Here is a 72,089-nt window from a genome sequence, read left to right as displayed (position 1 = left end):
GTTAATCATCTTTCATGATCGAAATTTTTACATGCCAAATATGTCGTACTATGCATGCTACAATGCTCCATATTTGCTACAGATGGCCAAAGAAGTGTCCATAAGAGTGTGCTAGTCTAAGTGCCACTGCTGTGTTCCAATTTTGATAAGCAATCCATTTTTCGGTTTAAGGCAGTTTTTCAGTTGGAGGTACTTAGGCTGGAATTCACTAACCTCTCCCTTCTTCTCATCACCCCAAAGTCACTTACTAACATCCCCCAAGAGGTCAAGATCTGCTTGAGCCTCTCAGTTTCATCATTTCCATGACATGTGCCTTCGTGAACATCTGCTTCACTCAAGGATTGCTCACTCAGTGTTTGTGAGTCTTCTTCTCCCCAAAATGGCCTAAGGTCTCATACCTTAGTGCCCTCTTCTCATCTCCATATTAACTATTAACTTTATTATATAACTCCCTAACAATTTTCCCCCTTCCCCTATTTTAAATCATGTATATAAAACTCTCCTATGTAAATACCCCTCCCGGGCAATATAGCCATATTATTCACTAAGTCAGGGAAATCACAGTCCATCTGGGACTGTTTTTAGCCCATCCGTGTCCAGGGATTACTCTGACATCTGGTCAGAATAATAACCTCTTCCCTAAACCAAAACCCCTAAAAAAACTTCAAAAAACCCATTTTTGCACCTTTTTCCCTCGTTCTGTGCATAATATATTAACCCCGCATGTCAAAAACCCATATTTCACTCATATCCCTAAGTCCGACTGTAAATACATTAATGCGCCCTTTATTAAAACCCATAACCCACTAAACCTAAGTCTAAAACCCATCCGCCGCAATATATCAAACTTGGAATATTCCTGCGAATATTCCCACCCGCTAACCCGTCGTTACCTCGCGATCGCCGCCAACCGCTGGATCACCCGCCCCACAGATCAACGGCTGGCGGGCATCCCCATCCCCGACATGCCCGGGCTTTAGCATCCGAGAGTTCGGCGGTTTTGCCACCGTACTCCCGCCACGCGTCAAGCTCTGGGGTGTGGCGGAGCCCCCTCCCCCGAAACCACCTTTTCCCATAAGCAGTGCGCCAAAAACCGCTTACCACCTTGTGACGTCATACCCCACGTCACCCCTTGTCCAGTCACCCGATGAGTCACCTGCCTGCGTGGCCTCCTGCCACGTCACTGCCACATGTCCCCGCCACTGTACCTGCCACATCATTGTCTGTACGTGATGACGTCATGCTAACATCATCCCACCACGTCGCCCTGCTGATGTCATGCTGACGTCACCTGCCATACAATGCTGACGTCATTCTGATGTCATCAGCACTTTTTTGGGCGCAGAGGCGCAAAAGTCGCACTTCGGAGCCCCGGAATCCAATTCTGAGGCAGTTTTTGATGCGCAAATCGCTCATCGCAGGATTTTTTAGGCCGAAATGGAGAATCTTCAGGGAATCTTTAAGGAATCTTCTCACCATGCGGCCCCAGGAAGCCCGAAAAGGCGCAAAAATGATCTGTTTTCTTCACAGAGCATACCAAAAGGAGCAGAAGATAATTCCAGATGATACAGAGGCCGAACAGCGACCATTTACTGGTGATTAGACCCACAGCACATCAGATCAGCAGTCCATATTTTTTTAGAGAGTATCAGTGGAAGTAAAGACGCCAGAGAGTATCAGTCAAGATTTTTTAGGGGCTCGAGGCACCTGAACATTGATGTAGCCCCCAGAAAGTCAAATCAATAAGCATCAGCCCATCCTTGCCTAAAAATCACCATCAAGGCATTCAAAGCACCAGGACAGCAAGAAAGCAGAAACCCATACTCATTTATTGCAGAAAACACTGCAGCAAGCCACAAAGGACAGCATCATTTATTCAGTTTTGATACATCGGCCCTGAGCACGGCCCGAGATATTTTTTGCATTTATTTCCGGATAGGATTAGGTTAAGTAGTCATTTTTTAAGACCTAATTAGGTCAAGATGTAATAAAAGCAATAGATAGAAAGTTTTTCCCTATATATACCACCCTCTGTATAGTTTTAAGGGTTGGTTAATTGAGAATTTTCACTAGAGACTCGCTGTGTATACCTGAATTTTTCTGTAATCAAAGATTGCTTAAAGCTTGGAGAGCGAACTGTCTGTTGTTTATGAATGTTTTGAAGAGTTGAAGATGGAATTCCTGTGCTGCGGCCTGAAGCAATAAGTGCCTCTTATCTTTGTTTATGTGTTTGCCATTATCTAAATAGCAGAAAAAAGGAATAGCCTAGAATTAGTTTAAATACTCTCTATGCTCAATCTCTGTTGTTTTTTGATGTTTTCCTCTAAAAGAATTGGTTATGAACATTGAATTCCTCCTGGCTCATGTTTACCCCAATTCACCTGTGTTGGCCAATTATCTAGGGATTCTTAACTGCCCCTAGGTAGCGCCCTGTTACCTTCTTTGCTAATCTGTTGGAGAGATTCTTAATTGCCTCTCTTTCTTTAGCATTCATTCCATCCTTTGAACCTGAAAATTGCTTCAAGCTCAGTTATCTTGCTCCATTTTCCCTCACTGTTATTAAGGAAACACACCAGCAGTTCCCCTCCTCGACTCCACGCCCAATGGTTTGAAACATTCAGACTATGTTCTGCCTCTCTACCTAAAAAAAGTCAATTTTCCCACCGAAAATCAAAACAAAAACCCTCTGGACCCAAGACCTAGCCTAAAATCCTTTCAAAGAAAGCTAAATCTAAAAGAGAGAGCCCTCTCTGATTGCAGGTTGGCTAGAACCTACAGTCCAAAGTTGGTTTGTGGTTACCTCGGTCATATCCCTTTCTTAACCTTCAGGGACAACCTGAGTGATAACAAAAACCATCTTTTCTTCTAACATTTGCACACTTTTCACCAAATCACCTCCTCCCACCATAGAGTAGCTTTTCCGTACAACTGGTAAATGGCCAGGCATGCCTTTAACTTACTCTCGTACTCAGATACATAGAAATACTTAATCATGTTCAACAACCATGCTTCCACGTCATCCTCTATTTCCCCATCAAAAGTAGGGGGTTTGATCTTCCTAATATCCCCTTGTAACTCCATTTCATTCTTTCCCTTATGTGCTTTTGGGGAGCTATAATCCAAATCCTCTCCACTTTTAGATTTTTTAGATTCTGTCCCATTCATTTTCCTCTTTATCCCCTCTGTCTCTACACTTTTGTTCCTAGGTTTCTCGGTCCAGTCTCTAATCATATTTTCTTGCTCCTCACTTTCTTTCAGAAGCTTCCCATTTCTATTTCAAAGATTCACTATTTCCTATTGTATATTCCTTACCATATCCACAATCTACGAAGGTAATGTAGTGCTACCTTCCCTCAGCTCCACATAAAAGTCTTCCTCGCCAGTAATAGTCGGAGGATATTTTTCCATTATTGCACACTACTCTACTTCATCTCAGCTTACCAACTAATATCATAAATTTTCATTTACTACTAGTCCTACACATGCAGTTACTAGTGGTGGTGCCTTTTCTCAAGCCCAGTGCAGTAACCTGGGCTTTGATACCATTTGTCAAATACCAACCTACAATAACTTTTCACCCATGCTAATATAAAAATAATATTATTATCCATAGATTATAATGTTGAAATGCATTGCCTATTTAATCCCATGGGTATCTTCATACTACTTGGTTTACCTAGCTACCATCCTAATCATATGTAATTATCTCTCACCTTTATTTACCTCTCACTTTTATGAAATCCTTGGTATGTTTGGGCCTAGAGTTCAATCTTAATATGGGTATTTTATGGGTCATGGTCCCCTCTTGTTTGGATATGATTATTAATGATGGGGATATGAAATCTATCAATTATAAATGGTGCATTATAATTTTTGATGTGGGTGAATTTATACCCCACCGCCTACGCACCCAATTTCTTTATAATATACACTATGTTCTCCCCACTAGATTTGGTTGTACCCATAGTTATAATTATTATGCTATATATGTTAATGCCATATTTTTTAGTGGTTTACACGACTATGAATTGGAGGTAACGCCTAACAACTACGCTTAATTGGAGGCATGGTTATAGTTGTTCACTTGCATACCCCACCTCCTATCCACCTACACCACGTGTCCTGGACCATGTGAACACATACATCACACATCCTGTACCGCATGAAATACTACCACGGACCTATGTCTTTCCTCTTTCTAAAATGATGAGACATCCATGGTCCATATCTCTTGCGTTGCATCGACGGTGTACATTTGTTTGGCTAACCCTAACCTTTCATGTTGGTTTCCATTCACTAATTTGGTTTACTATTGTTCTATTCAGGGGGGAGGGTTTTGCATCCTTTCCCTGCGCCAACATTCTCTGTTGTGTATCCACTGCAATTATTTACATGGTCACGGAGTTGTAACCCTTGAGAAGTTCCATGACTCCCCTTGCCTATTATTTAAATTGCTTCCTTCAAAACCATAACGGTGCCCACATTTGGAGCAAAGAGATTGTATTTGTCGCTCTCCCTCAACTAGGTAATACACATTACAAATTTTGGGTTTGTTGTTTTTATTCCATCCTAAATTTTATTCTAACTTGTTTTTTATCCTATTATTATTTGTGGATAGGACTGGACCTCAAATTGCCCCAAGGTTGGCATGGATCTTAGAAGATCCACCATGAAAGAACCCTCAGTACTTCATGTTCACGGTAAGTACTTTTCCCTTACATATCAGTGCTTTAACTATGTTTTCATTCAAGAAAGCCTCCTCCTCTTGTTAATTCATTTCGAGGTTGCTCCTGTTTTATTTTTCCATTTCACAAACTCAACTTCCACAGACTCTCTGTTCGACACCCATTGCACAGGTATTGATAACCCTTCTCACCTTTTCTTCTCAATTATGTTATCTACAGTTAAACTATTTTTTTCACTAATGCCACCATCCTTTTGGTGGGTTTGGAATAGGTACTCCATTGTCCCTCTTTTTCGGATCTAGTGTATCGCTTCCTTTGTATTGCCAAACCCTAACATGGCACTCATCTCATTCTAGGTTGCTTACTCAGCATTCGCCTTCCTTTGCGGTCGCCTTACCACCAAATGGAAAGGGATTTTAAAAATGTTAAAGTTGAAATTGGGGTTACTTACAGTTCTTAAGTGAGGAAGCTAGGCGCGCTCCTGTTTTGTTTGTTATTCTTTTACATATACTGGATTCCTCTCTAGAATACACCCTGTGCCCTTACATAGGGGTTTTAGTCTCCTATTGTTTTTAGATAGTGTAAAAGGTTTAAAAATGCCTCTTATTGTAAGACTATAATTTAATTTACCTATTAAGTGAAATGTCTCTTGTGGATACTTCTATAAAATCTCATTTACAAAGTTCACGCATGGTTGTTTTTCTACGTGTTTTTCACCAAAGCGCCTCTGGTCAATGCCTGTGTTGTTTTTATCAGGAATTTCTTCTTTTTAAATTAATAGGTTAAGTAAGGAGTATTATCTACTATTTTCTCGCTTTACTTCTTTCCATACATTGTTTCCTTCAACCGTTATGTAATGTCGATTGGAATCCTATCATGTATACACCTATGAGATGGTTGTAATGTAATTGTGCTAGTAATTTGTTTGATGGATAGTTTATAATTTTCTTGATGGATAGTTTATGATAAATTTCTTGTTGTACAAGAATTTGTATGAGTAATTGCTTGATGGATAGTTTAAAATAAATGTCTTGATGTATAGGAATTTGTATGAGTAATTGCTCGATGGATAGTTTATGACAAATTTCTTGATGTACATGAATTTGTATGAGTAATTTGCTTGATGGATAGTTTATAACAAATGTATTGTTGTACAGGAATTTGTATGCATAATTTGCTTGATGGATAGCTTATAGTTTTCTATGAAGAAATTGTGTGATTAACTACCCAGTGAATAATTCGATTTGTGAACAATAATCAATCCATAAGTATAAAGAATTGTCATATTTTTGTCTCAAATGTTTCAATCATATACTCTTACTATTCTAAGTAATGTTAGTAACACTGCTCAATCTCTCTCACTTGAACATTTCACTATTTCAAAGCATTCTTAGCAAATTTTGTTAGGAAAGGTTGCGATGATCAACTTAAAACTCTAGTAGTTTTGATTAGACTTGCCTCTACCTCTACTTAACTAGTGTGGAATTCCCCTCTTCCTTTGGGATGAACTGGAATTTAATATTCTCCCAATTTGACTCCCTGACTGGGTTAAGGTTGTGATCCTAGCTTAGAAATGAGTTAAGTCCATTTTTCGCAGAGACTCTATGCCTACAGCTTCTTGTTGCATGACATAGCATCTGGTTCTTAACCCATTATTCCTCCACCACTGTCTTGTAAAACTATTTCTCCAAAACCATCTACCTCTTGCCACAGTTCCACAATAATTTTATGTTCATTAATTTTTCCTATTTCTATTTCTTAATAGTAACTTTCTGTGTCTAGATTTTACATCATCTCAAATATCTTTTCTTTAGTAGCCTAGAATTAATTTTAAGTTAATATCCATTTTAAATTCCAAGCTAGCCTACCATTGTGGTTGAGATTATCACCTGAGCAAAGTGTTGCACAAGGATAAATCAATGATATCTAGCTGGGTGAGTTGGAATTCTCAACCATATAATTCCACTGCCTACTCATATCGATAAATCTACTATTCAACACCTTAGTAGTACATGATATTTTCTTTACTCCTCTATTCCAATCACCCTGACTTTCTTAATGCTCTTATGCATCCATACTCCTCTCCTATCATTCTCGAATTTGTTCGTAATATGATCATGCATCAAGCAAGCTCTACAAATTTTTTGAACTTAGCAATAAATACAATACCAAAAACAAATTATACCCAAGTTTGCAAGGTAAAACCTTTGTAGCATACCAGTAAAAGTCTAAAATAGTTTTACATAAATCATCATCAAAATTTCATAATATCCTTTGCACGTAGTCATTTCTAGGTCGAATTTTTAGAAACGATGTTTGAGTTTTGGAGATCTCATGTATTCTAGCCTCTTCACCAAATTTTGTGTCTAGAACACATATGGTGCTATAGAAACTAACACTTCCTCTCAGAAAGGACTGTGTTCTCTCTAGTGTTGCACATCTTGCACAACACCTTTTATCTGTATCAACCCTTATCACGTTGTTGATGTCTGGTTGTTGTTGCCCACCAACCAATGTGAAAATCTGATGTTGCATCTACGTTGTTTTTGACCCTGTTATATTACTGCCAACACTACATCTGCACTGCAATTCCCTCTCATATGTTGCTTCTGCAACTACAACATCTGCAACTGAGAATGATCCTAAATATTGAACCATCTGTGATCAATATAATGTACTTGTCACTCTAGTATCTGACTGCTACTAACTACTGCATTATCACTGAGTAATTTGCATTGTTGCAAACTCTGCATTGAGCCACTTTCTTTGTTTTCAACACTGCACTGTGCTCCTCAGCATCTGACTAGTACTAGTCTACAACTGTCACTTAGTCTCTGACTGTATCAATGTCATTCTTCCACCCTGCTACTAAATATTGTGGGCCTAGATAGCTAGGTAATGATCCTTAAGGAGGGCACCTCAAATATACTACCCATCTCTATAATTATCTTGGTCTAGAACTCTAAGTCACCCCACCTCACTCTTAGAGGCATGGTTTCCATCTTTGCGAATTATTCCTCCAACCTAGAGAAAACTTGTTAATCTCGCCTAATGCTGCCTGTTGGTTCTACTTCTCTGACTTGTCCTTCTTCCTAAGAGGACACTGCATGTTGCAGTGATCGAGCTCACCACACCTGAAGAAATTAACCTTTGACAAGTCCTTCTTCTGCTCCCTCTGCCCCTGACTGGGACCCTTTGATTCGAGAGCCACATTTTCCTCCTCCTTCACCCCCTTCGATCCGTTGCTACTACTTCTATTGACAGATCTCTTTAATAGAGCCCATCTCAACTCCTCATATTGCAATTCATCCCACATTTTGTCCCATCATGATAAGGTGTCTCTGCCCAATATACTTTGGACGAATACTTACCAATCCTTTGAGACACTATTTACTTCCAACCAATGTAATAGCTCTAATGGTTTAGATGTTGCTCCAACAACTGCAAGTTGGTCTCAGAATTCCTGAATCCTGGTCAAGAAAGGATCTATACCTTCCCCCTTCTGCATCCTGATGTATCTCAGCTTTTCCTCCAGGAATATCTTTTGTTGCTTAGAAGTGTTTGAAAATTAAAGTAGTTATATTAGGGTTTGATTCTACTTTCTTGATAATTAATTGTGAGTGTTTTGGCTTCTTTTACTTCCTTATTATCCTATCTTTCATCAAGTAATTACCATATTATGTGTGTATGAAGATCACAAAAGAAGAGACACAAGATGTAGGCATTATTCCAGGGAAAAACCGCCCTCAAGGGGAAAACCTAGTCAAGAAATTCTTCCTTTCAATAGTATTCTTTGAGACTTCTCACCCTAGACAAAGACCAGACCTTCCCTCCACACCAAGTCAGCTTCCTAGATATTCGACCCTTTCTAGAAACTTTGACTAGGAAGTAGTTTTCGATAGTAGGTAGCTTCCAACAACAGTGAAATTTGGAAGACTTCGATCTCCCAATATAGAGCACGAAATATAGAGACAGAGGCATGAAGAGTTCGATTTACTTCTTCTCCTTAGACTTCCCCAAAGTTGCACTTCCTTTGGCTTTCCGGCAACAGACTTTGCACTTCCCCAACAACTCTGAGATATTGAATTAGCTTGATATGTGATGATCCAAATGGCTTTGACTAGCTTGTATAGAATTCTTGTGGGTCGAATAAGTGTCCTTAGGCTGACTTGATCTCTTCTAGGCCGACTTGGTGTGGAGGATACCTAAATCATATTTAACTTAATACTAAACCTTTTTACACGATTCAAAAGACCAAGAAGGGTCTCATTGAATTTACAATGACTCTATAAACTCAATATTAATCCTAGGAGTCCACAATGGGGACTTTGACTAATATAATGATGACCCAAGCATGAAACCCATGCTTGAATAAGTCATTGTTACAATAATAAAAATTATTTTCTTTATTCTTTTGACAAGTACATTTTTATGATGACTCAAGTACATTAATAAAGACCGAACATAGTTACATTTTCCAACACTCCCTCTTGTTAAACTAGGGAGGTATTCATAATGTACAAATACAATGGAAGATCTCAAGTTATATGAACCATGAAGAAATTTAGGCACCACAATGACATGGACTAGATTCCTAACCAAGGTAATCTATCCATTGGTCTCTCAACAATTTAGGCACTATAATGCCATGGACTAAATTCCTAACTAGGGAAATCTATGCAAGTGGGAATAAGGTAGAATCAAGATTTCATCCCCTCTAGGTACCATAAGGCTTACTTGTTAACCACAAACCAAATATCCAAGTGTGTATCCAAAAAAATAGATCCCAATAACCAACACCATTTTTCCAACTTCGGGACCTAAACTTCAACACCAAGTTCCGGCCAGATGTCTTCCCAGGCAATGCTTTACTCGCAAAGCCTCAACAAATTTCTTCTACACTCTTATCATCAATGCAATCTACAATATCTACCAAACCAAGCAGGTTCCTTAGATATTAAAACTTTTTGTTAGGAAGAGCCTTTTTTGTATGTTTGCTACCTGTTCATCTGTCGAGACATACTCCAACTTCATGATCCCATCCTGCACCAAGTTCTAAATGAAGTGGAAATTATTGTTAATATGTTTCGTCCTAGCATGAAACACGGGATATCCAGACATTTTAATACAACTTTGATTGTCACAATTAATCACAGTAGAAACTAGATACTTCTAGAACAAATCTATCAAAAGCTTCCTTAACCAAATAGCCTGCTTTCCTATTTCACATGCAACCATATATTTTTCCTCAGCACTACTTAAAGCAATAGTATCTTGCTTCCTACTCATCCATGAGATAATAGCAGCTACAATACTAAAACATCCTCTGGTAGTGATCCTTCCATCATTCTCACTGCCACCCCAATTAGAGTTTGTGAGGCTAAATAGTTTGACTTCCTTACTATCATACTTTAGGTAGTGATGTATAGTGCCATGAAGATACCTCAATATATGTTTTGTAATTATCCACTGATCATGATGAGGCTCCAACTGAAACTAACTAAGAATGTTCATTGCAAAACATATATCTAGCCTAGTATTTACCAGATACATTAGGGAACCCACCAATTGTCAATATGAGGTAGGATCCACGATACTAGAGTCAGAGCCCCTCAACTTCTTGAGGTTGGTGATCATAGGAGTAGTCATCGACTTGGAATCCACCATCCCAAATTTATGCAACAACTTGATGATGTACTTTCCTTGCCCAAAATATATATCCCTATGTCTCTGCCATACTTCTAGACCTAGGTAATAGTGCATCAGTCCTAGATCCTTCATTTCAAATTCTGTTGCCGACATCTCCTTTCATTCTTTAATTCTTTGCTCTACACCTGTAACATCCCTAGTTAAAAATCCATGTAAAATATATAAGGTCACATTCATGGGACACGTATTCCAAGTTGAATGGTGGGAAAAAAATCCTAGTGGTTGTTCATTTATGTTATTATGGCTAAGGAAATTGGCAAAGGCAATGGAAAAGGCTTTGGAAAGGAAAAATGGAATTTTTGCACATTTATTTATGAAAATAAAGGAAATTAGGAGAAAAGGAAGGTGAAAGGTCACAGGTTGCATGTGAGGAGGAAATTAAAGGAAAATAATGGAAAATGAAGAAAATAGAGGCCTCATTAATAAAAAGGTTTCTGAGGATCAGTGGCTAAGCTTGGTCAGTTCAGTTTTGGTGAAGCTCTCTTTTATTCTCTCTCTCTCATACTCTTGGATACTTAGAGTTTTCTTGGAGCACTCTTGGAAGGTGTGGCATATTTGGAGTTTTGGAGCAAGAAGGCAAAGGAAGAGTAGGAAAGTGCAAGAGGACATTGGGATCAGCAGCTACAATAGGTTTTTCTTGAAGGTATTGATTTGCATGTATGTTTTCCTCACTATTTTTGGCATACATTGCATATGCATGTGGTTTATTTGTCATGATCTATCACTAGCATGGAGGATGCCTGGATTGATAATGGATTTTCCTATCCTTGACATTTTATGGATAGTCATGGTGTTGTGGGTTTATTTCTTTATTTTTCTGGTTGGTTCTCATGTTTCCTTAGCTTGGGTTGAGTTACTAGTTCTTGAAGCCTTGGTTGGAAAAATGATCTGGAGCCCTGTAAAAACTTGGGTTGAGTTACTAGTCCTCAAGCCTTGGCTGGGAAAACACTCTAGATCCCAGTATAAGCTATGGCTTGAGTTACTATTCCTAGAGCCTTGGTTCGAACAAACGCTCTGCGGCCCTGGAAGGCTTGGACAGAGACCAACGTGATGATGGTTTTGTGATTTCTGGCCATGAGGTGGAATCATTGTTTGATGAGTTGAGGTGGTTGGCCTCTGGAAGCCCTGGATGATTTTGGATTGATTTGTTTTATGAGATCCCACATTCATGCTTGGAATATGGCACAAGAGTGAATGGTTGAAGAGAGATTTGGCTCAACCATTCTATGGTTAGGTGGAGCATGGTAGTCCCATCCCGAGTTTGGATTTTGCATCATCAATATAAGGTTATTTCTCCTTGTATTTCTATGAGTATTATATTGGATTATATGTGGATAATATGGCAGTTATTTCCTTGGTATTTATGTTGCTAATATTTTGGAGATATATATATATATATGTTTTATGGAAGTATTTATGTATGGTTCTCATCATGTTTTTACTTGTAAATGAATGAACAATGTATATATGACCTAAAGGATGAAATGGCAGCTAAGGTGTTGAGGCATAAATGTTTCTTAGAGATTCTCAGATGAGTATGAGACCCCTATGCTTAGATATATTATTTACACATGTAGATTTCATATTTGTGATATGTTTGAAGAAATGTATTTCATGGCTAGAAGGGGTCAATTAAAGGGCTTGTTCAAGTATTTGCATTTACGTCATTGTTTCAGTATTATCTTTTTGTTCTCAAGGTGTCATTCAATTATGGGTAGTGACCTGGGCTCTGGGACTGAAAAAGTGGCTCAAATCTCAGGGACGTTGTCATAGCACTAAGAAAAATAGTCCCTGGGCGTTGGCATGCCCTTCCATGAGAGCATCCAGAGCCTCTTGGACATTGTCAGGCCCATAGCATGGGAGCATCCAGAGGTCAAGAGGCCTAAAACCTCAATGGGACCCAGGGGTTGGTTACCAGAAGTGTTGGGATGGTTCTTAGGGGTCCTGTAGCTGATGTGGAAGGTTTGTATGATGTGTTTCCGTCGATTCCATTTCCTTAAGGTCACCTAGGAGGTTGAATCCAATCATAGTAGCCTCTCGTCACATGTTTACCCCAGTTGGTCGATTACTTGGGTAGATGTGGGAGGAGGGTGTTATAGAGTGGTATCAGAGCATGATTCACTCCTTAGACTAGATGGGTTGTGTGTTGATCATGCCTTCATGTCGGTTGCATATGTGTACTTGTGTTGTAAGACCATGTGCTTGTTGCATTTGCATGGTGTCGATCATGGTTGTAGTGATGTCGCCATGTGAAGCTTGATGGTGTTGTTGTGGAATGTGTCATCATGATTATATGGGTGTATATGCATTGTTATGCATGTCAATGTCTATATGCATGCATTGTCATGGTTACGGTTTTGCATGTATGGTAGGTCAGACATGCATTGTGAGGTCATTGTATGAAATTAGGTCATCATGATGCTATTGGTGTGTTATGATGCTAATGAGTTGCCTAAGATAGAGCAAGAGATGCAAACCATTAAAGTGAAGTTGTAGCATTGGACCTTGAGGCAAGAGCATGTCTTCGTACAGGTTTATATGTTGGGTATGTAAGTATGTAGGTTAAGGTTTGTTATATGCATTATGGTATGTGTATGCCTTTCATTCTAATAATGTTATGGTTACATACATGATAGAGGCTAGTTGATCAGTGTAGTCATGTGCACATGTGTCGAATAGTCATGAATGATAGTAACATGTGGTTGTATGCATTACTATTGTTGTTTTATGTTAGATAACTTGATGATTAGGCTATATGTTGCTAATGAGAATGATATAAAACTTCTTGTTGTTATATGCTAGTAACTTGATGATTAGGGTTATTACATTAGGATCTTGATGTTATATGTATCATACTAATTTGGATTGGTCTATGCAAAGAGTTAGGGTTATGATGTTCATGTATGAGTTAATATGTTGTGATATTATGTCATATTAATCTAGTCTGACGATGCATATGTGATTATTATGTATGAATGATAATTGTTTATGAGTTTATGATGTGAACATGTTAGTTAGTGATTGTTATGGATATCATGATCTTATTTGTGTTTGAACTGATGTGTTGTAAAGTTATATCATGCTAACTAGATTGATTGTGTAGATAGGACAGCCTCCCTTAAGATACATTAAGGTATGATTTTTCTTATTTCATATATTTGGTGCTTGATTGTTTGATTATGTCATCTAGTTGATTAATTTAACATGGTATGTTTGCAAGTTGGTGGGATTTTTGATGAATTGCATAATATGAGTATGTGTTCAAACGATCTTGTTTTAAGGTGATTGTACTAACACATATGTGTTGAGACAGTTGATGTGTACTTGAGTGTAGTAGGTGATAGTTGTAGCATTATGTCTAATGACTATGAGTTGGCTATGGATTATGTAATGATTGTTAGTCTTGGTAAAGGTTGATTTCAAATTGATATATATGATTGTCTTTATCTTTGGAACGTGAGACTGACATGTGTGAGAAGTTGTAGGGAAACATGCTTAGTATTAGCTTGATAAGGTGATAGTTTATGTGTTTATATAAATAATGGTTGGGTGATGTGACAGTGCATAGTAAGATTCAATTGCGGCGAGGAAAAGGTAAAAGAAAGGAATTGGGTGAAAAATCCTTTACTATGTTTGGAAACCGCAATTCCAAATGAATGAGTGCTTTGCATACAGGAACTCTTCTTAACCTTGAATTTGTCTGACATTATGAGGATATGTGTTATATTTATAAATATGTATTTAACAGGCATAACAATTGGTGTCTAGTTATAGCTAGATCTGTCAAAGGATTTGGAGTCCCCTGAGAGATGGTGTGGATGTGTTCAGTTGTAAGACAACATGCTTGGAACAACAAGTTAAGGTAACCAATGTATTTTTATGTTTATTTATGCACTGACAGTTATGTGTTGATGGAAGTATCATGTCAGGGATTGCATGGAAAGTAGGCTGCCATGAAATATCAAAGAAGGCTTAGGTTGAGATTTCCTTTGGAAGCACTGAGAACCATGGGGATTGAGTCATGGCATGTGTTGTCAGTCTTGTGATTTTGTTCTTTTGGAGATTTTTTGTGCTTGATTGCAGTTTTTTTTGCATCTTTTGCACGCCCATGCCACTTTGTTCGTGGTGTCATATTGTTGTTGGTTTTCCATGGTTTTCTTCTTGTTTGATTTTCATTCTTGCCATTATTGTTTTGAGAGTCTTGGGAATTGGTTGAGGAAGGAGGAAGTTAATGGAGCTCTGGGAGAGCTGTGTGGAACCCAACAGGCAATGTAAGACTCAGATGAAGTTAGTGCATGTATAAGGGCAGTTGAAGGCAAGAGTATGACAACTAGTTGGATTGGTTGGGCCCATTGGTGTAAATGGACAATGGTAGGACAGTCATGGGAAAGGTAATCAAGAAAGTTAAGGTGAATGGATTTGAGGCGTCATATGCCTTAGTTATGTTGGGAATTGTTGTTCTCGATGTTGCGTGTGTGTTGCATGCATAAAGGGAGTTCTCTTAACCTTGACCTTATGATATCTAGTAATTATGTTGTGATCATGATTATGCTGATGTCTATATATGTATACATGTATGTATGTATGTATGTCATGTCTGACAAGGTCATCATGGATCATGATTGTTTTTATCCTAATGTTTATATGTATATATATGTATTTATGTATGTCGTTGTCTGACAGGATCGTGATTGTTTAATTCTAATATTTATATGTATATATATGTATGTATATATGTTGTTACCTGGCAAGGTAGTTAGGAATCACTATTATGAAGGAATGATTTCATATGCAGGTGAATGGCATGAAGGGGTTCCTGGTCTTACGAGGAATCAATTGGGAAGAGTAGCCTTGATAAATCTATGAGGTCAATATCATGTGGATATGAATTGATATTATGTTATTATAGTATGTTTATGTTATGGATAGGCTATACCAAGGGATACATTAGAAAAATGAAAGCAATGTGGTATGTGGCATGTTGGGACAAGCATGGATAAGACACCAAAAGCAAGGTTCCTTTGTAGAGATAGTGTGGTTTTGGATGTGTGGTACTACTGTTGTGCATATGTTGTATATGTTGTACATGTTGCATCTGTGATGTTGTGTGCATGCGTTTTTGTGTATATATAGTGTGTGTACATGTTGTTTATGCAATGTTATGTACAGGTTGGTACAAATAGTGTTGTGTGAATATTTCATATGCAGTCCTAGGTATAGATGGTGCTATGTACATGTTGGATATGTGGTGTTGTGTACATATTGTACTATGTGCATGATGGATATGCGGTGTTGTTTGCATATGGTGTAGTGTGCATGTTGGATATGCATTGTTGAGTACATAGGGTGTTATGTACATGTTATATATGCAGTGTTATGTACATATGGTGTTGTGTGTATGTTGTACATGTGGTGCTCTGTATATATGGTGTTGTGTGCATGATTATACAAGCGGTGATATGAGCATGTGGTGCTATGTACATATGGTGTTGTGTGCTTGATTATACAAGTGGTGATATGAGCATGTGGTGTTGTGTGCATGTTTTACATATGGTCTTGTGTGTAGGTGGTGTTGTTTACATGTCATGCATATGGTGTTGTGTACATGTGGTGTCGTGTACATGTCATGCATTTAGTGTTGTGCCCATCTGGCATTGTGCACACGTTGTACAAGTGGTACAATGTATATGTGGAATTGTGTACACATTATGCAGGTGGTGTCATGTACATGTGATGATGTGTACACATTGTGCAGGTGGTGCAGGTGGTGTTGTGTATAGATGGTACCGTGTACATGTCGTACATGTGGTATTAGGTGCATGTCATACATGTTGTGTTTTGTACATGCGGTAATATGTATGTGCATTGTGTAGTCATGGCATCGTGACATGTGTATTCATTGTGTTGTACAATGTGTACGTATATGTATTGTATTGTACATCAGGTGTAAGTGAATGTATTGTGTGGTTGTTTACAACAAATGTAGGAGTATATATTGTGTTGTGTTCTACACTGGTTGTAGGTGTATGTGTGGCATGTCAGGTGTAGGTGCATGTATTGCATGGGTTTGTATGTTGTGTGTGGTTGTATGTGTGTGATGCACACTATGTGTATGTGTACATGGTTGAGGAGAAGGCGTTGGTTGTTTGTCAAGTGTAGAAACCGATCTAGAGTGTGTACGGAATAAAGACAAAGGTAGAAGCTAAGGATTGATTAAAGGATAAGTATCAACATTTTATTTCAGTTTTATTATGCATGTGATCCATGATTCTGGTTTATGATAATTACATGTGATTTATGAATTTGATCTATGAAGGTTATGTTTTGAGCTAACCTAATGTGATATGTTTATACATGATGATTTGGTCAAAGATACTAGTTTGACTTGTGGTGACAAGAAGTAAACAGGATTGTAAGTGTACCTTGTTTACAGGCCACTAATGAGGTATGATTTGAAGTTATTTCAATTTATTTTGAATCTAATGGAAGTTATGTTCTTGGTACAGGAAGCACAAAAGTGCTTGATTGGGTGGTTGAAAATGGCTACAAGAATTAGCAACAACAAAAGGAATTAGGACATGAAGTAGTATGTTGGTAAAGTACTTCAGGAGCAGGGCCATTGTGGGACACTAGTACCCAATAGTTTCCATTGATTCCCATGAGCATGCTATGACCAGTATGATGTTTTTAAGGTAGAGATATGCCTTGTTTTTTGTATCTTCCAATGTGAGGAAGCCTTCCCAAGGGATGGACTGCATAGGATGGGGGTGCCAGTGGAACTTGAAAGGTGTGTGACTGCATGGAAGGAGGTAGCCGGATTTCCCAAGGGACTGTGTAGCAGAGAAGGGAAGGTCAGGCATGGATTTTTTTTGTCATTAGCATTTCCGGATGGAATCAAATGCACATTGGGAGTGTGCCCTGGAAAAATGAGTCGGTAAATGTTCACTAAGAGGAAAAGTGGCACAAGATTATAGCGTTGGACATTGGATGCAAATTTTACCTTGCAATGGATTCTAGACTTCCTGGGAAGGAGGTGAATCCTGGTATTACTTTGAGGGTAGAGTTGTGAGCCTCCAGATTCCCTTGTTGTAGATGCAGGCATTGTATCCTTTTATTTGTTGGTTGACCAAATGTGCATATGTGTATGTGTATATTAATGTAAATAATATATCGAGTTAGTTTATAAAACTCCAATGATAGTATGGTTATTTTGTGGTTGAAGCAAATTTGTATGTGTGTACATGTGGTTATTACTGTAAATATTATAATGAGCTATATTATAAAGCTCTAATAAATGGTATGTTTGTCATGTTTCAGTAGTGGTCATTGTAAACACTGCAACAATTTGTGTTATAAAGCTCCATGGGCCGTATGTTTTGTTTTTAGCAGTCTTGTTGGTTATAGGTGTCATGAATGCCAAGGACAGTGTTCCCCCAATGGGGAGGGTTCTATAACAGGCCTAGTTAAAAATCTATGTAAAATATATAAGGCCACGTTCATGGGAGATGTATTCTAAGTTGAATGGTGGGAAAAGCATCCTAGTGGGTGTTCATTTCAGTTATTATGATTAAGGAAATTGCCAAAGGCAATGGGAAAGGCTTTGGAAATGAAAAATGGCATTTTGGCACATTTATTTATGAAACTAAAGGAAATTAGGAGAAAAGGAAGGTGAAAGGTCACAGGTTGCATGTGAGGAGGAAATTGAAGGAAAATAATGGAAAATGAAGAAAATAGAGGCCTCATTAATAAAAATTCTTATGAGGATCAATGGGTAATCTTTGTTAGTTCAGTTTTGGTGGAGCTCTCTTCTATTCTCTCTCTCCCATATTCTTGGATACTTGAGGTTTCTTGGAGCACTCTCGGGGGGTGTGGCATACTTGTATTTTTTGAGAAAGAAGGCAGAGGAAGAATAGGAAAGCACAAGAGGACATCGGTATCAACATCTACAATGGGTTTTTCTTGCAGGTGCCAAGTTTCATGTATGTTTTCCTCACTAGTTTTGGCATGCATGGCATATGCATGTGGTTTATTAGTCATGAGTTGTCACTAGCATGGAGGATTGCCTAAATTGACAGTGGATTTTCCTAGCCTTTCCATTTCCTAGATAGCCATGGTGTTGTGGGTTAATTTATTTATTTTTCTGGTTGGTTCTCATGTTTCCTTAGCTTGGGTTGAGTTACTAGTTCCTAGGGCCTTGGTTGGAAAAATTCTCTAGAGCCCTGTAAAAACTTGGGTTGAGTTACTAGTCCTGGAGCCTTGGTTGGAAAAAAGCTCTAGAGCCCTAGGTGGGTTGAGTTACTAGTCTTGGAGCCTTGGTTGGACAAACATTCTAGATCCTAGGTGGGTTGAGTTACTAGTCCTGGAGCCTTGGTTGGACAAATGCTCTGGATCCCGGTATAAGCTGTGGGTTGAGTTACTAGTCTTGGAGCCTTAGTTGGAACAAATTCTCTAGAGCCCTAGAAGGCTTGGATAGAGACCAATGTGATGATGGTTTTGTGATGTCCAACTGTGAGGTGGAATCACTATTTGATGGGTTTTGGTGGTTGGCCTCTGGAAGCCCTGGATTATTTTGGATTGGTGTGTTTTATGACGTCCCACAGTCATGCTTGGAATATGGCATGAGGGTGAATGGCTGAAGAGAGATTTGGTTCATCCATTCTACAGTCAGGTGGAACGTGGTAGTCCCATTCCAAGTTTGGATTTTTCATCATCAATGTGAGGTTATTTCTCCTTGTATTTATATAAGTATTATACTGAATTATATGTGAATTATATGACTATGATTTCCTTGTTATTTATATTGCTAATATGTTGGCTATATATATGTTTTATGGAAGTATTTATGTATGGATCTCATCATGTTTTTACTTTTAAAGGAATGGGCAATGTATCTATGACCTAATGGTTGAAATGGAATCTAAGGTGTTGAGGCATCAATGCTTCTTAGTGCTTCTCAGGTGAGTATGAGACCCCTATGCTTAGATATATTATTTACACCTGTAGATTACATATTTGTGATATGTTTGAAGAAATGCTTGTCATGGCTAGTAGGGGTCCAGTAAAGGGCTTGTTCAAGCATTTTCATTTACATCATTTTTTCATTGTTATCTTTCATTCAATTCTGGGTAGTGACCTGAGCTATGGGCCTGAAAAAGTGGCTCAAATCCCAGGGACGCTAGCACAACACTGAGAACAATAGTCCCTAGACATTGGCATGCCTTGTTATGTGAGCATCCAAAGCCTCCTGGATTTTTTCAGACGAATAACATGGTAGCGTCTAGAGGTCAAGAGGCCTCAAAACTCAGTGGGACGTAGGGGTTGGTTACCATAAGTGTTGGGATGGTTCTTAGGGGTCTTGTAGTTGATGTGGAAGGTCTATATGATGTGTTTATGTTCATTCCATTTCCTTAAGGTCATCTAGGAGGTTGAATCCAATTATAGTAGCCTCATGTCACATGTTTACCCTGGTTGGTTGGTTACTTGAGTAGATGTGGGAGGAGGGTGTTACAACACATGTGATGAATAAATCATCCACATATAATAGAATAATGATGGGCTAATTATACACGACTTTTATGTAGATATTTGGGTCATCATAACTCTTCACGAACCCAATTCTAAGTAGATATGCATTCATCCTTGCATACCATGCCCTAGGTGATTGCTTCAAACCATATAGGGCCTTCTTAAGTCTGCAAACACGAGAGTCCCTGCTATTAACTTCAAATCCCTTGGGTTGTTCGATGTACACTTCCTCGCCAATGATCCAATTTAGAAATGTGGTCTTAACATCCATTTGATGGATATTCCACCCCATTGTAGCAACAAATGAAACCAACGATCAAATGGTAGTGTACCCTGTTGTGGGTGCATAGGTTTCTTCATAATCAATGCCTTCCTTTTGAGAGAAACCTCTTGCAACGAATATTTCTTTGTACTTGTCTATGCTTCCATCAACAGCATGTTTGATCTTATAGTTCCATTTAGATGTGACAACAGATTTGTCACTAGGTCTAGGGACGATCTCCTAAACCCCATTATTTATGATGGATTGATATTCTTCCTGCATTGCTTTCTTATAAAGCTCTTGATGTGTAAATTCCTTGAATGTAGATGGTTCAGATTCATTTAACTTTGTCATATATGTATCATAGACAGAATATCCCTTTGGTCTCTTACTTTCCCTAAAGGAACCTTTCATAGCTTCATGTCCTTCAGTATCTTTGAATGTAGCTTTCAACCAATTTGGCCTCTTCCTTGTGGTTGGGATGACCACTGATTGAATAGGATCACATGCTCCTTCTTCTTCAATATTTGTAGTAGAGTTATCATTATAAACTTCTTCTTCTTCAAATATGGGAACTTCTTCCTCATCAGAATCAATAGGAATATCCTTTGATTTCTTGTATGCTTGATTCCCATCAAATATGACATACTATCTTACTTCAATGTATCTTCCTTCCTTGATGTAGATTCTATATGCTTTTGAAGAGAGACTATATCTAATTAATATTCCCTTGATACTTATAGAGTCAAACTTCTTTTGCTTGTCTTTCAGAACATGGATGTATGTTGGAATTCCAAAGATTCAGAGGTGATACCCACTCGGCTTATTTCCTGTCAATACTTCTTTGGGTGCTCTATTATCAATACTCTTATGAGTACTTCTATTTTGAATGTATACGGTTGTCATCGTTGCTTCTCCCCGTAAGAACTTTGGTAGATCTTGATCAAGGATAATAGTTTGAATGCCTTCTTCAATTGACCTATTCTTCCTTTCAGCCAATCCATTTTGTTCGAGATAATAGGGAACAATGAGATCCCTCTTAATACCGGCTTCCTTACAATATGCAATCAATTCCTTAGAAGTGTATTCCCCACCATTGTTAGACCTCATATTTTTTATCTTTCTTTCGGTTAAGGTTTCCACTTCAGCCCTAAACTCCTTTAACTTATCAAATACTTCATATTTTGTTTTGAGAAGGTAGAGCCATGTATTTCTAGAATGGTCATCAATAAATATCACATATTAGAGATGACCTCCAAGTGATTTTTCAGACATAGGCCCACACACATCGAAATGGATGAGGTCTAATATCTCTTTAGACCCAGTTTCACTATTATGAAATGGCTTTCTTGTATGTTTTCCAAAAGAGCATCCCTTACGCACACCTTCATGATCCAACTTCATATTAGGAAGTAGGGATGACTTTATAATGTAGATGACCATACCTCCTATGCCATAGCTCAATTGGACTTATTTCCATATGAACCTTGAGGAGGTGGTGTAATGACTCTATAAAGACTTCCTTCACGAACTCCAGTAATCCTATATTTATCAATGCTAGAGTATTTTCCCCAAACCAATAATTTTCCATCAACAAAAAGAATTATTTTCCCTTTATCTTCTAAACAAAAAAAAAAAACAAATTCTTTTTCAAACCTGGAACATATAGAATTTTGTTGAGATGCAGCTTCGATCCATTATCCAACTTCAATGATGTTGATCCCAGCCCTCTAACAACATAGCCTTTTTTGTCACCCAATTCCAATGCATGAGAAGATGGTTCCTTTGATAGTGTGTGAAGTTGTTTACTTTCTCCTATCATGTGTCTCGATGCTCCAATATCAACAATTCATGCATTGTCATCATTAAGAGAACATGTAAGAGCATCCAAGAACCCTTGACTCTTGACCTTGTTGAATAAGTAGTAGATGACCTTATTGATCCATTTTCCAGCATTATTGATACCCATTCTTATATAGTTCATCAAAGAGGGGGAATTCATGCCAACAAAGTGATCTTCAACTCTTCCTGACCTTAGTTCTGATACCATGTTGGAAAACCAAATTTATATTAGGGTTTGATTCTCCTTTCTTGATAATTACTTGTGATTGTGTTGACTTCTTTTAATTCATTATTATCTTATCTTTCATCAAGCAATTAGCATATTATGTGTGTATGAAGATCACAAAACAAGAGACACAACATGTAGGCACTATGCTAGGAAAAACCCCCCTCGAGGGGAAAACCCAATCAAGACATTCTTCCTTTCAATAGTATTTTTTGAGACTCTTCACCCTAGACAAAGACCATACCTTCCCTTCGCACCAAGTCAGCCTCCTAGATTTTTGACCCCTTTCCAGGAACTTCGACTAGGCAGCTTTCGACAATAGTGAAATTTGGAAGACTTCGAGCTCCCAATTTAGGGCATGAAACAAAGAGACAGAGGCACCAAAAGTTCAATTTTCATCTTCACCTTAGACTTCCCCAAACTCACACTTCCTTTGGCTTCCAGGTAATAAGCTTCACACTTCCCCAGCTACTCTTAAGATATTGAACTAGCTTGAGATGTGATGATCCAAATGACTTCGACTAGCTTGTATTTATAGGCTTCTTATGGGTCGAATAAGTGTCCTTCAGCCGACTTGATCTCTTCTAGGCTGGCTTGGTGTGGAGGATACAAAAATCCTATATGACTCAATACTAAACCTTTTTACATGATTCAAAAGCCCAATAAGGGTCTCTTTGAATGTATAATAACTCTATAAACTCAATATTAATCCTAGGAGTCCACAATGGTGAATTTGACTAATATAATGATGACCCAAGCATGAAACCCATGCTTTAATAAGTCATTGTTACAATAATAAAAATTATTTTCTTTATTATTTTGATAAGTACATTTCATGATGACTCAGTTACATTAATGAAGACCGAATATAGTTACATTTTCCAACAGGAAGTACCCTGATATAGCATGGAGAGAGAATCCATTATCTATTTGGCTATATCTTTACCATCTATTTGTGAGACTATATGATCTTGGACTCCATCCAAGATCAATCGTTTTTCCCTTTCCATATCCTTCATGTATTCCTTGAGTTGATCCGCATCTTGGGGAACTACCACCACATTATCTATGTAGGCTTTCAAGCCATATTCATCTAGAATGAAGAATATCCTAGCCTTCCAGATGACATAGTTGGAGGCTCCATCCAATATATCCCTGTCTCTGAGCCCTGTTGCGACCATATTTGAATGTGTCAAAAACTCCCTCTTTCTCTCTGCTTGGTTGTTGCTCTACTACTCACACTCCCTCATATAATGTGTAGATCTACTAGTTGTTATTGCCAATTTTCCTAGAAAAATTGAGCTTTTGAGACTCAAAGTTCCCTGAGAGAAATTTCCCTTTTTTTGTGTGTGCTTTTCCCTTCCACCCGACATTGGTTCTACTACTGTAAAACCATTTGTGTCCAACCAAGAATATTCTTAGTGAAAATCCAAGATGCTTTAGCTCCCTCTAGCTATTGGAATCACTAACCCAAGAAGCTCGACTTTTTTGCAACCCGCAACTAAAAATTGGATTCATGCCCCAACAATTTGGCTTGTCTATCTAAGCATTGCACTTCCTCTAAGAATTTCGGCCTGCTGCTCCCTCTGAGTAGTGAAATTATTTCCTCTGCTCCTAAGCTTCTCATCTGATCACTCACACTCTAATAACATGTGAGAATTTCACTACTGAAATCCTATTGTAGCAACTAGAAATTATTCTTCTAATTGTTAACTAATTTAACAATTTATTTGCTATGGAAAATACTAAATAAATCACACTGCAAGCTTCACAAATAAAACTGCAGAAATAAAAATAGTGCTGGAAAATGAGAAAATACTAGCTCAAACATACACATAAAAATTACACCAATATTCTTGAACAGTTGTCCTTGGAAAAATTCAACTTGGGAAAAGTGGTGCAATAGCTGAGGGCTTTTATTATTAAGCAACAGTGAAATATGAGCAAAATCTACTGATGCCCAACTGGAAATCCAAATAGCAAGAAAATATGGCCAAAATTATTTAAGGGAATTACCATTATTCCACAAGAAACCCTGACACGACTTTCCTCTAGAAACTCGTCCTCCTGGAACCCTCACACTAGCCTCTACATAGTTCTTGTGCTGACCCTATGACATTTAGCCTGGAACTATCTCTGATGAAGTCATTCTACCTGTCTCTGTTGAGAAAATCGCTTCTCCAACACTCTGGACCCTCTACCTAGCCTATGGAACTGAAAATCAATCTTCCTCCAACTAAATCGAGTTTCTCTTCTGTTGCGCAGTCCTTTGTGTTGTGTCACTAGAAATAACTCAACCCCTTGTTGTTGCCTCTCTAAATTTGGAAAACTTCTTTTGTATCACTATCTCTGCCCCTCACTGACTCTGCATCAATATTTGGCTCTCCAGCAACTACTGCTGCTCTCTGCAAATCGGTATTCCAAGGAAATCAAACTGCTGGTGTGTATTCTCCAAGTGCCCATTGACTTATTCTTATAATCCTCAGTTGGGGCTCCAACAACAAATATTAGATCTTAGTCAAGGTCTAGGATCATCTTGAAGTGGATTCGTGTGAATTTCTAGACTATTCTCACATTGAATTAATTCATTCTGAATAATTAACTAATTTTCCTAAGTTTAGACTTAGGAAACATTAAAAAATAGGTTAATAAACTAATTAATTCATTTCTAGGTAGAATTTCTATAAATGATTTTTTGTCATTCTGATTAATTAACCAATTTTCCTAAGTTTAGACTTCGGAAACATTTAAAAATAGGCTAATAATCTAATTAAGTCATTTCTACGTGGAATTTCTAGAAACAATTTTTGGGTTTTATATATCTCATGTATTCTAGCCTCTCCACTAAATTTCATGGCTAGAACAAATCTGATGTTGGAAATAATACTGAGAGGGGGGGTGAATCAGTATTATCAAGTTCTTTTAATAAATCTTCCTTATTTATACTTTGAATTATTTTTGTATGTCAGTACCATAAAATAATGAGCATGAACAAGAAAAACAGATTGTCACACCAAAGAACACCAGATATAAGGTGGAAACCCAATGTGGGTGAAAACCACCTGCTGCAATATGTCTCTATCTTCTTTCAAATTAGAAACTCCTTTTACAATGATTTTGTACTGGTGCAGTCCTTTACCAGTACGCAGGCTGCAACCTGCAGAGAGCTACAACTCTATCTCATTTTCCAGTCTCTCCTGGAAGGGAGCTACAACCCCCTACTTCTTTTCTTTCAAGGATCACTTTTCATAAATTTTCAAACTGGATCCATAAACATCAAGTGATCATCATGTACAAGTAAATCACCCAGTCAACTGCAGTAACAAGATCAGTAAACAAAATCCAGAACACCTTATCAACAGAGAAAGGTCAGTCAAATAAATGCCTTAATACAGATCCGCTGTTTTTCTTTATATGGCATGCGTTGCTACGCACTTCACCTCATGCACCTCTGCGTATCCCCGCATAGAGCCTTGAACAGCACTGCGTATCCATGCACTGTGCCTTTAAATGCGCCGCGTACCTATACTCTGACCCCGCACCCACTGCTTCTATCGCGCCACGTACTTTCACTGTGCCTCCACAGTCACTGCTTTTATCGCGCTACGTACTTTCACTGTGCCACCACAGTTACTTCTTCTATCGCGCCACGTACTTTCACTGTGTCCCCGCACCTGCGACTTCTGTCGCACAGCGTACCTCCACGCTTCTGCTTTCTCTTCACTGCGAACCACCGCACCTGGACTTCTGTCGCGCTGCGTACCCACGCACTGCGCCTTCTTCTACTCTGCGTACCCACGCACTGCGCCTTCTTCTACTCTGCGTACCCCCGCACTTGCACCGTTAATCACCTACGAACCTCTGATTTGGGCCAAATTGGCAGTCCACCAGTGTGCCACAAATAGTCAGATGCCCAGATCTGATCATGCGCCCGAGAGATCACACTTCATATATTCACTTTCAACTTCACTTTTATATAGATCAAGCTTTTAAACTGATAACCCAATATTTCAGATCTTAAGATATTCAATTTGCAAAAGATACTTTGGCCAAGTGATCTCCTTCCCTATTTATAGTCAAGCCCTCATTCACACCATGGGACAAAACCATCAAATAACCAAAACAAGGGATCCAAACCGGGGCTAAATTAGATCCTATACCACGGGCCAAAACCATAGGATCATGAACGACGGGCTAAATACCACGGGCCATACATAAGAAACCCCATATGAGCACGCTTCTCTACCTTGAAGTGAGTGAACTGGGGGACCGCACCTTCTGAACGGGTAACCTATGGGTATGACCGCATTTCCTGCACGGCGTACCTGCGGGTACGCACGCTTTTCACTGAGCACATGCGGACCTCTTAATTTTTATCATTTTGAGAGCCTGATCAGAGTTTTGCCACCTGTATGAGTTGCCATCAAGTACAACACATGAACCATAGAGCCAAACCAGAAATCATAATGCCAACAATCTCCCCCTTTGGACTTGATGGCAACCTCAAGATTCTCCATGTCATTCTCCCCCTTTGACATCAAGGGCAAAGGGTTATACTCCCCCTGAGAACATGCTCCCCCCGATTATAGACCAGATCTGCAAAAGAATGATCACCAAACACCATAAATGAACATGAAAGAGATAGAGACATATTGCAGCGATATTTGGATCAGCATCCATGATCTCCTTTTGTACTTCTACCATAATGCCAACAATGCATTATATGCTCCCCCTGAACCTGTGCCATCAAATGTATACCCCATATGATCCTCACATACAACAACGGATGAGATTTAACAACAAGATGATGCATCAACAACCCCCACCTTTTGCCTGAGGTATTCAAAGGCCTCCCTGGGCAATGGTTTGGTGAGTATATCAGCAACCTGTTCCTTAGAAGGAACATACTCCAACTTGACCTTTTGTTCAAGCACTTGTTCCCGAAGAAAGTGATACTTGATTGGTATGTGCTTGGTCTTTGAATGCATGACTGGGTTCTTTGAAATGTTGATTGCACTTGTATTATCACATAAGATGGAGATAGGTGGTGTACAAGTGATTTGAAAATCCTGCAAGGTCTGCATCATCCAAAGGAGTTGAGTGCAGCAAGATGCAGCAGCAACATATTCCGCTTCAGCTGTAGACAAGGCAATCGAACTTTGTTTCTTGCTGAACCAAGATACTAATCTGGAACCCATAAAGAATGCACCACCACTTGTGCTCTTCCTGTCATCCACGCTTCCGGCCCAATCTGCATCTGTATAAGCATGAAGTGTGAGATCTGTATCTCTAGGATACCATAAGCCATAGTTTTGAGTTCCTTGAAGATATTTGAAGATTCTCTTTACTGCTTGAAGATGAGTTTCCTTTGGATTTGCCTGAAATCTTCCAACTATTCCCACTACATGCATGATGTCTAGTCGGGTACCTGTCAAATAAAGTAGACTTCCAATCATAGATTTGTAGGTTGGTTGATGCACTGCTGCTGATTCATCATTTGCACTGAGGCTACATCCTGTGACCATGGGTGTACATACTGGTTTTGCATCTTCCATGCCATATTTCTTCAAAATCTGCTTGAGATACTTGGTTTGAGACAAAAAGATCCCTCCTTCTTTTTGTTGGATTTGCAAACCAAGAAAATATGTCAGTTCTCCCAGCAAGGACATTTCGAATTCTTTCTGCATTACCAAGGCAAAGCTTTGACTCATAGCTTCTTCATTGCTGCCAAAGATAATGACATCTACATACACAACAAGTATTAGCAATTTGTCATTTTCAACTTTTATATAAAGATTGTTATCTGCTGATCCTTTTGAAAAGCCTTGTTGATGAAGATATTTGTCCAAACGATAGTACCAAGCCCTTGGAGCTTGTTTGAGACCATAGAGAGCCTTTTTCAATCTGCATACAAGATTTGGATCATTTCCAAGAATGAAACCATATGGCTGCTCAATGTATACTTCTTCTTCCAAGTCTCCATTCAGAAAGGCTGATTTCACATCCATTTGAAATACTTTGAAGTTTTGAAAGCTTGAGAGAGCAAGGAACATTTGGATGGCCTCAAGTCTTGCAACAGGAGCAAAAGTTTCTTCAAAACCTATTCCTTCTTGCTACGCATACCCTTTACAAACAAGTCTGGCCTTGTTTCTAATTACTTCTCCATTTTCATTCAATTTATTTTTGAAGACCCATTTTGTCCCTATAACATTCTTATCCTTTGGTCTAGGAACCAACTCCCAAGTGTTGTTCTTTTCGATCTGCTCAAGTTCTTCATCCATTGCTTTGACCCAACATTCATCTTTGCATGCCTCTTTTACATTTTGTGGTTCAGTGGAAGAGAGTAATGCCAAATAGCTTGAAGCTTCTACAATTGTTCTTCTTGTTTGTACACCTGCTTCTTTCTGCCCCAAAATCTGAGATTCTGGATGATTCTTCTGAACATACCTGGATGGAGTCTTCTCTTCTATCCTTATCTGCTCCTCTGGTTCTTCTTGAGGTTCTTCTTCTTCATCATTCTGTCTTTGAGGGTAGTCTTCATCTTCTTCGATATTTTCATGATTTACTTGCCTAGGAATGTATCCCTTCTCATCAACCACTACATCAATGCTGTCAACAATTCTTCCAAGTCTTTTATTGTAGCACTTATATGCTTTGCTGTGTGGAGAATAACCAAGAAGAATGCCTTCATCTGCTCTAGGTTCAAGTTTGCCAAGTTGCTCATCAGTATTCTTAATATAGCATTTGCTCCCAAAGATTTTGAAGTGCTTTACCGAAGGAGTCTCACCATACCTGAGCTCATGAGGGGTTTGAGTGCTGTTCACCCGGACATTTGTTTTGTTGAGAATAACAACCGCAGCATATGCAGCTTCACCCTAGAAAGTTGTGGGAGTTCCAGACTCATCAAGCATAACACGAGCCATTTGTTGGACTGTTCTGTTCATTCTTTCCACCACTCCATTTTGCTGAGGAGTTCTAGCTGTAGAGAATTCTCTTCTTATCCCATGTTCTTCACAGAAATCGAAAAATTCATTTGAGGTAAGCTCCCCACCTCTGTCGGACCTGAGGCACTTAATTTTGTATCCTGATTCATTTTCAACCAAGGCTTTAAAGGATTTGAATTTTTCGAATGCCTCATCTTTGTGCTTCATAAGTCCTAACCAGACAAACCTGGAGAAACCGTCAATGAATAATATCAAGTATTCTTCTCCTTGAGGTGTCCTTTTCCTGAATGGACCACATACATCTGTATGTACTAGCTCAAGAGGCATGCTAGTTGATCCTTCCTTCTCCGGAAAGTTAGTTCTGGTTTGCTTTCCAAACTGACATGATTTGCATATGGTGTTGTCTGGAATTTTGATATCTGGAAGACCACGAACTGCCTGATATTTGCATGCTTTCCTTATTTGTGAAAAGCTTAGATGCCCCAACCTCCAGTGCCATAACCAGTGTTCATCATCCTTGCTCAAATAGCATTGTTGTTGTCCTTCTTCAAATATGTATATATTATTTGGAGTTCTTTTACCTTTGATCATTGTTTCACCTGTATCAAGATCACGAACAAGACATCCATTTGATCTAAATATCACCTCGGTTCCTTGATCACACATCTGGCTGACACTCAGAAGATTATGCTTCAATCCATCAACATACAAAACATTTCCAGCTTTGACCTTTTCTTTTAACTGAGCAGTGCCTTTTCCTTTTATAGCTGCAGGAGTATCATTTCCAAAAGAAACTTTCTTTCCCTTTTCTAAAGCATAATATGATTCAAGTTTTTCATTATCACCTGTCATATGCTTCGAACATCCACTGCCAATGTACCATAGATTTTCCTGTCCCTCTGCATAAAATGCTATCCCACATCTTTCTGTTTGTGGTTCCTTTATTCTCCATGTTTTGGTGCTTGAGGCTTGTTCCTTTGTCTGCTGAAACCTGCTCCTGCATTCAGAATCTTCATGACCAAAGTTATTGCAAATAGAACATTCAACTTCATTTTCAAGAGCCGAAAAGTTGTTATAGGTCCTTTTTGTAATCCCGGTCATACTTCTTTGTTTTTGAGCTTCTCTATTAATGATTGTTTTATATGCAACACATTGAGCTACTTTGTGATCAAAGTTATGGCAAGAGAAGCATTGTCCATTGAAGAAACTTCTGCGGTTATCAAATCTTCCGGCCAAATGATTGTAATTTCTATTTTCATCCATTCTTGAAGCAAATTGAGAGGATTTTACCTGTCACTGGTTGTAGCTTTTGTTCATCCTTAAGACGGATTGCCCCTGGTTTACCTGATAGTCTTTGTTTGTTCTTGATGTAATTTGTCCCTGTTTTACCTGGTGATCTCCATTGTGCTTTTGCTCATTCCTTCTTGCTGCATCAAGATAACTCTTTGAGGTGGATGGTTGAGAAGTTTCTCCATTATACCCCAGACCTGTCTTGTTTAGAGGAGAACGTTGTACATTGATGATCTCATCCAGAGTTTCAGATCCTTTGACAAACTTAAGATTAATAGCCTTTGTTTTCTCAATCTCTTTTCTAAGACCAACAATTTCACCTTCTAACTTTTCAAGATATTTTTCTTTTTCATCAATTTGAAATTGTAGAGTATCAATGATCATATTCTTTTCTTCTATACATGTCTTGAGTCTAGAAATTTTTTCATAAAAGCTAGCCACATCTATAGCATCCTTGTAATCATCATCTTCAAATGCCATCAAAAGTTTATAGTCATTACCTCATTCATCTTCATCACTATTTGATAGACCATCACTATCTTCATGAGTGTAGTAGCTTTTCTTATTTGCATTCTGTTTCTTGTTCCATCTAGCAGGTTCCTTTCCTTTGTCAATCTTATCCTTATGAGGACATTTCGCAACATAATGACCTACTCTTCCACAAGTAAAATATTTAAAAGGTAACTTACCTCTGAACCTTCCAGTACCCCGTTGAAGATTTCTGACAAAATTTGATTCTTCTTCTTCTTCTGGCACATGACTTGCTTCATAGTAGTCTCCTTTCCCTGAAGCCTTGAAAGCAACTTCTTTCCTGTCTGATGGACCTCCCTTTCTCATTTCATAAGCAGTTAGAATTCCGTGTAGCTGAGACATAGTAAGAGTTCGTAGATTTTCCTTTTCTTCTATTGCAGACACTTTAGATTCAAACTTGGGGGACAATGATCTTAGAACTTTTTCAACCACAATAACCTCTTTTATTTCTTCACCCAAGTTTTTCATGCAATTAACAATCTCGTCTACCCGAAGGAAATAGTTAGCCACACTTTCATCATTATACATTCTGAGATTCTCATACTGAATTGTGAGGGTTTGAAGTTTAGCACGCTTTACCTGTTCATCTCCTTCGTAGCTCAAGACAATCTTGTCCCATATTTCTTTTGTGGATTTATATTGCATAACCTTCACGAATTCTGTTTGAGATAAGCATCCCAGCAGAGTATTGACTGCTTTAGCATTTGTTTCATATTTCTTCTTTTCGGCCGGATCTGTAGGAGTAGCTGAAGGAAAAGTGTAACCTGTATCTATGATATCCCAAACTTCTGTACCAAGAGATTGAAGATAGGCAGTAACTCTTACCTTCCAATAATTGAAGTTTGTCCCATCAAAAATTGGTGGCCTGATTGATGCTTCCCTCTCGTAGTTGCTAATGATGAGTGATCTTCCTTCAAGCGATCAAGCTTCTCTGAAGGACCTGCTCTGATACCAATTGTTGGAAATAATACTGAGAGGGGGGTGAATCAGTATTATCAAGTTCTTTTAATAAATCTTCCTTATTTATACTTTGAATTATTTTTGTATGTCAGTACCATAAAATAATGAGCATGAACAAGAAAAACAGATAGTCACACCAAAGAACACCAGATATAAGGTGGAAACCCAATGTGAGTGAAAACCACCTGCTGCAATATGTCTCTATCTTCTTTCAAATTAGAAACTCCTTTTACAATGATTTTGTACTGGTGCAGTCCTTTTCCAGTACGTAGGCTGCAACCTGCAGAGAGCTACAACTCTCTCTCGTTTTCCAGTCTCTCCTGGAAGGGAGCTACAACCCCCTACTTCTTTTCTTTCAAGGATCACTTTTCATAAATTTTCAAACTGGATCCATAAACATCAAGTGATCATCATGTACAAGTAAATCACCCAGTCAACTGCAGTAACAAGATCAGTAAACAAAAACTAGAACACCTTATCAACAGAGAAAGGTCAGTCAAATAAATGCCTTAATACAGATCCGCAGTTTTTCTTTATCTGGCATGCGTTGCTACGCACTTCACCTCATGCACCTCTGCGTATCCCCGCATAGAGCCTTGAACAGCACTGCGTATCCACGCACTGTGCCTTTAAATGCGTCGCGTACCTATACTGTGCCCCCGCACCCACTGCTTCTATCGCGCCGCGTACTTTCACTGTGCCTCCGCAGTCACTGCTTCTATCGTGCCGCGTACTTTCACTGTGCCTCCGCAGTTACTTCTTCTATCGCGCCGCGTACTTTCACTGTGTCCCCGCACCTGCGGCTTCTGTCGCACAGCGTACCTCCGCGCTTCTGCTTTCTCTTCACTGCGAACCACCGCACCTGGACTTCTGTCGCGCTGCGTACCCACGCACTGCGCCTTCTTCTGCTCTGCGTACCCCCGCACTTGCACCGTTAATCACCTGCGAACCTCTGATTAGGGCCAAATTGGCAGTCCACCAGTGTGCCACAGATAGTCAGATGCCCAAATCTGATCATGCGCCCGAGAGATCACACTTCATAGATTCACTTTCAACTTCACTTTTATATAGATCAAGCTTTTAAACCGATAACCCAATATTTCAGATCTTAAGATATTCAATTTGCAAAAGATACCTTGGCCAAGTGATCTCCTTCCCTATTTATAGTCAAGCCCTCATTCACACCATGGGACAAAACCATCAAATAACCAAAACAAGGGATCCAAACCGGGGCTAAATTAGATCCTATACCACGGGCCAAAACCATAGGATCATGAACGACGGGCTAAATACCACGGGCCATACATAAGAAACCCCATATGAGCGCGCTTCTCTGCCTTGAAGTGAGTGAACTGGGGGACCGCACCTTCTGAACGGGTAACCTGCGGGTATGACCGCATTTCCTGCACGGCGTACCTGCGGGTACGCACGCTTTTCACTGAGCACATGCAGACCTCTTAATTTTTATCATTTTGAGAGCCTGATCAGAGTTTTGCCACCTGTATGAGTTGCCATCAAGTACAACACATGAACCATAGAGCCAAACCAGAAATCATAATGCCAACATCTGATGATATAGAAACTAACACAGAAATATATTATGATTAGTTCACCAGCGACGGTTCTAGAAGATGCTCATGTGGTTCCTAGAGACAGCCTCCAGGTTGAGGAGAAGGGTTAGTGCCTAGGAAATCTTAATGTGTCTTAAGGATTTATTTTTTCTACTCAAGAATTAGAAAAAAACTTATGAAATTTGGTCCAATCACCCTACTCAGAGATAGATTCAATATAAATTTACACAATACGTCAATCCCAAGACTTAATGTTCAGTTGTGGTGGCTAACACACAAAGTGTAGTTTCATTGGTCATTATAGTATAGGTGAAAGAGCAAACATGAGGAGAGAAACCCAGTGTAGAGGGTTGGATAGACATAGAATCCTATGCACCAAATTCCAATAGAATCATGAACAAGATAAAGGAAATGAGGGTAAAAACCCATGGAGCATGTTTTAAGGCCTTCAATCCTGCACATTACAGGTACCATTTGTTAGGATATTCCGACACATAGGAAATAGTTAAGTTCAACTTGGTCTAGTATAGAGTTAGGTATAGAGTTAGGTAAAGTGTGTTTCTTTACCGTTGTACATTTTGTAACTTACAATCCGATAGTCACGATATGTAGTGATCCGACGGTTCACTCTCTCCTCGGTATTACCGACACTTGATCCGTGGCTTGACACCCGATTGGTCCATGAGTTCTATTTAAAGCGCATGGAGGGTCATTGTTCGGGTAATCCGTGCATGATAGAATCTTATGTAAATTTTCATTCTTTGATTAATAAATTACCTGTAGTAGCCACGTTGGCGCAGGCCGTGGACTGTTTCCCTCTTTGAGGGTTTTAACCACGTCAAAAATACTGGTGTATTGATCTGTGATCTGGTTGTGAGCGGTGTCCTTTTGGTGTTCTTTCTGAGGAACTTACCCTGTAAATTCCTACATGGTATCAGAGCTATTTGAGGGCCGCGTCCGTTGGTGATCCAAATCTGAAGCCGGTAGAACTGCATCCGACTGTCGTTTCCTAGATCTGTTGTTTCTGACTGATTTCGGGCCAAGAGGACTGCTCTGTTGTGTTCGGAGCATCTGTTCCAGTGAGGAACCCCTTTCGTTTCACGCGAAAAGGTTTCCGGTAGCCCTAGCTGCGTCATTTTTAAGATCTGGAGGTATACAGTCTTTATTTCCAGTTTACTGTTATTTTCTCTCTGCTTATTTCGGTTTCGGTTTAATTAGCTTTTTTTTAACCGGATCTATACCTTTCATTTCTGCGTATGCTCTTTGCCCTACAACTCTATGCGATCTGGGCAAATCAGAAACAGAAAGGAAGGATTTTTCTCATGTGTATGCTCTTTTCCCTGCACCTTAGTGTGATCTCGGAAAATCAGAAACATTGAGAAAAATATTTAGTTTTTCGGCTAAAGCTAACTTGGAGCCATAAGGTTCGTTTTCTTTGCATGTCCGTGTTGGGTTTTGTGTTTTGTGTTTTGTAGGGAAAAAGAGCTTTCTCAAGGCAAGCACGCAAACCAAGGCCCCCCCCCCCCTCTCTCTCTCTCTCTCTCTCTCTCTCAAATTTTTTGTATAGATCAATTGGTTCAAAGCTATTTTAAGAGAGTAGAGGTCTTGGGTTCAAGTCTCCATTTTGTGGGGGCGGATTTTTTCATTTCCGCACATTCGCGCACTTTGCCGGCAACTTCAACATTTTTTTTTCAAAAAGCCATAACTTCTTCATCCGGAACCCTTTTTCAGAACCGTTTTTTTTTAAATAGCCTAATTTTTCAAGATCTATCCATTGGAACACTTACTTTCAACATCTTCAGCTTCATTTTAAAAAAAAAAATGGAAAGTCCATGCCAAGTCATTCTTGACAGCACTAACTACTTCCAATGGATAACCTACATTGAAGATTTACTTAGAAGTAAAGGTCTCTACAGAATAGCCACAGGCCAAGAGAAGAAACCAAAAGATGAAGACAAGGCTGCAAAATGAGAAAATAGACAAGATCAAGCACGTGGTTTGATAGGGATGTCTATTTCTCCTGATCTTAGATTCCATATTGCTGAACTTGAGACCCCTCATGAAGCATTGGAACAAATCACTAAAGTTTTTGGGATTAAAAATGAAATTAGAGCCCATCAACTTGAAAATGAGTTGCTTACATTGGATCCTAATAATTTTTCTTGCATTGAAGATTTCTTGTCCAAATTCAAGACCCTTAGATATCTCTTGGAAGGTGTTAAGGTTAAGAAAGAAGATAGTAACCTTATTTATTCCATCCTTACTAAGTTGGGACCAGCCTACTCTGTATTTGTTTCCACCTTCCATTCTACAAGGGAAGCTTTCATTTGTCAAGGAAAAGACTACAAGGCCCCTTCCTTTGACTCTTTTTGTGATTCTTTAATAAGAGAACAAGAAAAACTCTTACACCTTGGTCTTCTTAATCTTGGAAACTCTTCCAAGAAAGCGTTAGCCGCCCAGCAGCAACCAAATTCAAAGAATCCTAAGAAGTCATGTCCTAAAAAGAATGGTCCTAAACCAAACAAGGGTCCTAAGCAAACTCAGCCTCAAAATGAAAGATCATTTCAGCAAAATGATAAGACCAATAAAAACAAATGGAAGAAGACTGATAGACATTGTAACTTTTGTAATCGAGATGGCCACTTAGAATCTAAATGCTTTAAGAAGATGGAAGCCTTGGAAGCCGCAATGAAGAAACATAACATCCATGTGGAGCATTCTTCAACTTCATCTTCAGGAATGGCACTTTCTGCATGTCACTGTCAATCATCTCAGTCTGGTTATGCATTAAATGTATCTTCTTCTTCTCATTCTCATGAGTGGCTCATTGATTCTGGAGCCTCTTATCACATGGCCAAAAACCAAGCCATGTTTTCTTCTTTAAATGATTGTAACACCAAAAATATATATGTTGGTGATGATAGATCTCTTAATGTTGTAGGGACTGGAACTGTTCATCTAGACAATGGTCAGTTTAATGATGTATTATGTGTTCCAACCTTATCCTACAACCTTCTATCTGTATATCAGATAACTCATTCAGGTGAAGGTAAAATTGTTGAATTTTCACCTCATGATGTTGTAATCAAGGATCTAAGAGATCCTAAACAGATTCTAGCTACTGGTATTGCTGATGATTCCACAAGGTTGTATAAGTTTCACAACTTTGGGTCATCAAATCTTCCCTCAGTATTTGTTGCTCATAATGATGAAGTGAGCAAACTTTGGCATGAGCAATTTGGTCACTTAAACTATTGCTCCCTTCAGCATCTATGTAAAGAAAATATGGTGACAGGTCTTCCTATGGTATCTTGCAGAGATGGTGTTTGTTCCGGATGTGTACTCGAAAAACATCATCGGGACAGTTTTGAAAAACGTGCCTCTTGGCATGCCTCAGCCCCTTTACAGCTTGTGCACAGTGATTTATGTGGTCCACTTCCTGTTGCTTCATTCTCTGGCTGCAAGTATTTCTTAACTTTCATTGATGATTTCTCCAGACGCACTTGGGTATACTTTTTAAAACTCAAGAGCGAAGTATTTAACACTTTTTTGGCCTTCAAAGCCTTTGTTGAAAAACAATCTGGACATCAAATTCTTAAGCTAAGAACTGATAATTGTGGAGAATATGTTAAAAACACATTCATCAACTTTTGCCCCGAAAATGGAATTCAAATGCAACATACTGTTCCATACACTCCACAACAAAATGGTGTAGCTGAAAGGAAAAATCGCACCTTAAAGGAAATGGCTAATTGTATGCTGCAATCTAAAGGACTCAGTCTTAGTTTTTGGGCCGAAGCAATTAATTGTGCAAATTATATAATCAATCGCACTCCTACTAAGGTTCTAAAGAATATCACTCCAGAAGAAGCTTGGAGTTCCATTAAACCAAATGTAAGTCACTTTCGTGTTTTTGGAAGTGAAGCATGGGCCCATATTCCAGATGAAAAGCATAAAGCTTTAGAACCTAAGAGTGAGAAATGTACTTTTGTTGGATATTCTGAAGATGTAAAAGGTTATAGACTTATTCCATTTAAGTCCAAAAATGTTATCATTAGAAGAGATGTAAAATTTGATGAAAATAAATCGGCCTGCGAGCCTAGTCCGGCGGATGTGCCACCTCTTCCTATCTCTTCTACTTTTGAAAACATTTCTTCTTCAGATGATGAAAGTGAGGATGACAATCCTCCCCCACCTTCTCAGGATCCTCAACTTCCACGATGGGTCCGTGCTACTCGGGATGCAGCAGGTGATCTTGCCGGTGATCCTACAGATCAGCGACGTACACGTTCTCAGTTTGAAAGAGCCTCTTCTTTACTGGCTCAAGCTCCAGTAAATCATGATCCTGACACTTTTGCAGAAGCTTCAGGCCATCCACATTGGGAAGCAGCTATGAATGAAGAATATCATTCATTGTTGGCGAATGATACATGGGATCTTGTTCCTCTACCAAAGGGACGCAAACTTGTTAGATGTAAATGGGTTTACAGAACCAAGTATGGACCAGATGGGAAAGTTGATAAATATAAAGCTCGTCTTGTTGCTAAGGGCTTTTCACAGGTTGAAGGCATTGACTACACTGAAACCTTCTCCCCTGTTGCCAAAATGAACTCTATCCACCTTTTTCTTTCCCTTGCTGCCTCTTTAAAATGGGAAGTCCATCAGATGGATGTTAAATCTGCCTTCTTGCATGGGGACTTGCATGAAGAAATCTATATGGAACAACCCATTGGCTTCATCCAAACAGACTCCAGCCTTGTATGTCGACTTAAGAAATCTCTTTATGGTCTCAAGCAAGCTCCTCGGGCTTGGTATGCCAAAATGGATAGCTTTCTTTTAGAATCTGGCTTTTCTAGGTGTTATTCTGACAATACTGTCTACACCAAGAAAGTGGGCAACTCTCTTATCATCCTTGTTCTTTATGTTGATGATCTTATTCTTACTGGTAGTGATCCCAACCTTATAAACCATGTGAAGTCCAGCCTTAAAAAGAAATTTGAAATGACAGACTTAGGACACTTACACTATTTTCTTGGTCTTCAAGTCTTGCAATCCAAGGAAGGTATTTCCCTTTCCCAGTCCAAGTATGCTTGTGATATTCTTCGTCATTTTCACATGGAAGACTGTAAGCCAGCCCCTTCTCCCTTTCAGTCTGGAGTCAAACTTTCAGTCTCTTGTACTTCTCCTGAAGTTGATGCTACCTTATACCGTCAACTTTTAGGAAAACTCTTGTATTTAACCCATACTCGTCCTGACCTTTCCTTTGTTGTTGGCCTTGTTGCTCGTTTTATGCAAAACCCCCGTGAAAGTCATTGGAAAGCAGCTAAAACAATACTTCGTTATGTTCGAGGTACAGTACAATTTGGGATTCATTACAGTGCCAAAGCAGCTCCTCTATTAGTCGGTTTCACTGATTCTGATTGGGCTGGTGACCCTGATGATCGGAAGTCTACTGTCGGTTATGTCTTCACTCTTGGTTCAGGACCTATTACATGGGCTTGTAAGAAACAGGATGCCATTTCTCTTTCTTCAGCAGAAGAAGAGTATCGTGGTGCCGTGGAAGCTAGTAAGGAAACCTTGTGGCTTCGTCAGATCCTATCCGAGTTTGGCTTTGAGCAGCAGCATCCAACCACACTTTGGTGTGATAATCAAAGTGCCATTCAGCCATGCAAAGATCCAGTCCAGCATCAGCGCAGCAAACACATTGAACTACACATGCACTTCATCAGAAAGCTCATTGATGACCATGTTCTTGAAGTGCAATATTGTTCAACAGATGATCAGGTTGCAGACATCTTCACAAAGGCTCTCACAGAAGCGAAGTTCACTAAACTTCGATATATGCTTGGAGTTCAGGAAGTTGTCACTAAGGGGGGATAGGCTCTAGTGCCTCCTTCCTTCTCCTATTGTGTCATATTTGTAAATCCTTCAATCTTATCCCAAGTTGTTCTTAAGGGGGGATGTTAGGATATTCCGACACATAGGAAATAGTTAAGTTCAACTTGGTCTAGTATAGAGTTAGGTAAAGTGTGTTTCTTTACCGTTGTACATTTTGTAACTTACAATCCGACGGTCACGATATGTAGTGATCCGACGGTTCACTCTCTCCTCGGTATTACCGACACTTGATCCGTGGCTTGACACCCGATTCGTCCATGAGGTCTATTTAAAGCGCATGGAGGGTCATTGTTCGGGTAATCCGTGCATGAGAGAAGCTTATGTAAATTTTCATTCTTTGATTAATAAATTGCCTGTAGTAGCCACGTTGGCGCAGGCCGTGGACTGTTTCGCTCTTTGAGGGTTTTAACCACGTCAAAAATATTGGTGTATTGATCTGTGATCTGGTTGTGAGCAGTGTCCTTTTGGTGTTCTTTCTTAGGAACTTACCCTGTAAATTCCTACACCATTCTCCATAACATAACATAGGTAAATTTATTATTTAATATTGAATACAACATCTACAATTACATAATTTCTTAGAGGAAATAAACACACATGAAATAATAAATAGAGAAGGAATTATATACTACACATCTCAGTGCTTGGAATCACTAAAAACTTCTTCATTAATCTTCAAGAACAGCATACATCTTATAAGCCCCAGAACTTGAAAAACTTGCAAAAAAAATATAGCCTTTGGGATAGAAAATTGTACCCCTACTAATGAGTTTTCATCCCTTTTATAGGGAGAACCAAGAAAAGAACATTTAAAAAAAATATCTAGAATGTTATAGTTATGTGAACTACACAGTTGTCTAGGCATGTGACTAGCCTCACTATCATAATTATTACATAACAGACTTGATTCTTTTCTTGAAAATGAAATATTAACAAAACTGTAGAAATGGCACGAATGTGTCATGATTTCCCAAACAAAATATCTTCATCTCTGACTTCCTTGATCTCCTGAAGTGGACCCAGGCTCCACTGTTCAAATTCGCTATGGGTTGGTGAATTGTTCACACTCCTGCCATTATATCCCTTCCATGGTTACCTATCATTTTACCTACCATTTTCTCCTCTAACTTCTCAAATCGGACCTTTTTTGAGTTGGATCTTCTTGTGGGCGCTTCCTTTCACCCATCGGGATCAAAATACCCCTAAAAATCACAGCAGATATGCCTTAAAACAGTGTAGTAATTACATAGGAAACAGTCGTAAAATAGTCTGTCATTCAATAGATCCTAGGAACGAAAATTTTCTTCTAATGTTATCTCTTGATGCTCCCTGGTCCTCTGGTCGTTTTGAAATGCAATTAGAAATGGCTACATTCTGATTTTTTTTCTATTTCTGACCTTCAAGGTCAAATATTTGTCATGGGATTTTGTTAACAACTAGACCTGGGAAATGGAAAAAACCTTTTTTACTGACAGATCCCTAGTGCCCGACTCCTTTTTAAAATAACTCACAGGATCCATCCTTCTGGGTTTTCAGTCTAGATTTCTATTACGAGGTTTCGTCAATAGATGACCCTTGGTCTAATAATTGACAGATCCCTAGTCCCCTCTTCCCCGAAGCTTTTTAAAATTGATTTCTAATGAGTTATGATATTCCAAGGTTCCAGGATTTCTATTATGAGGTTTCACCAATAAACTTCCCTTGATCTGATAATTTACGAATCCCTGATGCCTGGCACTTTTGGGAATTTTCATTTTATAAATGTTACAAGGTTCTGAAGTTTCATTTTAGTACTATAAATTTCATCTCTTGACTCTGTCTAGTGCTAGTTCTATTTCCTTAGGTCATTTATTGACAGACTTGTTCAAAAATAAATAAGAAAATAAGTGTTAGGCTTTATTGGTTCAGTGCCAACTTCTGTACTTCAACTCTTTTTGGCTCTCTTCTCTCTTCATATCTCTCTTCCAAGGTTTAAAACATGAATTATTTGTCAATTCTACTCTTCTGCAAGCACATTTCCATTGTGACTTGATCTCATCTGCACTCGACTTTGTTCCAACTTCTGGATCTTCCTATAATGCTTTTGCAATCTCCCTTTCTCTTCATCCCTTTTGTGACCATTGCATATATATATGGAGTCTCCTCTTGTGGCCCTTCTCTTGTTAATGGATCATTGATCCTTCTTGATCAATGATCAATGTTTATCTTCTTTGAACTCTAGAATCTACCATTGTTCAGATTCAGGTCTCTCATGGAGCTAAAGGTGTAGATCCCTCCTGAGCTTGGTTTCTCCCACTCACTGAAGCTAAATGGACATTGTGGATGTGAATAGGTCTCCACACACATTGATAAGTGATGTGGATGATACATGTGGCAAATTCAGCTTGGGTGGAAAGAAAAGGAGGAGGGTGATGCATCAAATGGCTTCACGTTCACCCAGTAGTGGTCCCAACTATAGACATAGTCACCATGTTGTCTAGATAATCGGTGGGCCTGTCTATCTACCTCTAATGGGGAATTTGGGTGGGCTTAGAGACAAGGCTCAACCCCCCAGAGTCCATCATAGTCTTTAATCTATTAAATTTTCCCTTTTGACCTTAGATTTTCAGGGGCAAGTGTTGGATTTAAATGCTACGCATGTTACCCTATTGGGGCTCCTCTAGGATGAAGTTGATCCCAGATGGATGGGGACCGACCCAGTAAGTAATCATTGTTTAACCATTTGAAATTAAAAGCAGGGAAAAGCCCACATTCCATCACCTCTTGTGCTTTACCTTCTTTTTCTTTCTCTTCCATTTTTATCTAGATATAGAGTCCCAAATACTCTTTGAGCTCATGAACCAAAAACCTCTCTATTACAACAATTTTAGGAAACACAAAGGGATTAAAATAGGGGGTCAGGGAGACTAGAAAGGTAAGTAAGGTCAAGGGATGGGGAGGTGAAGGGATGGAGGTAATGGGAGGGAAGGATGGATGGGGAAGGCAGGAAGGGAGGCTAGTGAGGAGGGAGAGAGGTAGAAGGGGAGGAGAAAGGAAGGTATACCAGTAAGGAAGGATTGGGGGGGAAGAGGGATGAGGTATGAGGGAGGAATGGGGAAGGGAGGGAGAGAGATGGAAGGGAGGAAAATTGGAGGGAAGGGAAGGGAGGAATGAGGGAGGGGCGTAGAGAGTAAGGGACGGAGTTATGGAGTGATAGAGGATGAGAGGAATTGGAGGGATGGGGAGTGGAAGGGATGAGGGGTGATAGAAGATGGGGGAGTGGGGAAGAAAATATTTTAAGGGTGAGGTGCATGGAATGGAGGAAAGTGGAGGAAAAGAAGTGGATGGTAAGAAATGGGGAGGGGATGGGGTCCACAAAGTAATGAGGAGGAGGGAGGTAGTGAGGTGAGCTGGGGTGGGAGGGACGAGGGAGGTAGCGAGGTGAGATCGGGTGGGAGGGAGAAGGAAGGTAGTGAGGTGATTTGGGGTGGGAGAGAGGAGGGATTAAGGGGAGGGGGAGAGACGTAAGGAAGGATTTTGGGGGAGATGGGGGGAGGGAGATAGGGGTAGAGGTGGAAAGAGATGGTAGTAAAAAGGGAGTGGAGAGGCAAGAAGGGGAAAGGGTTAAGGGAGAAATAGGGAGAGAAGGAGGGAGTGATAGTGGTGGAAATGGGTAGGATGGTGAGGGATGGAGAAGGAAGGGGAGAGGTAAGGAAGGTAGAGTGAAGGGGAAGGGAGGGAGGAAAAGTTTTGGGGGTGAGGGGAGGGAATGGAGGGAGAGGGATGGAAGGAGGGATGTGGAGGGGAGGGTGGGAGACCATTGGGGAGGGGGAAGAGAGGAATAATAGTGACTAAGAAAGAGGGAGGGTTAGGGGAGGTTAGATGGAAGGATGAGGGAGGGTGGGGAGAAGGGAGGGGTGGTGGAGGGATAGGGAGGGGGAGGGAGAGAGGTAAGCATGGAGGGAGGGATAGGGAGGGGGACAGGTAATAATGGAGGGAGGGAGAGGGATATGGATGTTATGGATAGAGAGAGGGGGGGTGTAGGGATTAGGGGAGGCTCGTATGGAGGGATGGAGGGATGGAACAATGTGAGGGTATGGTAAGTGTAGGAATGAGAATTGAAATTGGGGGGTGGTATGAGGGATGTGGACGGTATGGGGAGTGGAGGGTATGGAGGAATGGGTTAGGAAAGTGGGCAAGGGAAATAAATGGTAATGGGATGAGGGATGGTGAGGGAAAATTGAGGATGTGGAGGGATGGGACGGCAAAGGTGTTGGCTTCATGGGGCATGACCCAGGTTCGGAGTTAATTAGCCAAACAAATCACTACTGGCCCTTTCAACAACAACCCGTGGAGTGCGAACTGAGGTCTCATCCGAAGCAGTACAGGAGGATGTTGGAACCAAGTTTTTTCACCCTTGAGATGTCTGAGGGGTCAGTTTAGTCCAACTGTGAATACCTTCACGTGGGTCACTTCGTGCACTATCCTGGACTGTGAGGCCTTCGCGATCTGTTATAATCACCTTCGCACAACCCTAACTAGGGGCTGAGGTGCTTTCGCGCTGCTAAAGTAGCGATCTATGCTATTTCCCCAAGTTACACCACAAATCTTACTTATCTTCTTATAATTGTTAGTTACCTTCACGTAAACCGATACCTTATCTTATATTCACTTAATCAACATAATCATATAAGTTCGTGCATCTTATAAACAGCAGAAATGCAATTTATACCCAATACATTCAATGCACAAAATAGGAAAAAGATACACATAAATAATATGAAACTTCTTTTTATTACTTCTCCAACAGTTACAGACTCGACTCGCCCTGCGCACTCAGTTGCAGGGGTTTGCACACTCAGCTATAGACTACTAGGCCTCTGCGCACTCAGCAGCAAAGCCTTCTCCTACTCTATGACCCAAAGACTCGACTCTACACTTAGATAAGACTTAATTATCCATCTATTGCTTCCACTTCTCTAACTGATTTACAACTTAGAGCCTTGGTCTATTTATACAATCCCATGGTCCACAGACCATGGGTAGATATCTAAAGCCGACATTATATTACAAAGATGAGGGCGGACAACCCTATGACTCATTTACAAGCTCACTCTCTGCACCCACAAAATGTGGAGTCTTTACATCAAATTTAGTCAAAATCTGGGTTTTAAGCCCCAAAACTTCCCTTGGGGGATCCTGTTCCCAACAAGTCCCCAACACCAACATCATGACTCGCCCTCGAGTCACTCTATCGGTGTGGAGATCTTCACGCAGAGACCTCCCAACTCTATCCGAACTGTTGCAAGATCGGCAGTGCACTGAGCAGCTGCTTGTTGTATCTCCTGAACGCGCTATTCAGAGACTGTTGTATCTGAACTACTTCCTTGTATCTGCTCCTACATTCCCTACATCTGTTTATAGTCCTGTGCCTCCTTTCAGCTACCTGGAGCGCTAAGAATGTGCTTCGATGGGCTAGTCAGATAGTCAGGATACCTGTGTATGGCTTCAACTGACTGCCATTCACTCTTCCTGGGAAAGGTTCTCCATTTAACTTTACCAACTGCACCGTGCCTCCATCTGTGACCTCCTTAATAACATACGGTCCCAGCCAATGCATTCTGAACTTTCCTAAGAATTTATCAAACTTACTATCATACAGTAACACCAAATCATTCACCTTGAAGGTGCGCAACTTAATTTGTCAATTGTGGCAGACCTTTCTGCATTGCTTTTGTACCTATTGGTGAAAGCTAGACAGAAACCGTTCTTCCTTGAGGTCCTCCAACTGCATGAGTCTTTCCTCCAGGGCTCTGTGGTCCATCATACCTGTGAGCGCTCCTATGCATAGACTAGGCATGATGTATTCCATTAGCATTAGAGCTTCCACTCCATAGACTAGCCGAAAAGGTGTTTGTCCTGTCAGTTTCTTGCATGTCATCCTATAATCCCATAATACTACAAGTACACATATGTCCCAATCACTTTGACGCATGTTGCATACTTTTGTTAGCGCAGTCTCCAGTACTCTGTTAAATGCTTCTACTATCTCATTGGCTTGTGTGTGATATGGTGTGCTTTTCTGATGATACACTTGAAACTCTTCTGTCAGCACACTAATCGTCTCATTCCGTAAATGTGTACCATGGTCACTCATCAAGATCTTTGGACATCCAAATCATGTCAATACATGTTCAAACAGAAACTTCATGGCCGTGGCGGTCATGCAATCTTTTACCAGTTGCGCTTCTTCCCAACGATTCAGGTAATCTGTCGCAGTGATAATATATCTCACGCCTATTTTTCCTTGATGTTTGATAGGTCCTACAAAGTCGATCGCCCACTTTTCAAAGGGTTGCAACGTCATTTGCGGATTCAAAGGCATCTCGTCCCTCCGCGATGGTTTACCTGTTCTTTGACATGCATCACAGCCTTGCAATGTGCTTTTGAATCCTGATGAAGGGTTGGCCACCACAACCCTATACAGAGAATCTTCTATGTGGTCATTCTCCCTGCATAATGTCCTCCCATAGTGCCCCCATGCGTGTCCGTGAGGATATGGCTTCTTTCAAATTCAAGTACATTCCTTCACAGTATCTCATCATTGCCCATCTTATATCGGTGCCCCGCAATGGCAGAGAAATTTGCTGCACTCACCACTAGTTCCTTCTTCTGCTAGACGAAATACTATTTTGGAGCAGTTCCATTCATAAGAAAGTGGATTATATCTTCAAAATGTCCATCCGCTACTCGCACAGCAAAGAGTTGTACGTCAAGTAATCCTTCCTCCAGACTAGTAGGTTCCTCTCCTGTCTCAATGCGCGACAGGTAATCCAGTTCTATGTTCAATCTTCCAGGTTTCATAACAACTTCAAAATCATATTCTTGGAATAATAAAAGCCATTTGTATATGTACCCCCACAACACAGGCTTATTGACCAAGTATTTGAGCTCGCAATGATCTGTATACATTTTGAAGTGTCCCCCTAGAAAGTAGTGTCAATATTTCTGGAGCGCATACACCATAGCCAGTCCCTCGCGTTTAGTGGTGGAATAGTTCTTTTCTACTTTATACAATTTGTGACTCGCAAACGTGATAGGGTGGTCCAAGCCCTCTCCACCATCCTGTGTTAGTACTGCTCCCAACGCTATACACAATGCGTCAACATGGACATGAAATGCCTTATCCCAGTTCAAGAAGATGAGGATTAGCACAGTGACCATATTTTCTTTTAATACATCCAGGCTTTTCTTACAATCATCGTTCCAGCAAAATGTGACATCTTTTTTCAACATCTTTTCCATCGGCGCAATGATCTGGGCATAGCTTTTGATGAACTTCTTGTAGTACCCCATATGTCCCGGGGTAACGCGCAGCTGTTTCACACTTCGCGGCGCTTCCAAATTCAAAACCACTATAATCTTCATGGGATCTACCATCTGTCCCTATCTGCAAACCCCATGTCCCAACAGGTTCCCAAAAGGAACGAGGAACATACACTTCTTGAGGTTAAGTGCAATTTGGTATCTTCGGCAGGTATCTAGCATCAAGAATAAACTCACTACATGGTGCTTAACTAGCCCAAATACAGTCCAATCATCAAAATAAACTTCCAAGAACTTGTGAATATATTCCTTAAATGCTGTAACAACCATGCGTGAAAATATGGCTAGCTCATTCTTCAACCCAAATGGCATGACATTGTATTGGAAGCAGCCCCACTCAATCGTGAAGGTTGTCTTGCTCCTATCTTCTTGCGCGATTTTTATCTGGTAGTACCTTGAGAACCCATCAGTGAAAGAATATGCTTCCTGCCCACTGACATTGTCCAACACCTCATCTGTGAATGGAGTTGGGAATGGATTGTGCAAACAAGCGTCATTCAATTTTCTGAGATCCATGCATATTCTTATCTCATCCTTCTGCTTCTTTTCCTACACCACCATTGGACTTACCCAATTGGATTCTTCCACCGACTCAATGATTCCTGCTGTGAGCATTTTGTCTAGTTCTACACAAACCTTCTCCTTGTATTTCGGATTTAAGCGCTAAGGCCTCTGCTTAATTGGCTTCACGTCGGGTTTTAATGTGATACTCATCATTCCTAAATCTCTAATGATTCCCTTTAAATCCGTAAACTTGGTCAGGAATAAGTCTTCGTACTCGCGGAGTAACCTAACAACCTTATCCACCGTCACGTTGTCCCAGTAGTCGTCGAGCATTGCAAACTTAGGTTCGGCCTCCGTACCAATGTTCACTCGCTTCATTTTTACCAGTGCAGTGATGTCAGGGTTCTCAATCTGCGATCCTTGAACCTCGCAATGGCCTTCTGTTTCTAGAATGTTAATTTTCTGGGCATCTTTGTCTTCTTCTTCAGCACTTACGTTATAACATTCCAGCACGCAGCTCAGCTGAGTAGCCCATTCAGGCTGAATCGATTCGACCGGCTCCTGTGGTATCCTAAAGATAGTTGCCTTTACCTCTTGTAGCACTTCATCAACGTTGTCCCACCATCTATCCTCAAAACTGAAGGTCATCATGAACCCTTCGCATAGGATATCCCATTCACTTATGCCATGGCAGAGCTCCATCTCTATATACCAATTCATGGGTATAACATCTAGGGTATAACAGAACAAGTGCACCCACTGAGGTTGTGGCTTTTCTCCATAGACCTTCTGTTAGGTTCCTATAATAATAGGGATCATAATTTTGAATTGACTATGTTAAGTCTTGTAATATTGTACATACCTTTGCTTTTCTGCAAACGTTTTCCATATTAAAACTTTAATAATGTAAAGAGGGTATGTCCTAAAAGAAATATCAAAGGACAAAAAGAATAAGAAAAGTGAAAAAATATGAACCCTAAACAAAAACAGATCATGAAAGTGTGCAAGTCCAAGCGCCACTACTTTTTACTTTACTGTGCAAAATAGTGGTTGTGTGCAGCTTGTCATAAATGCCACAACCCATGATAGTCAAAATGTTTTAACTTGGCTACTTCATGCTTTAAATTTCATGTTTATAGATAGAGAATAAGGATCTAGCCAAACTGTTTAATCTTGGCAGATCAGTAGTTAGATAGAGAAATAAAATGTGCTCGACATCTTAATCTGAGCCATTGGAAGATATAAGGTTAGAATTAGATAGTTTTCTTTTCAAAAGAAAGAGGAAAGAAAGGGTCTGCTAGCTTAAATGCACCCAATAAAGTGAAGAAAAAAATGTTAGGATAAGTAAAGGGTAGGTAGAAGAAAGGTTGTAGAAATACAAGGTTGCCAAAGCATAAGCACATTTATCATGCTTAATCCTATGTTTCAGTATGCAGGAGCAGTTATGAAAGTGAAAAGATGTTCACAAGCTGATTTAATTAACTTCCCCTCATTTCATTTCACCCTCCATTACATACTTGCTAATTTCCCCATTATCCTATCATTTCATAATAATATACCATTTTCCCTTCATTTTGACCCTTACCCCTTGGTTTCACACATTTCCTTAGAAAATTACCCTCCAAAGGTCATTTCCCAAACCAAAACCCCTCTTCCCTAGTGTGAAACCCATTCCCCTTTGAAAAAATCATTTTCCCCTTATTAATTTCCTTATTTTATCTAAAAAACCCATAAAACCCCCTTGTCCTAAGTTTAAATTCCCCCTCCTTATTACTTAATTAACTCCGCCATACCATATTTCGCCTAAAAAATCCCATAGAACCCCTTTATTCTAAGTTTTGTCCCCCCCCCCCCATATTATTTAATTAACTCCGCCATTCACATTTTCCCTGACATAAACCCATTTAACCCACCACCCTCGGTGTAGTTAACAAACCCCGCCACATTTAAACCCTGGTCCCACTTTATTAAACCCACTTATATTTAACCCCACCTTATTCATTAACTAATTACAGTTAAGGGAATTAATCCCCTTGGGCCCTGCAAATCTCTGCCCTTATTCCGTCCTTGCATTTTCACTGCACGATAGCCATTAGATCTTGCACCCCCAGATTGGATGGCGCGCATCCATATCACATTGATTATCTTCCCTAGATTTACCAGCCCAAGAGAACGCGAGATTCATGGTTTTGCTCGAGCCCCTTTCGGTTACGTGGAAGCTCTAGGTGAGCTCGTGTGCTCTCAAGGAAATACCACCCGACTACCAAAAACAATGCAATGGCCCCTGAAACCACCTCCCCGCTTAAAATGAAACCACCCACTATTCATTTATATAAATTCCGTGCCAAATGTGACCATTACCCGTTAAAAGGCCGAAGACACTCATTTTCACTCTTTTTGCTTATTCAAACTGTGAAAGTTGCATAAGCTTTCCTGCGCCACCCTAAGCCTCTGTAACCGAATTTCACCACCGATTACCTTCTGAACACGCTTCACACTCCATCCATAGACATCTAAATTCAATAAAGCCATTCATTGCCTTCCTCGTAGACCTATGTTTTATTAATAATTGTTGTATTTTTTCGGTAATTAGAAGACCAGGAGATTTGACAAACAAGTTTTTATACTAGTCACAAAACCTGTTTGCTCTAGATTCTTAGGAAATGTATTCAAAGGCTTCATTGAATAGGAGTTTTGTGTACAAAGAGAAATTCAAGTTTAATACAGCAACAGAGCAAAAGGAAACAATTTACACAAGTAAATACTAAAATAGAGATGAAATCATTTTCACTAGCACAGCAAAAGATTCTTACAAACTACTCTCCAAGAAAAAATTTGTATTCTACATGTGTCTTTTAGTAAAAATCATTTTTACTAAAAACAGAGAAGCATGAAAGAGTGAGTAAGATTTATAGTAAAGGGTAAAAATGAAAACAGGTGACAGAGCATACAGTTAAAAGACTAAACAGAGGAGTCAGATGAAAGTGTATCAGATGAAAGGTCATAAGTAAATATGACATCCAGCGTGAAGATCAAACAGCCAAGCAGCTTAAAGGGCAAAATATCAAAGACTAAAAGACAGCAGAACCTAAATAACAGGGACAGCAAACAACAGTTCAATAGCTGTCTCTATCTTCTTGCATGAAGATATTTCTTTTTCCTAGATTAGTTCTCAATGTTGTTTGAGATATTTTGTAGGTTCTTTTGTATAAATGCTTCAAAATTCGAAGTATCGAGGGTGGATTGCTATACATTTGTAGAGTTATTTTGATCTTAAACGTAAGGATTATTATACCAATTTTCAAGTCAACAGACTGGAGAAAGTAATAAAAATATTGCACTACAGGATTCATGAGATGAGCTATTGCAATGAAGTATCTTCTTTGTCTGATTTTGTTACTTTCTTATGTGTTTCATTAACTTAAATGTTATCTAAATTTGAATGAATTAACTGGAAATTTAACTCAGAATTTGTTCAAGTACACTATGTTTTTCACAGTTAATCATTTATATGTTTTCCTCTCATATCCAGATTTGAGAACCCTTAATTGCTCTCCCATCCTGTTTGAACTCTTACATTTCTCTTCATAATCTGGCCTAGGGAACCCTTAATTTCTCCTTGGATCCGATTGGAAACCATTCCACCATCAAGCCTTTGAGATTTGTAGTAACTCCTCTATCTTTCCCGGTAGACATTGTTTTTAAAACTTGATCCAGTCCTGTTTGTCTAGCATTTTGACCCCATAGCCCAATGGTAAAAGCAACCCTCTATTCATCTAGGTAAGTGATCCCACCACCCATATTCAAATCAAAGACCCAAGCACAATCATAACTAGCCTAAAATCAAATAACTAAACAAAGTTAAATCAAAAAGAGAGAGTCCTCTCTGAGATTAGGAAGGCTAGATCCTGATCTCAAAAGTAGGTTTGTGGTTACCTCGGTGATTTCTTTCTTTAACCTTGAGAAATCTCTGAGTGATAACATAGTGGCGACCATACTAGGGAAGAGAACATTTTATTTAGAAAGATTATACAAAGACCATATCTGATCTCTGATGGTGGACAGTGATCAGACACATAAAGGTTAAAATCATCCACCTGGTGACTCCAACTCCAAATTAATTTCACAATCAAGACTCCAGTGGAGGAATGAACCTAAAAGAACAATATGGGAAGATCGGGCTTCTAACTTGGATTGTTATCCTAGACATTATGTTCTTTCTCATAAAGAAGGTTTTTCAATGTATATTGTATTTTAGTGAAGATCTTAAATTAATTTTTGATTATTTTCCCTTGAAGATTGTAAATATATATTCTCCTTATCCATTTGAGCATCTTTCTTCTGAATCTTATGATGATCATTTTCTGATTAAGAAGCCTCAAACAATCAAGACTAATCTTACAATTCCAGTACATATTCCTGTACCTTGTAAAGTTCCTAATAGATATAAGCCCCTCATGTTATCTCCTATACTCCATGATTTCCCTTATAATTATTACAAATATCTCCCCAATTTTGATGGAGAGAATGATATCACTGCCCAAAAACATATTCAAGGCTTTGAGAATTATCTAGACTTATTTGAGATTGATGAAGATGATGTTAGAATCATACTTTTTGCTCTTTCTTTGCAAAGTAGAGTAAAGAGTTGGTTCAAGAATCTACCTATTGCAAGCATCTCAAATTTCCAGCAATTTGTCAAATTTTTCCTTGATAGATGGATAATCAAAGTCAATCTTTTTGTGATCATAGAAGAATATAATTAGTTGAAAAGATAGCCAAATGAAACAATACAACAATTTTCTGACAGATTTAATCAAATCTATTATTCAATGCCATCAAATATAAGACCTCCTCCTGATTCAGCTCTCTTGCATTATCCAAAAGCATTTGATCCAGAAATAGAATTTTAGCTAAGAGAAAGAAACCCAGCAACTCTTGAACAGATGCAAAACATTGCAGTAGATGTAGAAGTTAATCTGCAAATTAGAAGAGAAAAGTTGAAAGCAGAAGTAAAAAGAACAACATTGCAGAGGTAAAACTCAACATTTTGGTAAGAAAAATAGAGGAAATGATACAGAAAATCACCATCCAAGATAAATTTTTTGTGCAAGATCACCATGACACCTTTATTTCACAAAAAGAAGAGATTGATAGCCATGAACAAATTCTTGTTAATTCCAACTATCATAGATCAGAAAATGGATTTACAGATCAATATGTGAAAGAGGAATCTACTGATTTGGTGTGTATGTTTAATGACATTCCTTATTTTAATGATTTGCCTAAGTATGATCAATATGATGATAATTATGTTCTTCAAACTCAAGTTAGCTTTATAGAGCAATCAAAAACTAGTTTGGAGGATGAGGAAATTCAGTTTCAACAAATTAAATGTAGTGATCAGCCTATACATATCATATATGAGAATGGGAAATGAAGTGCAGAAACTTTGGAAATGAGTGAAGGTTATTTGCCTCTTTGTTTAGCCACATTTCAGTTCATCAGAGAAAACTTTACAGCAATAAAAAATTAGCAGTCTTTAGGTATTGTTGTTGATAACAAAGAAGACAATGAAACTCTTGATCAAGATTCTTTAGTTTCACAAGCACAATTATCAAATTTCATTGAAACACCTGATCAAATGACACAGGAAAGTTCTATACCACTATGTTTTGAATCATTTCAGTTTTTAAAGGAAATGTGGTATAAAATCTCTAAATAAAAGGATGAGCAGCTTGTAGAAATCTATGAAGTTCCATTTAAACCTATATGCAATAAGTTTCAGCAATCCTTCCAAGTCTTTTATGATCCAATAGCTGATATGTTGGATAATGAATGCAATCAGAATTTTTCTTCATTAACTAACTATGAGATTCAGGATCAAGATGATAAAGGTTTCATTAGTCAAATATTTCAATCAGTAGAAATATCATCACAAAGCTTATTTGAAAATCTGCAGGGCATGGAATCCCCCCACAGCGTGTTTTGGGGCTCAAAGCCCAAGTTTTGGTCAAAGGTTTTGTAAGACTCCGCAAATTGCGAGCGCGGAGCATGAAGTAGAGGTCAAGTCATAGGGTTGTCCACCCTAAAGTAATGTAATGTAATGTAAAGTCATGTTGGCCTACCCATGGTCTGCGAACCATGGGATTGTATAAATAGAGCGAGGCTCTAAGTTGTAAAGAGAGTGGAGAGTAGAGTGAATATCGAAGGAATGGTTCGAGCTTAGAGTAGGATTATAAGTGTCTTGGGTTGTAGTGGTAGGAAGAGGCTCTGCAGCTGAGTGTGTAGAGGCCTAGTAAAGTCCGCAGCTGAGTGCGCGGACCCCTGCAGCTGAGTGTGCAGGGCGGTGTCAAGTCTGTAATCGAGATTGAAGATTAATAAAGAGAAGTTTATTCTTATTTCTGTGTATTTGCTGCACCTTGCCTTCTTTACGTTTATATTGGTTTGTTTATCATGCACACTAATATAATTGATGAATATGCTATAATAATCATTAGTCTTGCATGAACAAGTTAAGTAATCAGATAATCACAAAGTAAATAGCAACGAACTTGGGTATTATATGGGTTGCGCCCCAAATAGGGCTACGCAGAAGCTGCACCGCAGGTTGCAAAGGGATCGCAAGTGTGCGTAGCAACAAGTCAGACTGCGGACCTCCAGAAGCCCATCATACATCCCAAGGGTGCAAAAACTTGGTTCTAGCACCCTCCCATACTACTTTGGGTGAGACCTCAGTCCGTGCTCCATGGACTGTTGCTGAAAGGGCCGGTAGTACCAGGATTTGCTTGGCTAAATCACCTCTGGACTTGGGTCAAGCCCCTACAAGCCAACAAATGGTTCCATTGCTAAGACCGGCATCTGCATTAAGGATGTCTGATGTCGTGCCACTAGAATCCAACAAAGAAATAAATTGAAGAGTGGTTGGACAAGAAGATTCACGAGTTCGCGGCATAGGAGAACAGAAATCCGCGAGTATCTAAGGAACAATGGTTGGAGCACTACTTGTATACAAAAATCCACAAAATTTTCTTTGCATCCTTTCCTTCTAAGCTGTATGAGTGGATCACAAAGTTAGCAAACAGCCAGGGAAAGTGTAGGCTCGAAAAACCAATAGCGTGGACTCTGGAATTAGTGCATAGACTAGAAGCATCAGAAGATAAGATAGCATGAGTTGTGGACCATTGGATCGACCGAATAATAGGAGGATTTATCACTGAGTTCGCAGTAGACATGACCGTCAGCTACAGTGAGGCGGAGTGACGTTTTCTCAAGGAACTGCAAGGTAAGTATATTAAATCTTTGAACACTTGGATTAAGATGCTATTGTGTGAAAAGCGGGTTCTGCGAATAAATTGATGTTTGGGACTATGCGAAGCAGGAAGATCTACAGAAGTGGAAGTAGTGAAGAGTTGGAAAACAGTCCCTTAATTTCACCCTAGCGGGAGAGCGACGAAGAGCTCATGAAGGTTTCTCCAAGAAGCACATTTAATTTGATAAGATAGCGAATTCCACGTTCACCACCTCCACCCACACTTCCAACTCCACCTCCGCCACCACCACAGTTCAGTATGGCGAGTGCGATCAAATTACCGGTGTTCAAAGGAGTAGGGAATGAAGATCTAGACCAATTCTAGTTCGTGGTAAGAGCAGTATGGGAAGCATAGGGTGTCATGGATGATAACATTAAAAAGGCTACGCTGGTGAGTGCGATGTAGGATCATGCATTAACGTGGTACATCAAGCATTCTAATGAGCACTCGAATGCAGGAATTGCAAAGATCCAAGCTTCACTAAACAAGGAATTTAGCATACCAAAGTCAGAAACACAATCAATCATTGGGTTTAAAGAGATCGCAATTCTCCCAAGCGAGACCCCCTGGGATCTGGATCAAAGGCTGAAGTGTACGATCTGCAAATCCAATATGACGTTAACAAATGCATAGCATAGCACATGGTTTGTGGCCTCACTTATGCCACACTTAAGGACGACACTGTCACAGCAAAATATTTCCACCCAGGCCGAAGCGATGGAGATGTAAATGCGATTGCATGAGACCCCTATAAAAGACCCTGGGTTGGGAGTCCAACAAATCCACGTACAACTGCAGAACCTGTGTCTGGAAATGCAAAGTTTGAAACAGGACAGACACCTTGGTCGAAGACACGCAAGGAAGTATGGTGCATAAAATGAAAAGGCCAAGGGTAAGATAAGGACCACTATCCAGTATTCGCGAACTACTTGGTAGGAGGAGGGCCAATACCGTTAGCGCAGCATCTGCATTATGGTGCGATATCTGCCAGATAGGAGGAAAACACACCACATATAATTGTCATATGTTGCAAAAGTATACACAGACGTCCCAGCAATTGTTTTATAATTTCTGCAGGTCGGTAGGCCATGAGGAATGCACCTACCGAAGCTATGAACTAATGATGGATCAGACTCCTGTCTACAGGGTTCAGACCGAAATGTGAGCCCTCAACCCAAATGTAGGGATGGCGTGAGCTGGGTTCCACGGGCATGGTCGAGATTGAGGTGGAATGGGACCAGGAAGGGGTCGCGAACAGATAATTTGTTACAATTGCGGAGGGTCATGGCATTATGCCCGCGATTATACAAACCCGACAAGAATATCATGTTGGTACTATACTCAGTTTGATCATGAGGCAGAAGACTGCCCTTCACTGATAGCGAGGATTTGTGAGAGGGGGTACTCCAGCCCCCTTCGACTCAAAATTTACAAATGATGAGGTTTGAGCCGCACGAAGAAGACCCAAACGTAAACATGATGCTTAGGAGTGTATGACCATGGGAGCTGACAAAGGGAAGCAACCGGAAGAAAGCACGTGGGTTCGCAAGGCTCCTACAAAGGAACCCGAGTTTTATTTAGAACACGCAAAGGAGACATTCATTGAAGTTAAGAAGAGCTTCACAGAGGCCTCCACTTCAGGTAGTAAGGATCAACTAGAACTAGGGATGTATCCTTCAATGCTCACTACCTTTCTGGAGACATGCATGACATTGCTACGCGACAGCAAGGCAGTCAAAGGACTACAGGAACTTATCACAAGGTGCGCGGGATTAGGAGAACCGTGCATGGTCTGAAAACTTGGTAAGCATGCATTGCACACAGGAAGGGAAATGAGGTTGACTGTGCAAATAAGTGAGTACAAAATGGATCAGGTAATCCTGGATCTAGATTCGGACGCGAATGTACTACCAAATCAAACATGGGAACGCATGGGTAGACCCGTGCTACAATGGTCCCCTATTCAATTATGAATGGTGAAACAATAGAAGATTTTTCCCATGGGAAGATTGCAAGGGGTAACAGTCGACATTGAAGGTGCGAGTGCGTAGGCGGATTTTGAAGTGATATAGATTGTTGAGGATAGCAATCCCTATCCCGCGCTACTAGGAATATACTAGGCTATTGATATGAATGGAGTCATAAATCTGAAGAAGTGCAAAATGATCTTTGAGAAAAAGTCACTACGAGTGGTAGTACCGCTAGATCCAGCTGAAGGAGCATGATACATTGAACTGGTGCGCGACGATGATAGTCATGATGATCTCAATTGTATTTACAAGATAACTACGCAAGGAGATGATTGGGTGAATCCAACTGCAGATGGAAGGATTTCATGGGAGCGCGAAAGCTCCTACACTTTGGATTCAGACGAAGAGATATAACAATGGCAGAATCGGCTGCACAAAGTAACAACGTTGAACTGCAACATAATGATCAGGTCATTGTGTTATGTGACAACAGAGGCAAGGGAGCTGCCGACATATGATGGATTGTCAGCGGTAGATGAATTTCTGAGCAAATTTGAAAGCACAGTACTAGAACAAAAACAGTTTGATGTGCTGAAGTGGGCACTACGTGCAACACCCGCACGATGGTGGGGTACGCATCAAGGAAATTTTGAGGACTGGCACGGATGCAGAAGGATGATGCACCTACATTTTGGAAAACCAAAAATATGACTAGTAGACAAATATGACAGACAAGATGATCCACGAACACACCTCGTGAAATGGACCAAGGTCGATGGGGAAGAGCCACAGCCTGAATGGGTACATTTATTCTACCATACCCTGGACATCATACCCATGAATTGGTATACAGAGACGGAGCTCTGCCATGGTACGAGAAAATGGGATGTCTTGCGCGAGGGATTCTTGCTAACGTTCATATTTGAAGATCGTTGGTCAGATACTGTTGATGATGCGCTACAAGTAGTAAAAGCCGCTATCTTCAAAATACCACAGGAGCTGATGGGCGTACTTCAGCCAAAATGAGTGACACAGTTAAGCAACGTACTGGAGTGTTATAACGTGAATGTTGAGGAGGATGATGAGGACCCATAGAACATTAATATTTCAGAAACAGAAGGATCTCACGAGATTCACGGACCATCCCTTGAAAACCCCAACATCACCACGCCACTAAAGACGAACGAGGTCAACATTGGAATAATGGCAGAACGAAAGTACGCAATGATTACTTGAAGTTACTCAGGACTAACATATTATTTCATAAGTTAGGAGTTAACTTATATGTTTATGACTTTGGGAAGCTCACTTCCATAACATGATTGTAGGTTATCTTACCTATTGGGTGTTTAATTTATATTTTCTCTATTAGATGAAAGTTTGGTTAGAGTTTGACAGTCACTTAGCTTATGAATGATGTGATGAATTTTAGGAATTTATATATATATATATATATATATATATATATATATTGTTGTAACTAAGAATCGTGTAGAAATTCCCATTGTAGATCAACAGATTATGCAATATACTAAAGCAAAATACAAGATCTACTTTTACAACAAACTTGTGGATTCTTAATCGATTTTGAGCAAGATCTAATAGAACACATACAACTGAGAATGAGAAATCAATCACACATGAACACAGAAGAATACTATGGGGAAAGCCTCAGCTAAAAACCCTGATCTCTGTATTATCATACAAATGGAAATATGTCCATATTACACAAAGCATTAGCTCACAAGCTATCATGCTCTTAGTACAATCCAACAATACAGCTCACAGAGTGAATAGACGCAAGATATGCCTTCCTTCGGCCCTCCAAGCCTCCTATTTCCTTGCGCAGTTTCTCTTGGGGTCCAATGTTGCCACCTGTCTGAATTTGCCTCATCACACACTCATCAAACTCAAAAGTAACTACACAATCTCCAAGGAATGAATTCCTTCTGCATGCAAGAGATATCCTCCAAGGAATATTCCTGCAACTGATAGTACATTGTCTCATCATCTGATCTCAACTTGGTCTCTGACTGAACTGACATGCTTGAGTTATTTATGAGAGAATATTCAGTTATTTGAAGTGCAGCAGTTACATGCATGCATGCATTAACTAACTGAACTCACAATTAGTTCAACAAACTATTTGAACTAATCTAACTGGACTTAACTTAGTTAACTAAGCTAACTAATTACAACTCAAAGTACAACTCATCCTGATCTCCTTTAATCAAGGGATAACTTCCTCAATCAATGGAGAAACTGTTGCATGTCTTCACATAGACTTCATGTTTGATTTCCTACAACTAATTAACTCAAGATGAATTAATTAATTATTTTACAAACAGCTGCTAAGATCAAATTCGAATTTTAATTCTTAATTTTAGTTTAGGGACTAACTAAAATTGGAATGTATCCCGAAATGCTATTTATAGTAGTGCTATTTTTAGCACTTCTATTTTTAGCATTTCTTGTTGCTATTTTCAACACTCCCTCTCAACAAGAAAGGGATTATCAGTCACCCCAATCCTGTCTCTGTGGAACTCGAACTTGCATTTTGACAATGCCTTAGTCAAAACATATGCATCCTTTTCTTCAGTCGAAACATACAGCAACAACATGATCCTCTTCACTACACGGTCTCGAAGATGATGATACCGGATATCAATGTGCTTGGACCTGTCATGAAATATTGGATTCTCAGAGAATTTGATACAACTCTGATTATCGCAGTAGATCACAGTTGGATCCATCCTCTAACCAAACAATCCCACTAGAATCTTCTGCATCTAAATGGCCTCGTATGCTACCTGACTGGTAGCCATGTATTCAGCCTCTGCTGAGCTAAGTGCAATTGACCTCTGTTTCCTATTGTACTAGGAAAATACACTTAAACCAAGGTTGAAGATTCCTCCATAAGTGCTCTTCCGATCTGATGGACTCCCTACCCAATCCGCATCTTTGAAGCCCTGAAGCTTCACTCCCTTTGTCCGTCTGTACCACAATCCATACTGAGATGTGCCTCTAAGGTATCTCAGCACATGCTTCGCTGTTGTTATACTCCTATACCAATAGGTGTCATATTTCATGATTAACTTGATTGTTCATTCCTTTCCTGTTGCAAAGGTTTTCCATATTATCAAAAAATTAAAAATTTTAAAAAATGTAAAGAGGGTATACCCTAAAATAAAAATCAAAGGGTAAAAAGAATAAAATGGTCAAAAAATGAGAAGAAATGAACCCCAAACAAAGAAAGACCAGGAAAGTGTGCAAGTATAAATGCCACTACTTTTTTATTTTTTCTATAATAATCTGATTGTGTGCAGCTTGTTAATTTATGCCATAATTGATGAATAGCCAAACAGCTTAATCTTGGCTAGTTCATGTTTGAATTTCCTATTTTAGAGATAGAGAATAAAATATGACCAAACTATTTAATCTTGGAAGATAAGTAGATAGGCAGAGCAAATAAAAAAGGAGCTCAATAGTTAAATCTGAGCCCTTGGATGTAATAAGTGCAGACTTGGGTAGGCTTACCATGAAAAGAAAAGGAAAGTTGATAAGGGTTTGCCAGTCTAAGTGCACCCAAAGAAAGAAGGAAAAAATGCTAGGCTAAAGTAGTCATGGTAGGTAGATGGTGTTGCAGAATGATACTTGTGATAGATTATGTCTCTAAATGTGTTAATCTTATCTCTATCACAAGTACAAGGCAGACATTATAATTGATGCAGCTCAAGCGAGGCAAGGTTAAATAACTAACTCCCCTTCATACTTTTCCCTAATCATTCACTAATTTCCTCAAAGTATTAAGATCTGTTCTTAATATCCCTCATAAACCACTCATTCCATTTCATAACATTTGCCTGAGTAAAACCCTGTTGTACTTAGGAAAATGGCCACATTTCTCAAAAAAACCCTTTTTCACCCTTTAGCCTAAGTTTTAATGTAAAATTTTTAAACATTTCACTTAGCGTTGTTTACATTACATAATTCATATTAATTTAACGTTTATTATTATATAAATCCCGATAATTTTTACCCGTCCTGTATTATGTAAATATATAATAAAAAAACCCCTGATTTCAATATATTCTCGCCCGGTCGAAATACGACCATAAACACTGTTTAACAAGGATGAATAAGTCTTTTTCAAAATCTATTAAGGAACCTTCCCGCCGCTTGCTATGAGGGGTTAATTAACCACCTGGGTTAATTAATAACCAATCCCGCGAACCAATGAAAATAGCCCCGAAACAATTAAAATGTGGTTTATCATATCGGGCCCGCGGCAGTTAACTCCCCGCCATCTCTGACACCCGTCAGCTGTCCGATCTATGCCTGATCATCCAATGGCCTATATCAATATCGCAACCACCTTTTAATCGCGCGTTAACTCACGATTGGCCGACGGTTTCCCGCCCATACAAATGCCACGCGTCACTCCGCCAGTGTGCTCGCTCCCTCCTGGCCCGATACCGCTGACCCCCAAAAGTGGTGCGGGGTAAACCTCTTACCACCCTACTGCTGACGTCAGGTTTGGTACGATTGATGTCATCTGCCACATCACCTGCTGACATCATCTGCCACATCATCCGCCCACTGACGTCATTCACCCAATGAAGTCCACAAATCCCGCCAAACCTTTGTTTTGCTGAATGAAATGAATAAAACAGCATTTTCACTGTCGTTTCGCTGCAAACTGTGCTCCGGGCATAACAACGACTGAGTTCGCATTTCCAGTTTCCGACCAAAAAGACTACATTGACGAGCTCCTCCACCTGTCAACCGACCCTCCAGTGTACGGTTTTCCTCCTTGATCACAGAAGTCAAAGGTTCAGCACCCTCAAACTACAAACAGATTATATCAAGACAAATCTGGAAAGTCTTGGCAAAGGATATTACTCCTTTGGATTAAAGTGAACTTCGCAAGCAGACTGCCGACCAGAGAAATGGTTTATTTTACCCCAACCAGTAAAGCATGGACAGCTCACAGGCTACACAACCCTGGGTAAAAGGTAAATGTTGAGTTATTTACTAGACAGAGTTATTTACTAGAGCAGGATGAACAGGGGTCAAAACAGGTCAAAGTGTATTAGATCGCAGTCAAAGAGTATCAGATCAGAGCAGTTAAAGATTATCAGTAAGAACAGGGCCGCCAGCATAGAAGTGACCGAAGAAAGACAGCTGCAAGCCAAATCATAGGGCCTGCCTCCAGCACATTCAACAAAAATAGGACCAACACAACATCAGTTCATCTTTTCCCTATTTTCAAGGCTTGCTATTTCTATTTCCTGTAAACTATTTTTAGTCATCCTAGATATTATCTCACTCTGTTATGAGATATTTGTTTTACAATTTTGAGCATAAATACTGTCGTGGCGGAAAAAGTCGTTTGTGCGGACACAACTGACCTCCCTAGGAGTCTAAACTCTCTAGCGACAAACAAGACAAAATGGAGTGATATTTCTCTAAATATACCTTTTAAAACATGAAAACTACAAGTGTTTAGGCTTACCTTATTCCAAAACGCTGTTGTTGTAGTCCGTCCTTGCCGATCCGGATGAGCTCCTCCTTCACGTCAATTCCTGCAACCACAAACAATCAAACAATTACCAAGCACTTGCATTTCATATAATAAAACATATATTCAACATGCAGACCAAGGAACACATGAAATAACTCATTAACACAAGCTATTGAGAAAAATAAACCAGTTTGTATTAATAACGAAACAAAGAAACTCTTACAACCTGGCCTTGGTGTTGTGCAAGTTCCTCCCAGGGTCCATCAAGGGTTTTCCTCTACTTTGACAAAGCTCACCCACTTCCAAGTAGAATCAAGCAAAGACAATCTCTCCTTACAAGGTTCTAAATGGGAGTCCTAATTCCTGCAGCATTTACCCAAAGAAAATGTATAGCTCCAACCTCTCCTCCCTCTGGCTCAATGTCTTTATTTATAGTGCTGTAAAGAGGTTATTCAGGTCCACCATCAATGGGATAATCCCCCTCTTTGGGTGGGATAGCTCCCTTATTGATGGGATAAGTTCCTCCTTAATAGGGATACATGAACCAACTGGAGGCGCATCCATTTCATCAAACCGACCTCTAGAAAGTTCTAGAAGTAACCACAAGTAACTTTTTTAAGATGAAACTCGCGCATTTTGCCTTTTACAGAAGGACGCACCTGTCCCTTAACATACAGAGCGTCCATGGACGCAACTTTTGTGAACATTGTGAGCGTCCCCGCAGGTAAGGCTAGAGAGAACCTGCGACCCCAGAGATAAACACATTTTTTACAAGACTTTCTCTCTTCTTTGAGTTTGAGATGGATAGCAGAGGCATAAGACTTGCCTAAGAGGGTAGCATGACTGTTGATTTGAGCCATACTAACTGTAAGTAGTCATGGTGACATTTTTTAGTGTAACAGATTGCCCCCTAAAGTGCGAAGCCTGGAATAAATTAGGGTTTTGTAATTCTAGGAAGGGTGAAGCGCTTTATCATTTCAAGGATTGTCTTGTGGATGACCTGGTTGGAACCTGCAATTTTCAACACAAAATACATGTATAAGATTATATCATCACTGAGGTAGGCATTCCCATACTCAGATTCAAAACTTTAACTAATGGACTAACTATTCTGATACAGGAATGATCTTGCAGTACATCATTTTTTATAGACTTTTGTAGACACAGTATGGACGCAGCCATCTGTTTATGATTAGTCTACATAGATAATGAATACAAAACTCCTCGCAGCCTGGATGGTAGAAACTAGATCCAGGGTCTTCACTTCTACTTCCCGAATTGGTACGATTCTAGCCATGTGATTAAATGATTTGATGTCGAACATGTTAGAAACCACTTGATTACGAGTCGATGATGTAAACTGTTAACAAGCGTGAGAGAGACCACCAGTAATGTCAATGGTTCTCAAAGTACCAAGCACAACCCGTGAAATGTGAATAGATGTTTTGATGTCGAACACTTCACGGAATCCTTTGATCGAAAGTCAATGATGTAAACTGACGTCAAAGGCGAGAAACCTGCCATTGATGCATGCAGACTTCAAGGTACTGTCGATTCCTAAGTCATCTTTCTAGATAATGTGTCGATGTCGATAGAAAGCGACCCGTTGCAGGCAAGCCTGCAACACGAAATCATTGTTCAAGTTGAAGAAATGTTGCTGTAAGGACTGACTCAGGGATGGTCAAATGGATGACAAGTATTTTGCAGATGAAAGTTTTGCTTGCAGACCTCTTGAACACATAACGACACGACAGATGGCTTGGTGACGAATAACTCAAAGTTAATCCCCGGAACCCGGTTAAAGACTTTCAAAGTGGTTTGGTCAACTGTGAGGTAAAAGATTTCCCAACCCAGGTGAATGAAAAGTGTCGTGTTCAAGAGTGGTAATAAAGTTTCTTTTGAGACAAAAGGTAACAAACAGGTTCATTCTTCTCTCTTTTCCCCCACCATTTCTGGCAAGTACCTCTTTATTTTTAACAAGCTTGAGGAGGATAACATATGCTTGATTATAAGCTCATCCTTCGGACGAGTCCAACCTAGTTTAAATTCGAACCCTAGGAAGGAGTGGTTCGTTCCTGTTTGTAATTGAACAGGTCCCTTACTGTAAAAGTTTAACGAGCCCAGTATAGGAGAAACTCGGCGTTTTTCATTTTTAGAGAGTCTGAAAAAACAAAAGGAGACTCCACATTGAACTTTTTCGTATATTTGTGTCCCTCAAGCCCGAAAAAGTATAAAATAATACCTGGGGGAACCGCTTGATCTTGCGACCAAGGAGTACTTTCATAATAGTGTCGTTGACCTGAAAAGTAAAAAGCGATCAAGGACACGTCGTTTTATTTCCTTATCGAGTTTGAAACGACAAAAACCCGGAATCTTTTCCTGATTTTGCGGTCAGAAAAGAGCTAAAAGGGGACCGTCTTTTAATTCCGTTTTAACGAGTGTAAAAGAAACGCTCGGCGATCTTTTCATGTTTTAGGAGTCAGAAAAGGGCTTAAAAGATGACTCTGATATTTTTATTTGTGAAAAATGACAATTTCCCTCGAAATCCCTTTGTCCTGCACAAAAGCAACACATTACTCATACCTGTTTAAAATAGGCAAAAATACATCGAAAAATATCTTTTCATGGTAAAAAATGAACTAATTCATCCAAAAAACCTATAAAAAGACCTTTTACCATGTTATTTTTACCGTTTGACTGTTGAGGTTGAAAAAGGAGCTTTTGACAAGAAACTTCCCGTGGTCGCTGCGGAAAATCCGACCGTCGGAATCGAACGTCGTCTTATCCAGGTATTTTACACATCCTACTCTGCATTTCTATCCGTTTAGAATTAATTTTTAGGTCTTAGTTTCATTTTTTGGGGGGGGTTTGGTTTTGGAATGCGCCTCTCGGCGGACGCGGGTGCCTTTCGGGTGACCCACGTCCCCCGACTTTTTCCTATACAGGAAAACGGTAGGAAGACGCAGCCCGCCTTCAGGGAATCCGCGTCCGGGCGCCCTGTGCTGTAAAGTCGGGGTGCGTCTTCCGTGAAACGCGCATTTCAAAACCCCAACCCCCTCAAAAAACTATCTAAAAATTCCCAAATCAATTTCTAATGACTATTTCTTATGTGCAGGGCATTAACCATGTTAGATTGGAGAGAAAGAGAGCATGTAGAGGATGATGAAGCTGCAATAAATCATCAACCTTCCCTGGATGCCCTAAGAGCATGCGGATTATACAAATATTGGACCATACCGGGCATGAGGGGCCAGGTAAGATTCTTGGAATGGCTGGTTGAGCGATGGAACGTTCAAGAACAATGCTTTTACATAGGAGGGCACCAGCTCGAGATAGAGCCCTCGGATGTATACTTTCTCACTGGCTTGCCGAACAGAGGTGAGCAACTCAGTCTTGCGGGGACTAGGCTGGGTGGCCAATCCCTTGATAGTCTCCGCGACGAGTGGTGCACACCTGGGGCTCACCATTCAAAAGGCATAGAGATAAAACACATCACTCTGCCTGAACTCAAAGTTATAGCGTTCACGGTTACCAGAATTTGCGGCGCGGCCGCTTTACACATTGCTTCCGGATCCCAAATGCGGATGGCAATTGACTGTTACCAAGGCACCATTTTCAACTGGTGTGAAGCTGTGTCGGCTCATATGAAGAGCCAACTGACCAAGGCAAAGAACGGACGACTAAAGACTTTTGGATATGGGCCTCTAGTCGTGAGCTTTGCCTTGGAGAGAGTTCCAATGCTGATCCCTCAGCAACTCACTGTTGATATCTTGGGTCCTCGGGAGCCAAAGCTGATACGATGGGTTGCGGTGATGGCCCGGCATCCTGACGAGGGTGCGACAGTGGTTCGATTCTCAGATAGTTACTTTCACTGGTTAGAGGACCAGGTTTTTTCGATACAGGACTTTCCGTATGCCGGAGTGGATTTTAGAGGTGATCCGGACATGGTTCTTCCACCGGGAGAACAATGGGATGACAGAGGTACTTTTATTTTCACAAGTTCTCTAATTATGTATTTTTTTATTTTTCATATATATCGTCTCAAAACTAACAGTAAAATTTTCAAAATGCAGATGTTGGTCCACAGCGTCCAGCCAACCTCCGGCCTTTTGATAGACTACATCCAGCTGCACCGGTACCGGCCCCACAGGACTCGGCTGCAGAAGTACTAGCTGAGTTGGAGCATGATCTAGAGCGTCTCACGGCAGATATACCTGAGACTACTATGGATGACATTCCTACCCGGCTTCAGCGCTTCGTAGTCGCGGTCCCTGGACCGTTTAGGAGATTTTTGCGTAAGGTAGCCCGCGCAGTGGTGTCATACAGAGAGCACCACCAGTGATTGACTAGTCACTTTTGTAGTCACATGTGACATTTTGACTTTTTGTACTATCATTTTGCCGATCATAAGGTGTTTTCAACCTATGATCGAAGACGATGTATATATTTTTTGACACACTTCTATCTATATATATCACTATTACCGGCTTATCTTGTTTAACATATGTGATGAAATGTTTTTTAAATTTACTTGCATGATTATTGTAAATGTCTGTCCAACATTCGAGAAGCAATTGCATCTGCTAATGTATTCAAAGACCTTGGAATATGTTGATATTCAATGTAATCAAATTCACGTTCCAAGAGACGCACTCTCAAAAACAACCTTAATAACACAGGATTCCTAATGGCATAAACTCTATTAAGCTGTAATACAACAAGTTCAGAATCTAACCTCACTATCAAACGTCGAATTACAAATGAAATAGATTCGAATAATAATTCAATCACTGCACTGTATTCTGCAATGTTGTTCGTTGTTTGACCGAGGCTTACCCCATGCATAGAAACTAACTTGTCAGAGGGCGAATAGATAACCCAAGCTGCGGAAGAGATGTTCCGTGTACTACGACAAGCACCATCAGCAAATCCAATGTATGTTTGGAGAGGCGTCGACATCTGCAATATCAAGAGTAAAACCAAGATAAGCCAGAATAACGACGAAAAACCACACTCTCTAAGCTAAGCACACTGACTAAACTAACACACTTGCTAGCTAGAAAGAAAATCTAACCTATCTAAAAATTTCTCCATACCCATCATTTAAGCATAATACCTCTTTAGGTAAAGTCCATTTCTGGGTTTACCCAAAGAGTCCCCATCAAAGTCAACTAGCTCATAAGCCCCTTTTGCTAGCTTTCGCTTTACAATGTAGGGCCCATGCCACATGGGAACGAATTTTCCAGCACCTAGCTTATCGTTAGCTTGATCATATAATAGTACTAGGTCTCCTTCCGAAAAACTTCGAGGGGTTACATTTTTATCATACTGAGCTTTCATTCGTTTCGCGTGAGTCTCGATTGCCAATGTAGCGTCACGTCGAGTCTCATCTAATTTAGCCAAGTACAATAAACATTTCTCCTCTTCGGAAGTAGCTGGAAGTAATTCGACAGCCATTTGAAGTGATGGGATTTCGCATTCAATGGGTAACACAGCTTCTAAGCCATAAACTAGCTGGAAAGGAGTGAACCCTGTTGAATTTTTCACTGAGGTTCGGTATGCCCATAGCGCTGAAAATAACATGTTGTGCCAATTCGACCGATGAACACCAATGGTTCGTCGGATCATGATAACTAGAACTTTGTTGATAGACTCAACCAAACCGTTGGCTTGCGGATAATAAGGAGTAGAGCTATCGTGGCGCAAACCAAGCTGGCTTGTAAGCTCAGTCATCATGACGTTTCGAAAATGGCTCCCATGGTCAGTAATGATTGCTTGTGGGACACCAAACCTAGTTATGATATGATTGAATACGAAAACTGCAGCTGTTTTGCCGCTTGCGTCGAATGTAGGCATCGCCTCGGCCCACTTAGTAAAATAATCAACCGCATGGATGATATACGCATGCCCCCCGGCCGAGTGAGGGTTACAAGTAATAAAGTCGATACCCCATTTGGCGAATGGACCAACGGCAATTATAGGGTGGAGAGGAGCAGGTGGAGCGCGCATCTTGCGATCAAACACTTGACAGTTGTGGCACTTCCTGACTGCAATGATACAATCCTTAAACATAGACGACCAGAAATAGCCAGCGCGCAACACCTTCTGAGCTGTGGCATACCCAGACATATGACCGCCACATGCTCCAGAGTGACAATCATTCAAAACCCTCTCAGCCTCTTCGTGAGTTAAACAACGTCGAAAAACTAAGTCTGCCCCCCGGCGATAAAGTGTATCTCCAATAATTTTGTATGGCTGGGATTGAAACCGAATTTTTCGACGTTCCGCTTTGGAAGCTTCAGGCCGAAAGGTTTGGGTTTGGAGATAAATGATTATATCCCCGTACCACGGATCTACAGTACTGATAAGAAACAAAGATTCGTCCGCAATGGACTCCTCTGCCACAGTCTCTGTGTCAGCACTCGGGAAATCACACATCAATTCCGCAAAAACTAAGGATTTCTTAGACTTGGACTTCTCGAACTCCAAGTCGAACTCTTGCAGGATGACAATCCATTTAGAGTACTTGCCCCCTAGCAGTTGTTTTGTCAAAATATAAATCATAGGGTTGCAATCCGAAATAACTGTAGTTTTGCGGAGAAGAATGTAGTGACGGAAACGCTGGACAGCTTGAACGGCTGCCAGGGCCAATTTCTCCACATGCGAATATTTTAGCTCAGTGGGATTCAAGGTCCTACTAAGATAATATATCACATGCTCCGCTCCGAATTCATCTTCTTGAACTAACACCATTCCAATGGTGGAATGCGAAGCTGCGAGGTATAAGAAGTAGTCCTGGTTGTAGTTGGGAGGATGCAATAACGGTGCATGGGTCAACGCGTGTTTAAGTGCATCAAAAGATTGTTGGGCAATCTCGTCCCAAAAGAATTGTGTGTTCTGTTTCAACAACCGTGTAAAACCTTTAGTGACCTCGGCGTAGTTTGGGATGAATCGGCGTAAAAAGTTCGCTTTCCCTTGCAAACTTTGGAGTTGGCGCAAACTCGAAGGAGGAGGCAATTTGATGATAGCCTCGACTTTCGAGGGATCGACGCGAATGCCGGCTTTTGAAACAACAAATCCCAGCAATCGACCTGTTTCTATACAGAAAACACACTTGTGGGGATTCAACCGAATTCGATAATGCCTACACCTCATAAAGATTGCTCGTAGGTGGACAAGGTGATCAGCTCGATGTAAAGAATGAGCAGGCAAATCATCGAGATAGGGTTGCACAATGTGCTTGATGTCATGAAATGCATAAGACATCGCCCGTTGAAAAGTAGCGCCGGCATTCTTAAGCCCAAAAGGTAATTTGCAATAAGCAAATGTCCCCCATGGACAAATGAATGCCGTTTTTGGTTGGTCGGCAGGTAGAATATTGATTTGATTATAGCCCGAGAAACCATCCATGAAGGAAAACATTTCACTTCCGGCACAATCATCAATAATTTGATCGATATAAGGCGTAGGATAGTTGTCTTTTGGACAAGCTCGATTTATATCCCTATAGTCGATACAGATTCTTATTGTTCCTTGTTTCTTATTGACTGGAACAATATTCGATACCCAATCCGTTAACGGGATCGGATAAATGAAACCTGCTTTCAACAACTTTTCGACTTCTGCTTTAATCGCAGCCGCTTTTCGAGGGTGAATTTGACGCAACCGTTGCCGGACGGGTTTAGCATCCGGGTAGGTCTTTATTTCATGAACAACAATGGCAGGATCAATTCCCGGCATTTCCTCGTAAGACCAGGCAAACACGTCGCGGAATTCTTGGAATAGGGCCTTGTAAGTTTGGATTTCTTCTTCAGTACATGCGGCACCTATATGAATGTTTTCCTCGATTCCGGGCTTCACTGAAATATCAATGGGAATAGTACGAGAAATATTCCCTAAATTCAACTCTGAATCAGAATGTTTCGTTGGATCCTGAGCGTCTTTGACATATTCAGCGGTAAAGATAGATGAAAAATCATTTTCAAATGCATCATCCTTAGGTAAAAACGAAGATCTGTGATGGAGATCCTCCCATGGTAGATCATCTACACTTAGGATTTCGCGAAGTTGTTCGTCAGATGACACGACTTCGGGAAACGTTATCCGTTCTAAGGGTGAGGTGAAAAGTGACTCTTCACTGACCACATTCATTTGGTCGACTTCGGTTGAATGAAAGTCGGTAAAAGACATGAGAGCTTCATAAGCAATTTCATATGGACTCAAAGGCATAGCATTACCGAGTGAGTCTATCTCAGAGTCAGATGGGACGAACCAAGGATCATCATAAATAATGTTTTCTGATGTAATCATATGAATGGTTGCAAACGAAGGATCTGCGCTGAGTGGAGGGAGAGGAAAAGTTCCCAGTAAACCGGAATCCTTAACTAAACCTACACCAACGTCCCTATAAGGGATTGTCGTCTTACCAACATGCTGGATACTCTCTGAAGAGGCTGGGTCGGATGAAAAGTATGTCAGCTGATCAATAGTCACGATCTTACCGTTATGTGGAAACTTAATTACTCTGAAGACCGATGAAACGACCGCTGTCATAGCATATGACCAACTTCGACCCAAAAGAAGGTTGTAGTCTAGAGGGGCATCAACCACTTCCACATCCAGACTAACGGTTTTACCTTCAACCCCTATAGGCAATTCTTGTAGAATACCAAACGGACGGAACCCACGGCCATCAAAGGCCTTAAGGATGGTGGGGGATTGGTTCAACGAAGGAGAACCAAGCGATCTCCAACATTGAATCGACATAATACACGTAGAAGCTCCCTCATCAATCACAGTCCGATGAATAGGCCTGTTTTTTACTATCACTGGAATTTGGAAAGCCATTTGATGGGGGAGACGTGGCGTACTATTTTCTAGATCAAAGATCATTAGGTTCGGGTCCTGAACATCGACAGCTCCGATAGCCGACAAAAGCAATTTCCGTTGTGTTGGGCATGATTGCAGCACTTCGAGTGCCGACATTGCTGAAGGTGAAACAGCTAAGTCCTCAACAATGTTGTAATTCTGGGCTGCTCTCGCATGTGGATTGAAAGCAGACCTTCGAAGTACACCCTTGGCGGGCGGCTTAATCACTAAGTCTGGGTTAGGTTTTTCGATCTGTAGTGGATCGGAACCAGGAGCTGAGGTTGATGGGTTAGAGTGAGAAGATTCTGCTTCCTTGCCATCAACAGGAGCCTTACTACCATAATCTTGCGATCGAGTCGCAATCCTCACATGAGACATCATCAAAATGGGTTCTTCACTGGCATTCGAAGAAGAACCTATCATCTTATTCTCCTGCTCTGGAAATGGATTCTTTAACACAGCAGGAGTGGGAGAACCTTTGACTATTTTTACAACCTCGGCCCGATGAGGGCAATCTCTCGTAAAATGATCCTCTTCACAAATAAGACAAGGATATCGAGGTTTGCGTTTTTCGTCATTGGTTTCCGACTTTTCAGTTTTCTCCTTTGGAGCCTTGTCTGCTTTAGCCTTCTTCTTTCCTTTCTTCTTTCCACCGTTTTTTGGTTTGGCCGTAGATGACTCTACAGCGTGAATGTCGGCGGTGAGTTCAGGAGAAGACTCTCCTGTCGGAGAATCAGGCAAAGTGATAATTGGAGTAGTTGAAGCCTTGGAAGACTTCTTCTTGCTCTTCGTAGTCACGATACCAATCATACCATCAGCGGCATGAGATCCCGAAGGAGCAGCAGCGATTTGATTCGACTTTGGAAGATCCGGAATCTTCTCGTGTAACGTACCCGACTGAGTGTAAACTAAGTCAAGGTATTGTGCCTGAGCAATGACTTGCTCCTCAGTAACTACTCCGGCCTTAGCTACATCTTCAGTAATCTTCGGTAATAATGATTTGACAAACCATTCAGCTAAGATTTGGTCCGGGATAAAAACTTTCACTAATCTCCTTCGACGTCTCCACTCATGAATGTGATCAGAAATATACGTGGACGTC

Source organism: Pinus tabuliformis, chromosome 2_1 (assembly GCF_031772625.1).
Source record: "Pinus tabuliformis cultivar Carrire ecotype Pingquan chromosome 2_1, CPIR1, whole genome shotgun sequence".
Classification (NCBI taxonomy): Eukaryota; Viridiplantae; Streptophyta; class Pinopsida; order Pinales; family Pinaceae; genus Pinus; species Pinus tabuliformis.
This window is presented reverse-complemented; position numbering follows the sequence as displayed.